The sequence below is a fragment of the Mytilus trossulus genome, unplaced genomic scaffold, assembly GCF_036588685.1.
Source record: "Mytilus trossulus isolate FHL-02 unplaced genomic scaffold, PNRI_Mtr1.1.1.hap1 h1tg000486l__unscaffolded, whole genome shotgun sequence".
In the NCBI taxonomy this organism is placed as follows: Eukaryota; Metazoa; Mollusca; class Bivalvia; order Mytilida; family Mytilidae; genus Mytilus; species Mytilus trossulus.
This window is the reverse complement of record NW_026963378.1, coordinates 464,820-536,908: the sequence shown is the minus strand read 5'-3', so window position 1 is coordinate 536,908 and position 72,089 is coordinate 464,820. Positions and strand designations below refer to the sequence as shown.

Genomic DNA, 72,089 nt, shown 5'->3' with positions numbered 1-72,089 from the left:
TTTCAATTTATAAGTGAGAAAAAAAATTGCTAAACGCGACCTTCAATAAGAAATATGTTCAAATCCTGCTTTTATTTTTCACGCGTTTAAAATTAAAAAAAATATGCATTGCGTAACGTGAACTGCAGAAAAATTAATATGTTTTAAAATCTCCGTTTATTTTTCATCTTAATAAAAAGAACAAAAGAAAACTTCTTTAAATACCAACAATTCAGACTCTTTTTGAAATATATTTGTGGCTCTTAAAAGAGCCCTTTTCACAGTCTGACGACTGGTAATGGGAACTCTTCAGTGTTCCATGTGTTCTGCGTAATCGTCATCGAAAGGTTCGTACTCTGCTTCTTCACCAAATAGTTTGTATCTCAGAGCTTCAACTTGCTTCTGTTTCTCTACTGTGTATTCGTAGTACATGTTTATAACGCCTTCTACTGTAACAATTTTCATGCGTAGTGGATATCGTAAGCACCTAAAGTTGGCATTGACGGCATTTTCATATCTGATCTTTAGGTCTTGCAGTTTATCATGGAGTAACAACATTTGCTGACAGGCTCTCTGAGTTCTACTCTCAGCCTCTTTCAGTTTGATGCAAAGATGTGGAGAATTCATTTTCTTTAGATTTTTTAGATTCAGCTTATCGATTGTTTATTGAATGATTTCTGAATACAGAATGATGGATCAATCGTTTTACACCTTCTTTTTATTTACATACATCTTGTGTCAAACGATGCTCATATTGATGTCAAGATGACACTTAAAAATCGTAAAGTCGTGATGCTCAAATGACACTTAGTGTGTTTTCTTTTCTCCACTTAACACTAATGTGTTAATTAATATATTAATTGATTAATTATGATATCACCCAAGCTCTAGAATCTAGTGGACTGTCGTTTTATTTGGACCGTTCAACGACAGTTAATTAACTACCTGATTTCAATGAAAGACTTCCGTATAGACTGTATAGAGATAAAGTCAGTAAAGCCAATATACTTTATCAAACTTAACTTAAGGTGGTTCATGTCACCGTACCTAACACTACAGGGAGATAACTATGTCAAATCGGCAAACGTTTTAATGACGTTGTATTGTTTAATGAAAAATTAAGCTTCTCAATGATCAAAATTAGTGTTTGTCAAACTGCTGTAACAAACCATTTTTTTTCCGAGAAAGTGATCGTTTACTTTATCGAATTTTTTTTTAAATTTAAAAGGTCAAAGCAAATTTTTTGTCAAAATATTTGGGAAACAAGAATGTGTTCCAAGTACACGGATGCCCCATCCGCACTTTCATTTTTTATGTTCAGTGGACCATGAAAATGGAATAAAATCTCTAACTTGGCATTTAAATTACAAAGATCATATCATAGGGAACATGTTTAATAAGTTTCATGTTGATTGGACTTCAACTTCATCAAAAACTACCTCGACCAAAAACATTAACCTGAAGCGGTACAGACGGACGGACGAACGAACATTACAATGAACGGACGGACGAACGAACAGTGCGACGGACGGACGAACGAACAGTGCGACGGACGGACGAACGAACAGTGCGACGGACGGACAAACGAACAGTACGACGAACGAACGGACGGAGGGACGGACAGACAAACAGGCAGACAGACAGACAGACAGACAGACAGACAAACTAACAGACTGACGAACGGACGCACAGACCAGAAAACATTATGGCCATAAATGGGGCATAATTAAACGGGCCAAATTATAGTCAAGGTGTTGGATACCACCGTTATATCTTAACTTGACTTAACTTAACTTGACTTAACTTAACTTAACTTAACTTAACTTAACTTAACTTTACTTTTCTTAACTTTACTTTTCTTAACTTTACTTTTCTTAACTTAACTTAACTTCACTTTACTTCACTTTACTTCACTTTACTTCACTTTACTTCACTTTACTTCACTTTACTTCACTTTACTTCTCTTTACTTCACTTAAATTCACTTTACTTAAGTAAAAGTTTTCGCTCTTCACAAATATTTTATTTTTGTGAAAGCATGCTGCTTGGTATCGTGATATTAAGCTTGATTTATCCAGAAATATCAATTTGTGACAGGGTGTCCTTTTTTGTGATGGATACGAAAGCAGCAGTTAAAAATCATAGTTTGGGGAAATGTTTGAGTAAAGAACGTCCGAAATTGTAATTTTGAAAGCTAGACTTAATCGTTGTTTTTCAAAGAACACAAAGGATAGATTTTAAAGTAATTTCGTTGTGATGATTTTTACTTTCAATTTATAAGTGAGAAAAAAAATTGCTAAACGCGACCTTCAATAAGAAATATGTTCAAATCCTGCTTTTATTTTTCACGCGTTTAAAATTAAAAAAAATATGCATTGCGTAACGTGAACTGCAGAAAAATTAATATGTTTTAAAATCTCCGTTTATTTTTCATCTTAATAAAAAGAACAAAAGAAAACTTCTTTAAATACCAACAATTCAGACTCTTTTTGAAATATATTTGTGGCTCTTAAAAGAGCCCTTTTCACAGTCTGACGACTGGTAATGGGAACTCTTCAGTGTTCCATGTGTTCTGCGTAATCGTCATCGAAAGGTTCGTACTCTGCTTCTTCACCAAATAGTTTGTATCTCAGAGCTTCAACTTGCTTCTGTTTCTCTACTGTGTATTCGTAGTACATGTTTATAACGCCTTCTACTGTAACAATTTTCATGCGTAGTGGATATCGTAAGCACCTAAAGTTGGCATTGACGGCATTTTCATATCTGATCTTTAGGTCTTGCAGTTTATCATGGAGTAACAACATTTGCTGACAGGCTCTCTGAGTTCTACTCTCAGCCTCTTTCAGTTTGATGCAAAGATGTGGAGAATTCATTTTCTTTAGATTTTTTAGATTCAGCTTATCGATTGTTTATTGAATGATTTCTGAATACAGAATGATGGATCAATCGTTTTACACCTTCTTTTTATTTACATACATCTTGTGTCAAACGATGCTCATATTGATGTCAAGATGACACTTAAAAATCGTAAAGTCGTGATGCTCAAATGACACTTAGTGTGTTTTCTTTTCTCCACTTAACACTAATGTGTTAATTAATATATTAATTGATTAATTATGATATCACCCAAGCTCTAGAATCTAGTGGACTGTCGTTTTATTTGGACCGTTCAACGACAGTTAATTAACTACCTGATTTCAATGAAAGACTTCCGTATAGACTGTAATAGAGATAAAGTCAGTAAAGCCAATATACTTTATCAAACTTAACTTAAGGTGGTTCATGTCACCGTACCTAACACTACAGGGAGATAACTATGTCAAATCGGCAAACGTTTTAATGACGTTGTATTGTTTAATGAAAAATTAAGCTTCTCAATGATCAAAATTAGTGTTTGTCAAACTGCTGTAACAAACCATTTTTTTTCCGAGAAAGTGATCGTTTACTTTATCGAATTTTTTTTTAAATTTAAAAGGTCAAAGCAAATTTTTTGTCAAAATATTTGGGAAACAAGAATGTGTTCCAAGTACACGGATGCCCCATCCGCACTTTCATTTTTTATGTTCAGTGGACCATGAAAATGGAATAAAATCTCTAACTTGGCATTTAAATTACAAAGATCATATCATAGGGAACATGTTTAATAAGTTTCATGTTGATTGGACTTCAACTTCATCAAAAACTACCTCGACCAAAAACATTAACCTGAAGCGGTACAGACGGACGGACGAACGAACATTACAATGAACGGACGGACGAACGAACAGTGCGACGGACGGACGAACGAACAGTGCGACGGACGGACGAACGAACAGTACGACGAACGAACGGACGGAGGGACGGACAGACAAACAGGCAGACAGACAGACAGACAGACAGACAGACAGACAAACTAACAGACTGACGAACGGACGCACAGACCAGAAAACATTATGGCCATAAATGGGGCATAATTAAACGGGCCAAATTATAGTCAAGGTGTTGGATACCACCGTTATATCTTAACTTGACTTAACTTAACTTGACTTAACTTAACTTAACTTAACTTAACTTAACTTAACTTTTCTTAACTTTACTTTTCTTAACTTTACTTTTCTTAACTTAACTTAACTTCACTTTACTTCACTTTACTTCACTTTACTTCACTTTACTTCACTTTACTTCACTTTACTTCTCTTTACTTCACTTAAATTCACTTTACTTAAGTAAAAGTTTTCGCTCTTCACAAATATTTTATTTTTGTGAAAGCATGCTGCTTGGTATCGTGATATTAAGCTTGATTTATCCAGAAATATCAATTTGTGACAGGGTGTCCTTTTTTGTGATGGATACGAAAGCAGCAGTTAAAAATCATAGTTTGGGGAAATGTTTGAGTAAAGAACGTCCGAAATTGTAATTTTGAAAGCTAGACTTAATCGTTGTTTTTCAAAGAACACAAAGGATAGATTTTAAAGTAATTTCGTTGTGATGATTTTTACTTTCAATTTATAAGTGAGAAAAAAAATTGCTAAACGCGACCTTCAATAAGAAATATGTTCAAATCCTGCTTTTATTTTTCACGCGTTTAAAATTAAAAAAAATATGCATTTCGTAACGTGAACTGCAGAAAAATTAATATGTTTTAAAATCTCCGTTTATTTTTCATCTTAATAAAAAGAACAAAAGAAAACTTCTTTAAATACCAACAATTCAGACTCTTTTTGAAATATATTTGTGGCTCTTAAAAGAGCCCTTTTCACAGTCTGACGACTGGTAATGGGAACTCTTCAGTGTTCCATGTGTTCTGCGTAATCGTCATCGAAAGGTTCGTACTCTGCTTCTTCACCAAATAGTTTGTATCTCAGAGCTTCAACTTGCTTCTGTTTCTCTACTGTGTATTCGTAGTACATGTTTATAACGCCTTCTACTGTAACAATTTTCATGCGTAGTGGATATCGTAAGCACCTAAAGTTGGCATTGACGGCATTTTCATATCTGATCTTTAGGTCTTGCAGTTTATCATGGAGTAACAACATTTGCTGACAGGCTCTCTGAGTTCTACTCTCAGCCTCTTTCAGTTTGATGCAAAGATGTGGAGAATTCATTTTCTTTAGATTTTTTAGATTCAGCTTATCGATTGTTTATTGAATGATTTCTGAATACAGAATGATGGATCAATCGTTTTACACCTTCTTTTTATTTACATACATCTTGTGTCAAACGATGCTCATATTGATGTCAAGATGACACTTAAAAATCGTAAAGTCGTGATGCTCAAATGACACTTAGTGTGTTTTCTTTTCTCCACTTAACACTAATGTGTTAATTAATATATTAATTGATTAATTATGATATCACCCAAGCTCTAGAATCTAGTGGACTGTCGTTTTATTTGGACCGTTCAACGACAGTTAATTAACTACCTGATTTCAATGAAAGACTTCCGTATAGACTGTAATAGAGATAAAGTCAGTAAAGCCAATATACTTTATCAAACTTAACTTAAGGTGGTTCATGTCACCGTACCTAACACTACAGGGAGATAACTATGTCAAATCGGCAAACGTTTTAATGACGTTGTATTGTTTAATGAAAAATTAAGCTTCTCAATGATCAAAATTAGTGTTTGTCAAACTGCTGTAACAAACCATTTTTTTTCCGAGAAAGTGATCGTTTACTTTATCGAATTTTTTTTTAAATTTAAAAGGTCAAAGCAAATTTTTTGTCAAAATATTTGGGAAACAAGAATGTGTTCCAAGTACACGGATGCCCCATCCGCACTTTCATTTTTTATGTTCAGTGGACCATGAAAATGGAATAAAATCTCTAACTTGGCATTTAAATTACAAAGATCATATCATAGGGAACATGTTTAATAAGTTTCATGTTGATTGGACTTCAACTTCATCAAAAACTACCTCGACCAAAACATTAACCTGAAGCGGTACAGACGGACGGACGAACGAACATTACAATGAACGGACGGACGAACGAACAGTGCGACGGACGGACGAACGAACAGTGCGACGGACGGACGAACGAACAGTGCGACGGACGGACGAACGAACAGTACGACGAACGAACGGACGGAGGGACGGACAGACAAACAGGCAGACAGACAGACAGACAGACAGACAGACAGACAAACTAACAGACTGACGAACGGACGCACAGACCAGAAAACATTATGGCCATAAATGGGGCATAATTAAACGGGCCAAATTATAGTCAAGGTGTTGGATACCACCGTTATATCTTAACTTGACTTAACTTAACTTGACTTAACTTAACTTAACTTAACTTAACTTAACTTAACTTTTCTTAACTTTACTTTTCTTAACTTTACTTTTCTTAACTTAACTTAACTTCACTTTACTTCACTTTACTTCACTTTACTTCACTTTACTTCACTTTACTTCACTTTACTTCACTTTACTTCACTTTACTTCACTTTACTTCACTTTACTTCTCTTTACTTCACTTAAATTCACTTTACTTAAGTAAAAGTTTTCGCTCTTCACAAATATTTTATTTTTGTGAAAGCATGCTGCTTGGTATCGTGATATTAAGCTTGATTTATCCAGAAATATCAATTTGTGACAGGGTGTCCTTTTTTGTGATGGATACGAAAGCAGCAGTTAAAAATCATAGTTTGGGGAAATGTTTGAGTAAAGAACGTCCGAAATTGTAATTTTGAAAGCTAGACTTAATCGTTGTTTTTCAAAGAACACAAAGGATAGATTTTAAAGTAATTTCGTTGTGATGATTTTTACTTTCAATTTATAAGTGAGAAAAAAAATTGCTAAACGCGACCTTCAATAAGAAATATGTTCAAATCCTGCTTTTATTTTTCACGCGTTTGAAATTAAAAAAAATATGCATTGCGTAACGTGAACTGCAGAAAAATTAATATGTTTTAAAATCTCCGTTTATTTTTCATCTTAATAAAAAGAACAAAAGAAAACTTCTTTAAATACCAACAATTCAGACTCTTTTTGAAATATATTTGTGGCTCTTAAAAGAGCCCTTTTCACAGTCTGACGACTGGTAATGGGAACTCTTCAGTGTTCCATGTGTTCTGCGTAATCGTCATCGAAAGGTTCGTACTCTGCTTCTTCACCAAATAGTTTGTATCTCAGAGCTTCAACTTGCTTCTGTTTCTCTACTGTGTATTCGTAGTACATGTTTATAACGCCTTCTACTGTAACAATTTTCATGCGTAGTGGATATCGTAAGCACCTAAAGTTGGCATTGACGGCATTTTCATATCTGATCTTTAGGTCTTGCAGTTTATCATGGAGTAACAACATTTGCTGACAGGCTCTCTGAGTTCTACTCTCAGCCTCTTTCAGTTTGATGCAAAGATGTGGAGAATTCATTTTCTTTAGATTTTTTAGATTCAGCTTATCGATTGTTTATTGAATGATTTCTGAATACAGAATGATGGATCAATCGTTTTACACCTTCTTTTTATTTACATACATCTTGTGTCAAACGATGCTCATATTGATGTCAAGATGACACTTAAAAATCGTAAAGTCGTGATGCTCAAATGACACTTAGTGTGTTTTCTTTTCTCCACTTAACACTAATGTGTTAATTAATATATTAATTGATTAATTATGATATCACCCAAGCTCTAGAATCTAGTGGACTGTCGTTTTATTTGGACCGTTCAACGACAGTTAATTAACTACCTGATTTCAATGAAAGACTTCCGTATAGACTGTAATAGAGATAAAGTCAGTAAAGCCAATATACTTTATCAAACTTAACTTAAGGTGGTTCATGTCACCGTACCTAACACTACAGGGAGATAACTATGTCAAATCGGCAAACGTTTTAATGACGTTGTATTGTTTAATGAAAAATTAAGCTTCTCAATGATCAAAATTAGTGTTTGTCAAACTGCTGTAACAAACCATTTTTTTTCCGAGAAAGTGATCGTTTACTTTATCGAATTTTTTTTTAAATTTAAAAGGTCAAAGCAAATTTTTTGTCAAAATATTTGGGAAACAAGAATGTGTTCCAAGTACACGGATGCCCCATCCGCACTTTCATTTTTTATGTTCAGTGGACCATGAAAATGGAATAAAATCTCTAACTTGGCATTTAAATTACAAAGATCATATCATAGGGAACATGTTTAATAAGTTTCATGTTGATTGGACTTCAACTTCATCAAAAACTACCTCGACCAAAAACATTAACCTGAAGCGGTACAGACGGACGGACGAACGAACATTACAATGAACGGACGGACGAACGAACAGTGCGACGGACGGATGAACGAACAGTGCGACGGACGGACGAACGAACAGTGCGACGGACGGACGAACGAACAGTACGACGAACGAACGGACGGAGGGACGGACAGACAAACAGGCAGACAGACAGACAGACAGACAGACAGACAGACAGACAAACTAACAGACTGACGAACGGACGCACAGACCAGAAAACATTATGGCCATAAATGGGGCATAATTAAACGGGCCAAATTATAGTCAAGGTGTTGGATACCACCGTTATATCTTAACTTGACTTAACTTAACTTGACTTAACTTAACTTAACTTAACTTAACTTAACTTAACTTAACTTTTCTTAACTTTACTTTTCTTAACTTTACTTTTCTTAACTTAACTTAACTTCACTTTACTTCACTTTACTTCACTTTACTTCACTTTACTTCACTTTACTTCACTTTACTTCACTTTACTTCACTTTACTTCACTTTACTTCACTTTACTTCTCTTTACTTCACTTAAATTCACTTTACTTAAGTAAAAGTTTTCGCTCTTCACAAATATTTTATTTTTGTGAAAGCATGCTGCTTGGTATCGTGATATTAAGCTTGATTTATCCAGAAATATCAATTTGTGACAGGGTGTCCTTTTTTGTGATGGATACGAAAGCAGCAGTTAAAAATCATAGTTTGGGGAAATGTTTGAGTAAAGAACGTCCGAAATTGTAATTTTGAAAGCTAGACTTAATCGTTGTTTTTCAAAGAACACAAAGGATAGATTTTAAAGTAATTTCGTTGTGATGATTTTTACTTTCAATTTATAAGTGAGAAAAAAAATTGCTAAACGCGACCTTCAATAAGAAATATGTTCAAATCCTGCTTTTATTTTTCACGCGTTTAAAATTAAAAAAAATATGCATTGCGTAACGTGAACTGCAGAAAAATTAATATGTTTTAAAATCTCCGTTTATTTTTCATCTTAATAAAAAGAACAAAAGAAAACTTCTTTAAATACCAACAATTCAGACTCTTTTTGAAATATATTTGTGGCTCTTAAAAGAGCCCTTTTCACAGTCTGACGACTGGTAATGGGAACTCTTCAGTGTTCCATGTGTTCTGCGTAATCGTCATCGAAAGGTTCGTACTCTGCTTCTTCACCAAATAGTTTGTATCTCAGAGCTTCAACTTGCTTCTGTTTCTCTACTGTGTATTCGTAGTACATGTTTATAACGCCTTCTACTGTAACAATTTTCATGCGTAGTGGATATCGTAAGCACCTAAAGTTGGCATTGACGGCATTTTCATATCTGATCTTTATGTCTTGCAGTTTATCATGGAGTAACAACATTTGCTGACAGGCTCTCTGAGTTCTACTCTCAGCCTCTTTCAGTTTGATGCAAAGATGTGGAGAATTCATTTTCTTTAGATTTTTTAGATTCAGCTTATCGATTGTTTATTGAATGATTTCTGAATACAGAATGATGGATCAATCGTTTTACACCTTCTTTTTATTTACATACATCTTGTGTCAAACGATGCTCATATTGATGTCAAGATGACACTTAAAAATCGTAAAGTCGTGATGCTCAAATGACACTTAGTGTGTTTTCTTTTCTCCACTTAACACTAATGTGTTAATTAATATATTAATTGATTAATTATGATATCACCCAAGCTCTAGAATCTAGTGGACTGTCGTTTTATTTGGACCGTTCAACGACAGTTAATTAACTACCTGATTTCAATGAAAGACTTCCGTATAGACTGTAATAGAGATAAAGTCAGTAAAGCCAATATACTTTATCAAACTTAACTTAAGGTGGTTCATGTCACCGTACCTAACACTACAGGGAGATAACTATGTCAAATCGGCAAACGTTTTAATGACGTTGTATTGTTTAATGAAAAATTAAGCTTCTCAATGATCAAAATTAGTGTTTGTCAAACTGCTGTAACAAACCATTTTTTTTCCGAGAAAGTGATCGTTTACTTTATCGAATTTTTTTTTTAATTTAAAAGGTCAAAGCAAATTTTTTGTCAAAATATTTGGGAAACAAGAATGTGTTCCAAGTACACGGATGCCCCATCCGCACTTTCATTTTTTATGTTCAGTGGACCATGAAAATGGAATAAAATCTCTAACTTGGCATTTAAATTACAAAGATCATATCATAGGGAACATGTTTAATAAGTTTCATGTTGATTGGACTTCAACTTCATCAAAAACTACCTCGACCAAAAACATTAACCTGAAGCGGTACAGACGGACGGACGAACGAACATTACAATGAACGGACGGACGAACGAACAGTGCGACGGACGGACGAACGAACAGTGCGACGGACGGACGAACGAACAGTGCGACGGACGGACGAACGAACAGTACGACGAACGAACGGACGGAGGGACGGACAGACAAACAGGCAGACAGACAGACAGACAGACAGACAGACAGACAAACTAACAGACTGACGAACGGACGCACAGACCAGAAAACATTATGGCCATAAATGGGGCATAATTAAACGGGCCAAATTATAGTCAAGGTGTTGGATACCACCGTTATATCTTAACTTGACTTAACTTAACTTGACTTAACTTAACTTAACTTAACTTAACTTAACTTAACTTAACTTAACTTAACTTTTCTTAACTTTACTTTTCTTAACTTTACTTTTCTTAACTTAACTTAACTTCACTTTACTTCACTTTACTTCACTTTACTTCACTTTACTTCACTTTACTTCACTTTACTTCACTTTACTTCACTTTACTTCACTTTACTTCACTTTACTTCTCTTTACTTCACTTAAATTCACTTTACTTAAGTAAAAGTTTTCGCTCTTCACAAATATTTTATTTTTGTGAAAGCATGCTGCTTGGTATCGTGATATTAAGCTTGATTTATCCAGAAATATCAATTTGTGACAGGGTGTCCTTTTTTGTGATGGATACGAAAGCAGCAGTTAAAAATCATAGTTTGGGGAAATGTTTGAGTAAAGAACGTCCGAAATTGTAATTTTGAAAGCTAGACTTAATCGTTGTTTTTCAAAGAACACAAAGGATAGATTTTAAAGTAATTTCGTTGTGATGATTTTTACTTTCAATTTATAAGTGAGAAAAAAAATTGCTAAACGCGACCTTCAATAAGAAATATGTTCAAATCCTGCTTTTATTTTTCACGCGTTTAAAATTAAAAAAAATATGCATTGCGTAACGTGAACTGCAGAAAAATTAATATGTTTTAAAATCTCCGTTTATTTTTCATCTTAATAAAAAGAACAAAAGAAAACTTCTTTAAATACCAACAATTCAGACTCTTTTTGAAATATATTTGTGGCTCTTAAAAGAGCCCTTTTCACAGTCTGACGACTGGTAATGGGAACTCTTCAGTGTTCCATGTGTTCTGCGTAATCGTCATCGAAAGGTTCGTACTCTGCTTCTTCACCAAATAGTTTGTATCTCAGAGCTTCAACTTGCTTCTGTTTCTCTACTGTGTATTCGTAGTACATGTTTATAACGCCTTCTACTGTAACAATTTTCATGCGTAGTGGATATCGTAAGCACCTAAAGTTGGCATTGACGGCATTTTCATATCTGATCTTTAGGTCTTGCAGTTTATCATGGAGTAACAACATTTGCTGACAGGCTCTCTGAGTTCTACTCTCAGCCTCTTTCAGTTTGATGCAAAGATGTGGAGAATTCATTTTCTTTAGATTTTTTAGATTCAGCTTATCGATTGTTTATTGAATGATTTCTGAATACAGAATGATGGATCAATCGTTTTACACCTTCTTTTTATTTACATACATCTTGTGTCAAACGATGCTCATATTGATGTCAAGATGACACTTAAAAATCGTAAAGTCGTGATGCTCAAATGACACTTAGTGTGTTTTCTTTTCTCCACTTAACACTAATGTGTTAATTAATATATTAATTGATTAATTATGATATCACCCAAGCTCTAGAATCTAGTGGACTGTCGTTTTATTTGGACCGTTCAACGACAGTTAATTAACTACCTGATTTCAATGAAAGACTTCCGTATAGACTGTAATAGAGATAAAGTCAGTAAAGCCAATATACTTTATCAAACTTAACTTAAGGTGGTTCATGTCACCGTACCTAACACTACAGGGAGATAACTATGTCAAATCGGCAAACGTTTTAATGACGTTGTATTGTTTAATGAAAAATTAAGCTTCTCAATGATCAAAATTAGTGTTTGTCAAACTGCTGTAACAAACCATTTTTTTTCCGAGAAAGTGATCGTTTACTTTATCGAATTTTTTTTTAAATTTAAAAGGTCAAAGCAAATTTTTTGTCAAAATATTTGGGAAACAAGAATGTGTTCCAAGTACACGGATGCCCCATCCGCACTTTCATTTTTTATGTTCAGTGGACCATGAAAATGGAATAAAATCTCTAACTTGGCATTTAAATTACAAAGATCATATCATAGGGAACATGTTTAATAAGTTTCATGTTGATTGGACTTCAACTTCATCAAAAACTACCTCGACCAAAAACATTAACCTGAAGCGGTACAGACGGACGGACGAACGAACATTACAATGAACGGACGGACGAACGAACAGTGCGACGGACGGACGAACGAACAGTGCGACGGACGGACGAACGAACAGTGCGACGGACGGACGAACGAACAGTACGACGAACGAACGGACGGAGGGACGGACAGACAAACAGGCAGACAGACAGACAGACAGACAGACAGACAGACAGACAGACAGACAGACAGACAAACTAACAGACTGACGAACGGACGCACAGACCAGAAAACATTATGGCCATAAATGGGGCATAATTAAACGGGCCAAATTATAGTCAAGGTGTTGGATACCACCGTTATATCTTAACTTGACTTAACTTAACTTGACTTAACTTAACTTAACTTAACTTAACTTAACTTTTCTTAACTTTACTTTTCTTAACTTTACTTTTCTTAACTTAACTTAACTTCACTTTACTTCACTTTACTTCACTTTACTTCACTTTACTTCACTTTACTTCACTTTACTTCACTTTACTTCACTTTACTTCTCTTTACTTCACTTAAATTCACTTTACTTAAGTAAAAGTTTTCGCTCTTCACAAATATTTTATTTTTGTGAAAGCATGCTGCTTGGTATCGTGATATTAAGCTTGATTTATCCAGAAATATCAATTTGTGACAGGGTGTCCTTTTTTGTGATGGATACGAAAGCAGCAGTTAAAAATCATAGTTTGGGGAAATGTTTGAGTAAAGAACGTCCGAAATTGTAATTTTGAAAGCTAGACTTAATCGTTGTTTTTCAAAGAACACAAAGGATAGATTTTAAAGTAATTTCGTTGTGATGATTTTTACTTTCAATTTATAAGTGAGAAAAAAAATTGCTAAACGCGACCTTCAATAAGAAATATGTTCAAATCCTGCTTTTATTTTTCACGCGTTTAAAATTAAAAAAAATATGCATTGCGTAACGTGAACTGCAGAAAAATTAATATGTTTTAAAATCTCCGTTTATTTTTCATCTTAATAAAAAGAACAAAAGAAAACTTCTTTAAATACCAACAATTCAGACTCTTTTTGAAATATATTTGTGGCTCTTAAAAGAGCCCTTTTCACAGTCTGACGACTGGTAATGGGAACTCTTCAGTGTTCCATGTGTTCTGCGTAATCGTCATCGAAAGGTTCGTACTCTGCTTCTTCACCAAATAGTTTGTATCTCAGAGCTTCAACTTGCTTCTGTTTCTCTACTGTGTATTCGTAGTACATGTTTATAACGCCTTCTACTGTAACAATTTTCATGCGTAGTGGATATCGTAAGCACCTAAAGTTGGCATTGACGGCATTTTCATATCTGATCTTTAGGTCTTGCAGTTTATCATGGAGTAACAACATTTGCTGACAGGCTCTCTGAGTTCTACTCTCAGCCTCTTTCAGTTTGATGCAAAGATGTGGAGAATTCATTTTCTTTAGATTTTTTAGATTCAGCTTATCGATTGTTTATTGAATGATTTCTGAATACAGAATGATGGATCAATCGTTTTACACCTTCTTTTTATTTACATACATCTTGTGTCAAACGATGCTCATATTGATGTCAAGATGACACTTAAAAATCGTAAAGTCGTGATGCTCAAATGACACTTAGTGTGTTTTCTTTTCTCCACTTAACACTAATGTGTTAATTAATATATTAATTGATTAATTATGATATCACCCAAGCTCTAGAATCTAGTGGACTGTCGTTTTATTTGGACCGTTCAACGACAGTTAATTAACTACCTGATTTCAATGAAAGACTTCCGTATAGACTGTAATAGAGATAAAGCCAGTAAAGCCAATATACTTTATCAAACTTAACTTAAGGTGGTTCATGTCACCGTACCTAACACTACAGGGAGATAACTATGTCAAATCGGCAAACGTTTTAATGACGTTGTATTGTTTAATGAAAAATTAAGCTTCTCAATGATCAAAATTAGTGTTTGTCAAACTGCTGTAACAAACCATTTTTTTTCCGAGAAAGTGATCGTTTACTTTATCGAATTTTTTTTTTAATTTAAAAGGTCAAAGCAAATTTTTTGTCAAAATATTTGGGAAACAAGAATGTGTTCCAAGTACACGGATGCCCCATCCGCACTTTCATTTTTTATGTTCAGTGGACCATGAAAATGGAATAAAATCTCTAACTTGGCATTTAAATTACAAAGATCATATCATAGGGAACATGTTTAATAAGTTTCATGTTGATTGGACTTCAACTTCATCAAAAACTACCTCGACCAAAAACATTAACCTGAAGCGGTACAGACGGACGGACGAACGAACATTACAATGAACGGACGGACGAACGAACAGTGCGACGGACGGACGAACGAACAGTGCGACGGACGGACGAACGAACAGTACGACGAACGAACGGACGGAGGGACGGACAGACAAACAGGCAGACAGACAGACAGACAGACAGACAGACAGACAAACTAACAGACTGACGAACGGACGCACAGACCAGAAAACATTATGGCCATAAATGGGGCATAATTAAACGGGCCAAATTATAGTCAAGGTGTTGGATACCACCGTTATATCTTAACTTGACTTAACTTAACTTGACTTAACTTAACTTAACTTAACTTAACTTAACTTAACTTAACTTTTCTTAACTTTACTTTTCTTAACTTTACTTTTCTTAACTTAACTTCACTTCACTTTACTTCACTTTACTTCACTTTACTTCACTTTACTTCACTTTACTTCACTTTACTTCACTTTACTTCTCTTTACTTCACTTAAATTCACTTTACTTAAGTAAAAGTTTTCGCTCTTCACAAATATTTTATTTTTGTGAAAGCATGCTGCTTGGTATCGTGATATTAAGCTTGATTTATCCAGAAATATCAATTTGTGACAGGGTGTCCTTTTTTGTGATGGATACGAAAGCAGCAGTTAAAAATCATAGTTTGGGGAAATGTTTGAGTAAAGAACGTCCGAAATTGTAATTTTGAAAGCTAGACTTAATCGTTGTTTTTCAAAGAACACAAAGGATAGATTTTAAAGTAATTTCGTTGTGATGATTTTTACTTTCAATTTATAAGTGAGAAAAAAAATTGCTAAACGCGACCTTCAATAAGAAATATGTTCAAATCCTGCTTTTATTTTTCACGCGTTTAAAATTAAAAAAAATATGCATTGCGTAACGTGAACTGCAGAAAAATTAATATGTTTTAAAATCTCCGTTTATTTTTCATCTTAATAAAAAGAACAAAAGAAAACTTCTTTAAATACCAACAATTCAGACTCTTTTTGAAATATATTTGTGGCTCTTAAAAGAGCCCTTTTCACAGTCTGACGACTGGTAATGGGAACTCTTCAGTGTTCCATGTGTTCTGCGTAATCGTCATCGAAAGGTTCGTACTCTGCTTCTTCACCAAATAGTTTGTATCTCAGAGCTTCAACTTGCTTCTGTTTCTCTACTGTGTATTCGTAGTACATGTTTATAACGCCTTCTACTGTAACAATTTTCATGCGTAGTGGATATCGTAAGCACCTAAAGTTGGCATTGACGGCATTTTCATATCTGATCTTTAGGTCTTGCAGTTTATCATGGAGTAACAACATTTGCTGACAGGCTCTCTGAGTTCTACTCTCAGCCTCTTTCAGTTTGATGCAAAGATGTGGAGAATTCATTTTCTTTAGATTTTTTAGATTCAGCTTATCGATTGTTTATTGAATGATTTCTGAATACAGAATGATGGATCAATCGTTTTACACCTTCTTTTTATTTACATACATCTTGTGTCAAACGATGCTCATATTGATGTCAAGATGACACTTAAAAATCGTAAAGTCGTGATGCTCAAATGACACTTAGTGTGTTTTCTTTTCTCCACTTAACACTAATGTGTTAATTAATATATTAATTGATTAATTATGATATCACCCAAGCTCTAGAATCTAGTGGACTGTCGTTTTATTTGGACCGTTCAACGACAGTTAATTAACTACCTGATTTCAATGAAAGACTTCCGTATAGACTGTAATAGAGATAAAGTCAGTAAAGCCAATATACTTTATCAAACTTAACTTAAGGTGGTTCATGTCACCGTACCTAACACTACAGGGAGATAACTATGTCAAATCGGCAAACGTTTTAATGACGTTGTATTGTTTAATGAAAAATTAAGCTTCTCAATGATCAAAATTAGTGTTTGTCAAACTGCTGTAACAAACCATTTTTTTTCCGAGAAAGTGATCGTTTACTTTATCGAATTTTTTTTTAAATTTAAAAGGTCAAAGCAAATTTTTTGTCAAAATATTTGGGAAACAAGAATGTGTTCCAAGTACACGGATGCCCCATCCGCACTTTCATTTTTTATGTTCAGTGGACCATGAAAATGGAATAAAATCTCTAACTTGGCATTTAAATTACAAAGATCATATCATAGGGAACATGTTTAATAAGTTTCATGTTGATTGGACTTCAACTTCATCAAAAACTACCTCGACCAAAAACATTAACCTGAAGCGGTACAGACGGACGGACGAACGAACATTACAATGAACGGACGGACGAACGAACAGTGCGACGGACGGACGAACGAACAGTGCGACGGACGGACGAACGAACAGTGCGACGGACGGACGAACGAACAGTACGACGAACGAACGGACGGAGGGACGGACAGACAAACAGGCAGACAGACAGACAGACAGACAGACAGACAGACAGACAGACAAACTAACAGACTGACGAACGGACGCACAGACCAGAAAACATTATGGCCATAAATGGGGCATAATTAAACGGGCCAAATTATAGTCAAGGTGTTGGATACCACCGTTATATCTTAACTTGACTTAACTTAACTTGACTTAACTTAACTTAACATAACTTAACTTAACTTAACTTAACTTAACTTAACTTTTCTTAACTTTACTTTTCTTAACTTAACTTAACTTCACTTTACTTCACTTTACTTCACTTTACTTCACTTTACTTCACTTTACTTCACTTTACTTCACTTTACTTCTCTTTACTTCACTTAAATTCACTTTACTTAAGTAAAAGTTTTCGCTCTTCACAAATATTTTATTTTTGTGAAAGCATGCTGCTTGGTATCGTGATATTAAGCTTGATTTATCCAGAAATATCAATTTGTGACAGGGTGTCCTTTTTTGTGATGGATACGAAAGCAGCAGTTAAAAATCATAGTTTGGGGAAATGTTTGAGTAAAGAACGTCCGAAATTGTAATTTTGAAAGCTAGACTTAATCGTTGTTTTTCAAAGAACACAAAGGATAGATTTTAAAGTAATTTCGTTGTGATGATTTTTACTTTCAATTTATAAGTGAGAAAAAAAATTGCTAAACGCGACCTTCAATAAGAAATATGTTCAAATCCTGCTTTTATTTTTCACGCGTTTAAAATTAAAAAAAATATGCATTGCGTAACGTGAACTGCAGAAAAATTAATATGTTTTAAAATCTCCGTTTATTTTTCATCTTAATAAAAAGAACAAAAGAAAACTTCTTTAAATACCAACAATTCAGACTCTTTTTGAAATATATTTGTGGCTCTTAAAAGAGCCCTTTTCACAGTCTGACGACTGGTAATGGGAACTCTTCAGTGTTCCATGTGTTCTGCGTAATCGTCATCGAAAGGTTCGTACTCTGCTTCTTCACCAAATAGTTTGTATCTCAGAGCTTCAACTTGCTTCTGTTTCTCTACTGTGTATTCGTAGTACATGTTTATAACGCCTTCTACTGTAACAATTTTCATGCGTAGTGGATATCGTAAGCACCTAAAGTTGGCATTGACGGCATTTTCATATCTGATCTTTAGGTCTTGCAGTTTATCATGGAGTAACAACATTTGCTGACAGGCTCTCTGAGTTCTACTCTCAGCCTCTTTCAGTTTGATGCAAAGATGTGGAGAATTCATTTTCTTTAGATTTTTTAGATTCAGCTTATCGATTGTTTATTGAATGATTTCTGAATACAGAATGATGGATCAATCGTTTTACACCTTCTTTTTATTTACATACATCTTGTGTCAAACGATGCTCATATTGATGTCAAGATGACACTTAAAAATCGTAAAGTCGTGATGCTCAAATGACACTTAGTGTGTTTTCTTTTCTCCACTTAACACTAATGTGTTAATTAATATATTAATTGATCAATTATGATATCACCCAAGCTCTAGAATCTAGTGGACTGTCGTTTTATTTGGACCGTTCAACGACAGTTAATTAACTACCTGATTTCAATGAAAGACTTCCGTATAGACTGTAATAGAGATAAAGTCAGTAAAGCCAATATACTTTATCAAACTTAACTTAAGGTGGTTCATGTCACCGTACCTAACACTACAGGGAGATAACTATGTCAAATCGGCAAACGTTTTAATGACGTTGTATTGTTTAATGAAAAATTAAGCTTCTCAATGATCAAAATTAGTGTTTGTCAAACTGCTGTAACAAACCATTTTTTTTCCGAGAAAGTGATCGTTTACTTTATCGATTTTTTTTTTTAATTTAAAAGGTCAAAGCAAATTTTTTGTCAAAATATTTGGGAAACAAGAATGTGTTCCAAGTACACGGATGCCCCATCCGCACTTTCATTTTTTATGTTCAGTGGACCATGAAAATGGAATAAAATCTCTAACTTGGCATTTAAATTACAAAGATCATATCATAGGGAACATGTTTAATAAGTTTCATGTTGATTGGACTTCAACTTCATCAAAAACTACCTCGACCAAAAACATTAACCTGAAGCGGTACAGACGGACGGACGAACGAACATTACAATGAACGGACGGACGAACGAACAGTGCGACGGACGGACGAACGAACAGTGCGACGGACGGACGAACGAACAGTGCGACGGACGGATGAACGAACAGTACGACGAACGAACGGACGGAGGGACGGACAGACAAACAGGCAGACAGACAGACAGACAGACAGACAGACAGACAAACTAACAGACTGACGAACGGACGCACAGACCAGAAAACATTATGGCCATAAATGGGGCATAATTAAACGGGCCAAATTATAGTCAAGGTGTTGGATACCACCGTTATATCTTAACTTGACTTAACTTAACTTGACTTAACTTAACTTAACTTAACTTAACTTAACTTAACTTTTCTTAACTTTACTTTTCTTAACTTTACTTTTCTTAACTTAACTTAACTTCACTTTACTTCACTTTACTTCACTTTACTTCACTTTACTTCACTTTACTTCACTTTACTTCACTTTACTTCTCTTTACTTCACTTAAATTCACTTTACTTAAGTAAAAGTTTTCGCTCTTCACAAATATTTTATTTTTGTGAAAGCATGCTGCTTGGTATCGTGATATTAAGCTTGATTTATCCAGAAATATCAATTTGTGACAGGGTGTCCTTTTTTGTGATGGATACGAAAGCAGCAGTTAAAAATCATAGTTTGGGGAAATGTTTGAGTAAAGAACGTCCGAAATTGTAATTTTGAAAGCTAGACTTAATCGTTGTTTTTCAAAGAACACAAAGGATAGATTTTAAAGTAATTTCGTTGTGATGATTTTTACTTTCAATTTATAAGTGAGAAAAAAAATTGCTAAACGCGACCTTCAATAAGAAATATGTTCAAATCCTGCTTTTATTTTTCACGCGTTTAAAATTAAAAAAAATATGCATTGCGTAACGTGAACTGCAGAAAAATTAATATGTTTTAAAATCTCCGTTTATTTTTCATCTTAATAAAAAGAACAAAAGAAAACTTCTTTAAATACCAACAATTCAGACTCTTTTTGAAATATATTTGTGGCTCTTAAAAGAGCCCTTTTCACAGTCTGACGACTGGTAATGGGAACTCTTCAGTGTTCCATGTGTTCTGCGTAATCGTCATCGAAAGGTTCGTACTCTGCTTCTTCACCAAATAGTTTGTATCTCAGAGCTTCAACTTGCTTCTGTTTCTCTACTGTGTATTCGTAGTACATGTTTATAACGCCTTCTACTGTAACAATTTTCATGCGTAGTGGATATCGTAAGCACCTAAAGTTGGCATTGACGGCATTTTCATATCTGATCTTTAGGTCTTGCAGTTTATCATGGAGTAACAACATTTGCTGACAGGCTCTCTGAGTTCTACTCTCAGCCTCTTTCAGTTTGATGCAAAGATGTGGAGAATTCATTTTCTTTAGATTTTTTAGATTCAGCTTATCGATTGTTTATTGAATGATTTCTGAATACAGAATGATGGATCAATCGTTTTACACCTTCTTTTTATTTACATACATCTTGTGTCAAACGATGCTCATATTGATGTCAAGATGACACTTAAAAATCGTAAAGTCGTGATGCTCAAATGACACTTAGTGTGTTTTCTTTTCTCCACTTAACACTAATGTGTTAATTAATATATTAATTGATTAATTATGATATCACCCAAGCTCTAGAATCTAGTGGACTGTCGTTTTATTTGGACCGTTCAACGACAGTTAATTAACTACCTGATTTCAATGAAAGACTTCCGTATAGACTGTAATAGAGATAAAGTCAGTAAAGCCAATATACTTTATCAAACTTAACTTAAGGTGGTTCATGTCACCGTACCTAACACTACAGGGAGATAACTATGTCAAATCGGCAAACGTTTTAATGACGTTGTATTGTTTAATGAAAAATTAAGCTTCTCAATGATCAAAATTAGTGTTTGTCAAACTGCTGTAACAAACCATTTTTTTTCCGAGAAAGTGATCGTTTACTTTATCGAATTTTTTTTTAAATTTAAAAGGTCAAAGCAAATTTTTTGTCAAAATATTTGGGAAACAAGAATGTGTTCCAAGTACACGGATGCCCCATCCGCACTTTCATTTTTTATGTTCAGTGGACCATGAAAATGGAATAAAATCTCTAACTTGGCATTTAAATTACAAAGATCATATCATAGGGAACATGTTTAATAAGTTTCATGTTGATTGGACTTCAACTTCATCAAAAACTACCTCGACCAAAAACATTAACCTGAAGCGGTACAGACGGACGGACGAAAGAACATTACAATGAACGGACGGACGAACGAACAGTGCGACGGACGGACGAACGAACAGTGCGACGGACGGACGAACGAACAGTGCGACGGACGGACGAACGAACAGTGCGACGGACGGACGAACGAACAGTACGACGAACGAACGGACGGAGGGACGGACAGACAAACAGGCAGACAGACAGACAGACAGACAGACAAACTAACAGACTGACGAACGGACGCACAGACCAGAAAACATTATGGCCATAAATGGGGCATAATTAAACGGGCCAAATTATAGTCAAGGTGTTGGATACCACCGTTATATCTTAACTTGACTTAACTTAACTTGACTTAACTTAACTTAACTTAACTTAACTTAACTTAACTTAACTTAACTTTTCTTAACTTTACTTTTCTTAACTTTACTTTTCTTAACTTAACTTAACTTCACTTTACTTCACTTTACTTCACTTTACTTCACTTTACTTCACTTTACTTCACTTTACTTCACTTTACTTCTCTTTACTTCACTTAAATTCACTTTACTTAAGTAAAAGTTTTCGCTCTTCACAAATATTTTATTTTTGTGAAAGCATGCTGCTTGGTATCGTGATATTAAGCTTGATTTATCCAGAAATATCAATTTGTGACAGGGTGTCCTTTTTTGTGATGGATACGAAAGCAGCAGTTAAAAATCATAGTTTGGGGAAATGTTTGAGTAAAGAACGTCCGAAATTGTAATTTTGAAAGCTAGACTTAATCGTTGTTTTTCAAAGAACACAAAGGATAGATTTTAAAGTAATTTCGTTGTGATGATTTTTACTTTCAATTTATAAGTGAGAAAAAAAATTGCTAAACGCGACCTTCAATAAGAAATATGTTCAAATCCTGCTTTTATTTTTCACGCGTTTAAAATTAAAAAAAATATGCATTGCGTAACGTGAACTGCAGAAAAATTAATATGTTTTAAAATCTCCGTTTATTTTTCATCTTAATAAAAAGAACAAAAGAAAACTTCTTTAAATACCAACAATTCAGACTCTTTTTGAAATATATTTGTGGCTCTTAAAAGAGCCCTTTTCACAGTCTGACGACTGGTAATGGGAACTCTTCAGTGTTCCATGTGTTCTGCGTAATCGTCATCGAAAGGTTCGTACTCTGCTTCTTCACCAAATAGTTTGTATCTCAGAGCTTCAACTTGCTTCTGTTTCTCTACTGTGTATTCGTAGTACATGTTTATAACGCCTTCTACTGTAACAATTTTCATGCGTAGTGGATATCGTAAGCACCTAAAGTTGGCATTGACGGCATTTTCATATCTGATCTTTAGGTCTTGCAGTTTATCATGGAGTAACAACATTTGCTGACAGGCTCTCTGAGTTCTACTCTCAGCCTCTTTCAGTTTGATGCAAAGATGTGGAGAATTCATTTTCTTTAGATTTTTTAGATTCAGCTTATCGATTGTTTATTGAATGATTTCTGAATACAGAATGATGGATCAATCGTTTTACACCTTCTTTTTATTTACATACATCTTGTGTCAAACGATGCTCATATTGATGTCAAGATGACACTTAAAAATCGTAAAGTCGTGATGCTCAAATGACACTTAGTGTGTTTTCTTTTCTCCACTTAACACTAATGTGTTAATTAATATATTAATTGATTAATTATGATATCACCCAAGCTCTAGAATCTAGTGGACTGTCGTTTTATTTGGACCGTTCAACGACAGTTAATTAACTACCTGATTTCAATGAAAGACTTCCGTATAGACTGTAATAGAGATAAAGTCAGTAAAGCCAATATACTTTATCAAACTTAACTTAAGGTGGTTCATGTCACCGTACCTAACACTACAGGGAGATAACTATGTCAAATCGGCAAACGTTTTAATGACGTTGTATTGTTTAATGAAAAATTAAGCTTCTCAATGATCAAAATTAGTGTTTGTCAAACTGCTGTAACAAACCATTTTTTTTCCGAGAAAGTGATCGTTTACTTTATCGAATTTTTTTTTAAATTTAAAAGGTCAAAGCAAATTTTTTGTCAAAATATTTGGGAAACAAGAATGTGTTCCAAGTACACGGATGCCCCATCCGCACTTTCATTTTTTATGTTCAGTGGACCATGAAAATGGAATAAAATCTCTAACTTGGCATTTAAATTACAAAGATCATATCATAGGGAACATGTTTAATAAGTTTCATGTTGATTGGACTTCAACTTCATCAAAAACTACCTCGACCAAAAACATTAACCTGAAGCGGTACAGACGGACGGACGAACGAACATTACAATGAACGGACGGACGAACGAACAGTGCGACGGACGGACGAACGAACAGTGCGACGGACGGACGAACGAACAGTGCGACGGACGGACGAACGAACAGTGCGACGGACGGACGAACGAACAGTACGACGAACGAACGGACGGAGGGACGGACAGACAAACAGGCAGACAGACAGACAGACAGACAGACAGACAGACAAACTAACAGACTGACGAACGGACGCACAGACCAGAAAACATTATGGCCATAAATGGGGCATAATTAAACGGGCCAAATTATAGTCAAGGTGTTGGATACCACCGTTATATCTTAACTTGACTTAACTTAACTTGACTTAACTTAACTTAACTTAACTTAACTAAACTTAACTTTTCTTAACTTTACTTTTCTTAACTTTACTTTTCTTAACTTAACTTAACTTCACTTTACTTTACTTTACTTCACTTTACTTCACTTTACTTCACTTTACTTCACTTTACTTCACTTTACTTCACTTTACTTCACTTTACTTCACTTTACTTCTCTTTACTTCACTTAAATTCACTTCACTTAAGTAAAAGTTTTCGCTCTTCACAAATATTTTATTTTTGTGAAAGCATGCTGCTTGGTATCGTGATATTAAGCTTGATTTATCCAGAAATATCAATTTGTGACAGGGTGTCCTTTTTTGTGATGGATACGAAAGCAGCAGTTAAAAATCATAGTTTGGGGAAATGTTTGAGTAAAGAACGTCCGAAATTGTAATTTTGAAAGCTAGACTTAATCGTTGTTTTTCAAAGAACACAAAGGATAGATTTTAAAGTAATTTCGTTGTGATGATTTTTACTTTCAATTTATAAGTGAGAAAAAAAATTGCTAAACGCGACCTTCAATAAGAAATATGTTCAAATCCTGCTTTTATTTTTCACGCGTTTAAAATTAAAAAAAATATGCATTGCGTAACGTGAACTGCAGAAAAATTAATATGTTTTAAAATCTCCGTTTATTTTTCATCTTAATAAAAAGAACAAAAGAAAACTTCTTTAAATACCAACAATTCAGACTCTTTTTGAAATATATTTGTGGCTCTTAAAAGAGCCCTTTTCACAGTCTGACGACTGGTAATGGGAACTCTTCAGTGTTCCATGTGTTCTGCGTAATCGTCATCGAAAGGTTCGTACTCTGCTTCTTCACCAAATAGTTTGTATCTCAGAGCTTCAACTTGCTTCTGTTTCTCTACTGTGTATTCGTAGTACATGTTTATAACGCCTTCTACTGTAACAATTTTCATGCGTAGTGGATATCGTAAGCACCTAAAGTTGGCATTGACGGCATTTTCATATCTGATCTTTAGGTCTTGCAGTTTATCATGGAGTAACAACATTTGCTGACAGGCTCTCTGAGTTCTACTCTCAGCCTCTTTCAGTTTGATGCAAAGATGTGGAGAATTCATTTTCTTTAGATTTTTTAGATTCAGCTTATCGATTGTTTATTGAATGATTTCTGAATACAGAATGATGGATCAATCGTTTTACACCTTCTTTTTATTTACATACATCTTGTGTCAAACGATGCTCATATTGATGTCAAGATGACACTTAAAAATCGTAAAGTCGTGATGCTCAAATGACACTTAGTGTGTTTTCTTTTCTCCACTTAACACTAATGTGTTAATTAATATATTAATTGATTAATTATGATATCACCCAAGCTCTAGAATCTAGTGGACTGTCGTTTTATTTGGACCGTTCAACGACAGTTAATTAACTACCTGATTTCAATGAAAGACTTCCGTATAGACTGTAATAGAGATAAAGTCAGTAAAGCCAATACACTTTATCAAACTTAACTTAAGGTGGTTCATGTCACCGTACCTAACACTACAGGGAGATAACTATGTCAAATCGGCAAACGTTTTAATGACGTTGTATTGTTTAATGAAAAATTAAGCTTCTCAATGATCAAAATTAGTGTTTGTCAAACTGCTGTAACAAACCATTTTTTTTCCGAGAAAGTGATCGTTTACTTTATCGAATTTTTTTTTAAATTTAAAAGGTCAAAGCAAATTTTTTGTCAAAATATTTGGGAAACAAGAATGTGTTCCAAGTACACGGATGCCCCATCCGCACTTTCATTTTTTATGTTCAGTGGACCATGAAAATGGAATAAAATCTCTAACTTGGCATTTAAATTACAAAGATCATATCATAGGGAACATGTTTAATAAGTTTCATGTTGATTGGACTTCAACTTCATCAAAAACTACCTCGACCAAAAACATTAACCTGAAGCGGTACAGACGGACGGACGAACGAACATTACAATGAACGGACGGACGAACGAACAGTGCGACGGACGGACGAACGAACAGTGCGACGGACGGACGAACGAACAGTGCGACGGACGGACGAACGAACAGTACGACGAACGAACGGACGGAGGGACGGACAGACAAACAGGCAGACAGACAGACAGACAGACAGACAGACAGACAAACTAACAGACTGACGAACGGACGCACAGACCAGAAAACATTATGGCCATAAATGGGGCATAATTAAACGGGCCAAATTATAGTCAAGGTGTTGGATACCACCGTTATATCTTAACTTGACTTAACTTAACTTGACTTAACTTAACTTAACTTAACTTAACTTAACTTAACTTTTCTTAACTTTACTTTTCTTAACTTTACTTTTCTTAACTTAACTTAACTTCACTTTACTTTACTTTACTTCACTTTACTTCACTTTACTTCACTTTACTTCACTTTACTTCACTTTACTTCACTTTACTTCTCTTTACTTCACTTAAATTCACTTTACTTAAGTAAAAGTTTTCGCTCTTCACAAATATTTTATTTTTGTGAAAGCATGCTGCTTGGTATCGTGATATTAAGCTTGATTTATCCAGAAATATCAATTTGTGACAGGGTGTCCTTTTTTGTGATGGATACGAAAGCAGCAGTTAAAAATCATAGTTTGGGGAAATGTTTGAGTAAAGAACGTCCGAAATTGTAATTTTGAAAGCTAGACTTAATCGTTGTTTTTCAAAGAACACAAAGGATAGATTTTAAAGTAATTTCGTTGTGATGATTTTTACTTTCAATTTATAAGTGAGAAAAAAAATTGCTAAACGCGACCTTCAATAAGAAATATGTTCAAATCCTGCTTTTATTTTTCACGCGTTTAAAATTAAAAAAAATATGCATTGCGTAACGTGAACTGCAGAAAAATTAATATGTTTTAAAATCTCCGTTTATTTTTCATCTTAATAAAAAGAACAAAAGAAAACTTCTTTAAATACCAACAATTCAGACTCTTTTTGAAATATATTTGTGGCTCTTAAAAGAGCCCTTTTCACAGTCTGACGACTGGTAATGGGAACTCTTCAGTGTTCCATGTGTTCTGCGTAATCGTCATCGAAAGGTTCGTACTCTGCTTCTTCACCAAATAGTTTGTATCTCAGAGCTTCAACTTGCTTCTGTTTCTCTACTGTGTATTCGTAGTACATGTTTATAACGCCTTCTACTGTAACAATTTTCATGCGTAGTGGATATCGTAAGCACCTAAAGTTGGCATTGACGGCATTTTCATATCTGATCTTTAGGTCTTGCAGTTTATCATGGAGTAACAACATTTGCTGACAGGCTCTCTGAGTTCTACTCTCAGCCTCTTTCAGTTTGATGCAAAGATGTGGAGAATTCATTTTCTTTAGATTTTTTAGATTCAGCTTATCGATTGTTTATTGAATGATTTCTGAATACAGAATGATGGATCAATCGTTTTACACCTTCTTTTTATTTACATACATCTTGTGTCAAACGATGCTCATATTGATGTCAAGATGACACTTAAAAATCGTAAAGTCGTGATGCTCAAATGACACTTAGTGTGTTTTCTTTTCTCCACTTAACACTAATGTGTTAATTAATATATTAATTGATTAATTATGATATCACCCAAGCTCTAGAATCTAGTGGACTGTCGTTTTATTTGGACCGTTCAACGACAGTTAATTAACTACCTGATTTCAATGAAAGACTTCCGTATAGACTGTAATAGAGATAAAGTCAGTAAAGCCAATATACTTTATCAAACTTAACTTAAGGTGGTTCATGTCACCGTACCTAACACTACAGGGAGATAACTATGTCAAATCGGCAAACGTTTTAATGACGTTGTATTGTTTAATGAAAAATTAAGCTTCTCAATGATCAAAATTAGTGTTTGTCAAACTGCTGTAACAAACCATTTTTTTTCCGAGAAAGTGATCGTTTACTTTATCGAATTTTTTTTTAAATTTAAAAGGTCAAAGCAAATTTTTTGTCAAAATATTTGGGAAACAAGAATGTGTTCCAAGTACACGGATGCCCCATCCGCACTTTCATTTTTTATGTTCAGTGGACCATGAAAATGGAATAAAATCTCTAACTTGGCATTTAAATTACAAAGATCATATCATAGGGAACATGTTTAATAAGTTTCATGTTGATTGGACTTCAACTTCATCAAAAACTACCTCGACCAAAAACATTAACCTGAAGCAGTACAGACGGACGGACGAACGAACATTACAATGAACGGACGGACGAAAGAACAGTGCGACGGACGGACGAACGAACAGTGCGACGGACGGACGAACGAACAGTGCGACGGACGGACGAACGAACAGTACGACGAACGAACGGACGGAGGGACGGACAGACAAACAGGCAGACAGACAGACAGACAGACAGACAGACAGACAAACTAACAGACTGACGAACGGACGCACAGACCAGAAAACATTATGGCCATAAATGGGGCATAATTAAACGGGCCAAATTATAGTCAAGGTGTTGGATACCACCGTTATATCTTAACTTGACTTAACTTAACTTGACTTAACTTAACTTAACTTAACTTAACTTAACTTTTCTTAACTTTACTTTTCTTAACTTTACTTTTCTTAACTTAACTTAACTTCACTTTACTTTACTTTACTTCACTTTACTTCACTTTACTTCACTTTACTTCACTTTACTTCACTTTACTTCACTTTACTTCACTTTACTTCTCTTTACTTCACTTAAATTCACTTTACTTAAGTAAAAGTTTTCGCTCTTCACAAATATTTTATTTTTGTGAAAGCATGCTGCTTGGTATCGTGATATTAAGCTTGATTTATCCAGAAATATCAATTTGTGACAGGGTGTCCTTTTTTGTGATGGATACGAAAGCAGCAGTTAAAAATCATAGTTTGGGGAAATGTTTGAGTAAAGAACGTCCGAAATTGTAATTTTGAAAGCTAGACTTAATCGTTGTTTTTCAAAGAACACAAAGGATAGATTTTAAAGTAATTTCGTTGTGATGATTTTTACTTTCAATTTATAAGTGAGAAAAAAAATTGCTAAACGCGACCTTCAATAAGAAATATGTTCAAATCCTGCTTTTATTTTTCACGCGTTTAAAATTAAAAAAAATATGCATTGCGTAACGTGAACTGCAGAAAAATTAATATGTTTTAAAATCTCCGTTTATTTTTCATCTTAATAAAAAGAACAAAAGAAAACTTCTTTAAATACCAACAATTCAGACTCTTTTTGAAATATATTTGTGGCTCTTAAAAGAGCCCTTTTCACAGTCTGACGACTGGTAATGGGAACTCTTCAGTGTTCCATGTGTTCTGCGTAATCGTCATCGAAAGGTTCGTACTCTGCTTCTTCACCAAATAGTTTGTATCTCAGAGCTTCAACTTGCTTCTGTTTCTCTACTGTGTATTCGTAGTACATGTTTATAACGCCTTCTACTGTAACAATTTTCATGCGTAGTGGATATCGTAAGCACCTAAAGTTGGCATTGACGGCATTTTCATATCTGATCTTTAGGTCTTGCAGTTTATCATGGAGTAACAACATTTGCTGACAGGCTCTCTGAGTTCTACTCTCAGCCTCTTTCAGTTTGATGCAAAGATGTGGAGAATTCATTTTCTTTAGATTTTTTAGATTCAGCTTATCGATTGTTTATTGAATGATTTCTGAATACAGAATGATGGATCAATCGTTTTACACCTTCTTTTTATTTACATACATCTTGTGTCAAACGATGCTCATATTGATGTCAAGATGACACTTAAAAATCGTAAAGTCGTGATGCTCAAATGACACTTAGTGTGTTTTCTTTTCTCCACTTAACACTAATGTGTTAATTAATATATTAATTGATTAATTATGATATCACCCAAGCTCTAGAATCTAGTGGACTGTCGTTTTATTTGGACCGTTCAACGACAGTTAATTAACTACCTGATTTCAATGAAAGACTTCCGTATAGACTGTAATAGAGATAAAGTCAGTAAAGCCAATATACTTTATCAAACTTAACTTAAGGTGGTTCATGTCACCGTACCTAACACTACAGGGAGATAACTATGTCAAATCGGCAAACGTTTTAATGACGTTGTATTGTTTAATGAAAAATTAAGCTTCTCAATGATCAAAATTAGTGTTTGTCAAACTGCTGTAACAAACCATTTTTTTTCCGAGAAAGTGATCGTTTACTTTATCGATTTTTTTTTTAAATTTAAAAGGTCAAAGCAAATTTTTTGTCAAAATATTTGGGAAACAAGAATGTGTTCCAAGTACACGGATGCCCCATCCGCACTTTCATTTTTTATGTTCAGTGGACCATGAAAATGGAATAAAATCTCTAACTTGGCATTTAAATTACAAAGATCATATCATAGGGAACATGTTTAATAAGTTTCATGTTGATTGGACTTCAACTTCATCAAAAACTACCTCGACCAAAAACATTAACCTGAAGCGGTACAGACGGACGGACGAACGAACATTACAATGAACGGACGGACGAACGAACAGTGCGACGGACGGACGAACGAACAGTGCGACGGACGGACGAACGAACAGTGCGACGGACGGACGAACGAACAGTGCGACGGACGGACGAACGAACAGTGCGACGGACGGACGAACGAACAGTACGACGAACGAACGGACGGAGGGACGGACAGACAAACAGGCAGACAGACAGACAGACAGACAGACAGACAGACAAACTAACAGACTGACGAACGGACGCACAGACCAGAAAACATTATGGCCATAAATGGGGCATAATTAAACGGGCCAAATTATAGTCAAGGTGTTGGATACCACCGTTATATCTTAACTTGACTTAACTTAACTTGACTTAACTTAACTTAACTTAACTTAACTTAACTTAACTTTTCTTAACTTTACTTTTCTTAACTTTACTTTTCTTAACTTAACTTAACTTCACTTTACTTCACTTTACTTCACTTTACTTCACTTTACTTCACTTTACTTCACTTTACTTCACTTTACTTCACTTTACTTCACTTTACTTCTCTTTACTTCACTTAAATTCACTTTACTTAAGTAAAAGTTTTCGCTCTTCACAAATATTTTATTTTTGTGAAAGCATGCTGCTTGGTATCGTGATATTAAGCTTGATTTATCCAGAAATATCAATTTGTGACAGGGTGTCCTTTTTTGTGATGGATACGAAAGCAGCAGTTAAAAATCATAGTTTGGGGAAATGTTTGAGTAAAGAACGTCCGAAATTGTAATTTTGAAAGCTAGACTTAATCGTTGTTTTTCAAAGAACACAAAGGATAGATTTTAAAGTAATTTCGTTGTGATGATTTTTACTTTCAATTTATAAGTGAGAAAAAAAATTGCTAAACGCGACCTTCAATAAGAAATATGTTCAAATCCTGCTTTTATTTTTCACGCGTTTAAAATTAAAAAAAATATGCATTGCGTAACGTGAACTGCAGAAAAATTAATATGTTTTAAAATCTCCGTTTATTTTTCATCTTAATAAAAAGAACAAAAGAAAACTTCTTTAAATACCAACAATTCAGACTCTTTTTGAAATATATTTGTGGCTCTTAAAAGAGCCCTTTTCACAGTCTGACGACTGGTAATGGGAACTCTTCAGTGTTCCATGTGTTCTGCGTAATCGTCATCGAAAGGTTCGTACTCTGCTTCTCCACCAAATAGTTTGTATCTCAGAGCTTCAACTTGCTTCTGTTTCTCTACTGTGTATTCGTAGTACATGTTTATAACGCCTTCTACTGTAACAATTTTCATGCGTAGTGGATATCGTAAGCACCTAAAGTTGGCATTGACGGCATTTTCATATCTGATCTTTAGGTCTTGCAGTTTATCATGGAGTAACAACATTTGCTGACAGGCTCTCTGAGTTCTACTCTCAGCCTCTTTCAGTTTGATGCAAAGATGTGGAGAATTCATTTTCTTTAGATTTTTTAGATTCAGCTTATCGATTGTTTATTGAATGATTTCTGAATACAGAATGATGGATCAATCGTTTTACACCTTCTTTTTATTTACATACATCTTGTGTCAAACGATGCTCATATTGATGTCAAGATGACACTTAAAAATCGTAAAGTCGTGATGCTCAAATGACACTTAGTGTGTTTTCTTTTCTCCACTTAACACTAATGTGTTAATTAATATATTAATTGATTAATTATGATATCACCCAAGCTCTAGAATCTAGTGGACTGTCGTTTTATTTGGACCGTTCAACGACAGTTAATTAACTACCTGATTTCAATGAAAGACTTCCGTATAGACTGTAATAGAGATAAAGTCAGTAAAGCCAATATACTTTATCAAACTTAACTTAAGGTGGTTCATGTCACCGTACCTAACACTACAGGGAGATAACTATGTCAAATCGGCAAACGTTTTAATGACGTTGTATTGTTTAATGAAAAATTAAGCTTCTCAATGATCAAAATTAGTGTTTGTCAAACTGCTGTAACAAACCATTTTTTTTCCGAGAAAGTGATCGTTTACTTTATCGAATTTTTTTTTAAATTTAAAAGGTCAAAGCAAATTTTTTGTCAAAATATTTGGGAAACAAGAATGTGTTCCAAGTACACGGATGCCCCATCCGCACTTTCATTTTTTATGTTCAGTGGACCATGAAAATGGAATAAAATCTCTAACTTGGCATTTAAATTACAAAGATCATATCATAGGGAACATGTTTAATAAGTTTCATGTTGATTGGACTTCAACTTCATCAAAAACTACCTCGACCAAAAACATTAACCTGAAGCGGTACAGACGGACGGACGAACGAACATTACAATGAACGGACGGACGAACGAACAGTGCGACGGACGGACGAACGAACAGTGCGACGGACGGACGAACGAACAGTGCGACGGACGGACGAACGAACAGTACGACGAACGAACGGACGGAGGGACGGACAGACAAACAGGCAGACAGACAGACAGACAGACAGACAGACAGACAAACTAACAGACTGACGAACGGACGCACAGACCAGAAAACATTATGGCCATAAATGGGGCATAATTAAACGGGCCAAATTATAGTCAAGGTGTTGGATACCACCGTTATATCTTAACTTGACTTAACTTAACTTGACTTAACTTAACTTAACTTAACTTAACTTAACTTAACTTTTCTTAACTTTACTTTTCTTAACTTTACTTTTCTTAACTTAACTTAACTTCACTTTACTTTACTTTACTTCACTTTACTTCACTTTACTTCACTTTACTTCACTTTACTTCACTTTACTTCACTTTACTTCACTTTACTTCACTTTACTTCACTTTACTTCACTTTACTTCTCTTTACTTCACTTAAATTCACTTTACTTAAGTAAAAGTTTTCGCTCTTCACAAATATTTTATTTTTGTGAAAGCATGCTGCTTGGTATCGTGATATTAAGCTTGATTTATCCAGAAATATCAATTTGTGACAGGGTGTCCTTTTTTGTGATGGATACGAAAGCAGCAGTTAAAAATCATAGTTTGGGGAAATGTTTGAGTAAAGAACGTCCGAAATTGTAATTTTGAAAGCTAGACTTAATCGTTGTTTTTCAAAGAACACAAAGGATAGATTTTAAAGTAATTTCGTTGTGATGATTTTTACTTTCAATTTATAAGTGAGAAAAAAAATTGCTAAACGCGACCTTCAATAAGAAATATGTTCAAATCCTGCTTTTATTTTTCACGCGTTTAAAATTAAAAAAAATATGCATTGCGTAACGTGAACTGCAGAAAAATTAATATGTTTTAAAATCTCCGTTTATTTTTCATCTTAATAAAAAGAACAAAAGAAAACTTCTTTAAATACCAACAATTCAGACTCTTTTTGAAATATATTTGTGGCTCTTAAAAGAGCCCTTTTCACAGTCTGACGACTGGTAATGGGAACTCTTCAGTGTTCCATGTGTTCTGCGTAATCGTCATCGAAAGGTTCGTACTCTGCTTCTTCACCAAATAGTTTGTATCTCAGAGCTTCAACTTGCTTCTGTTTCTCTACTGTGTATTCGTAGTACATGTTTATAACGCCTTCTACTGTAACAATTTTCATGCGTAGTGGATATCGTAAGCACCTAAAGTTGGCATTGACGGCATTTTCATATCTGATCTTTAGGTCTTGCAGTTTATCATGGAGTAACAACATTTGCTTACAGGCTCTCTGAGTTCTACTCTCAGCCTCTTTCAGTTTGATGCAAAGATGTGGAGAATTCATTTTCTTTAGATTTTTTAGATTCAGCTTATCGATTGTTTATTGAATGATTTCTGAATACAGAATGATGGATCAATCGTTTTACACCTTCTTTTTATTTACATACATCTTGTGTCAAACGATGCTCATATTGATGTCAAGATGACACTTAAAAATCGTAAAGTCGTGATGCTCAAATGACACTTAGTGTGTTTTCTTTTCTCCACTTAACACTAATGTGTTAATTAATATATTAATTGATTAATTATGATATCACCCAAGCTCTAGAATCTAGTGGACTGTCGTTTTATTTGGACCGTTCAACGACAGTTAATTAACTACCTGATTTCAATGAAAGACTTCCGTATAGACTGTAATAGAGGTAAAGTCAGTAAAGCCAATATACTTTATCAAACTTAACTTAAGGTGGTTCATGTCACCGTACCTAACACTACAGGGAGATAACTATGTCAAATCGGCAAACGTTTTAATGACGTTGTATTGTTTAATGAAAAATTAAGCTTCTCAATGATCAAAATTAGTGTTTGTCAAACTGCTGTAACAAACCATTTTTTTTCCGAGAAAGTGATCGTTTACTTTATCGAATTTTTTTTTAAATTTAAAAGGTCAAAGCAAATTTTTTGTCAAAATATTTGGGAAAAAAGAATGTGTTCCAAGTACACGGATGCCCCATCCGCACTTTCATTTTTTATGTTCAGTGGACCATGAAAATGGAATAAAATCTCTAACTTGGCATTTAAATTACAAAGATCATATCATAGGGAACATGTTTAATAAGTTTCATGTTGATTGGACTTCAACTTCATCAAAAACTACCTCGACCAAAAACATTAACCTGAAGCGGTACAGACGGACGGACGAACGAACATTACAATGAACGGACGGACGAACGAACAGTGCGACGGACGGACGAACGAACAGTGCGACGGACGGACGAACGAACAGTACGACGAACGAACGGACGGAGGGACGGACAGACAAACAGGCAGACAGACAGACAGACAGACAGACAGACAGACAGACAGACAGACAGACAGACAGACAAACTAACAGACTGACGAACGGACGCACAGACCAGAAAACATTATGGCCATAAATGGGGCATAATTAAACGGGCCAAATTATAGTCAAGGTGTTGGATACCACCGTTATATCTTAACTTGACTTAACTTAACTTGACTTAACTTAACTTAACTTAACTTAACTTAACTTTTCTTAACTTTACTTTTCTTAACTTTACTTTTCTTAACTTAACTTAACTTCACTTTACTTCACTTTACTTCACTTTACTTCACTTTACTTCACTTTACTTCACTTTACTTCACTTTACTTCACTTTACTTCTCTTTACTTCACTTAAATTCACTTTACTTAAGTAAAAGTTTTCGCTCTTCACAAATATTTTATTTTTGTGAAAGCATGCTGCTTGGTATCGTGATATTAAGCTTGATTTATCCAGAAATATCAATTTGTGACAGGGTGTCCTTTTTTGTGATGGATACGAAAGCAGCAGTTAAAAATCATAGTTTGGGGAAATGTTTGAGTAAAGAACGTCCGAAATTGTAATTTTGAAAGCTAGACTTAATCGTTGTTTTTCAAAGAACACAAAGGATAGATTTTAAAGTAATTTCGTTGTGATGATTTTTACTTTCAATTTATAAGTGAGAAAAAAAATTGCTAAACGCGACCTTCAATAAGAAATATGTTCAAATCCTGCTTTTATTTTTCACGCGTTTAAAATTAAAAAAAATATGCATTGCGTAACGTGAACTGCAGAAAAATTAATATGTTTTAAAATCTCCGTTTATTTTTCATCTTAATAAAAAGAACAAAAGAAAACTTCTTTAAATACCAACAATTCAGACTCTTTTTGAAATATATTTGTGGCTCTTAAAAGAGCCCTTTTCACAGTCTGACGACTGGTAATGGGAACTCTTCAGTGTTCCATGTGTTCTGCGTAATCGTCATCGAAAGGTTCGTACTCTGCTTCTTCACCAAATAGTTTGTATCTCAGAGCTTCAACTTGCTTCTGTTTCTCTACTGTGTATTCGTAGTACATGTTTATAACGCCTTCTACTGTAACAATTTTCATGCGTAGTGGATATCGTAAGCACCTAAAGTTGGCATTGACGGCATTTTCATATCTGATCTTTAGGTCTTGCAGTTTATCATGGAGTAACAACATTTGCTGACAGGCTCTCTGAGTTCTACTCTCAGCCTCTTTCAGTTTGATGCAAAGATGTGGAGAATTCATTTTCTTTAGATTTTTTAGATTCAGCTTATCGATTGTTTATTGAATGATTTCTGAATACAGAATGATGGATCAATCGTTTTACACCTTCTTTTTATTTACATACATCTTGTGTCAAACGATGCTCATATTGATGTCAAGATGACACTTAAAAATCGTAAAGTCGTGATGCTCAAATGACACTTAGTGTGTTTTCTTTTCTCCACTTAACACTAATGTGTTAATTAATATATTAATTGATTAATTATGATATCACCCAAGCTCTAGAATCTAGTGGACTGTCGTTTTATTTGGACCGTTCAACGACAGTTAATTAACTACCTGATTTCAATGAAAGACTTCCGTATAGACTGTAATAGAGATAAAGTCAGTAAAGCCAATATACTTTATCAAACTTAACTTAAGGTGGTTCATGTCACCGTACCTAACACTACAGGGAGATAACTATGTCAAATCGGCAAACGTTTTAATGACGTTGTATTGTTTAATGAAAAATTAAGCTTCTCAATGATCAAAATTAGTGTTTGTCAAACTGCTGTAACAAACCATTTTTTTTCCGAGAAAGTGATCGTTTACTTTATCGAATTTTTTTTTTAATTTAAAAGGTCAAAGCAAATTTTTTGTCAAAATATTTGGGAAACAAGAATGTGTTCCAAGTACACGGATGCCCCATCCGCACTTTCATTTTTTATGTTCAGTGGACCATGAAAATGGAATAAAATCTCTAACTTGGCATTTAAATTACAAAGATCATATCATAGGGAACATGTTTAATAAGTTTCATGTTGATTGGACTTCAACTTCATCAAAAACTACCTCGACCAAAAACATTAACCTGAAGCGGTACAGACGGACGGACGAACGAACATTACAATGAACGGACGGACGAACGAACAGTGCGACGGACGGACGAACGAACAGTGCGACGGACAGACGAACGAACAGTGCGACGGACGGACGAACGAACAGTGCGACGGACGGACGAACGAACAGTACGACGAACGAACGGACGGAGGGACGGACAGACAAACAGGCAGACAGACAGACAGACAGACAGACAGACAGACAAACTAACAGACTGACGAACGGACGCACAGACCAGAAAACATTATGGCCATAAATGGGGCATAATTAAACGGGCCAAATTATAGTCAAGGTGTTGGATACCACCGTTATATCTTAACTTGACTTAACTTAACTTGACTTAACTTAACTTAACTTAACTTAACTTAACTTTTCTTAACTTTACTTTTCTTAACTTTACTTTTCTTAACTTAACTTAACTTCACTTTACTTCACTTTACTTCACTTTACTTCACTTTACTTCACTTTACTTCACTTTACTTCACTTTACTTCACTTTACTTCACTTAAATTCACTTTACTTAAGTAAAAGTTTTCGCTCTTCACAAATATTTTATTTTTGTGAAAGCATGCTGCTTGGTATCGTGATATTAAGCTTGATTTATCCAGAAATATCAATTTGTGACAGGGTGTCCTTTTTTGTGATGGATACGAAAGCAGCAGTTAAAAATCATAGTTTGGGGAAATGTTTGAGTAAAGAACGTCCGAAATTGTAATTTTGAAAGCTAGACTTAATCGTTGTTTTTCAAAGAACACAAAGGATAGATTTTAAAGTAATTTCGTTGTGATGATTTTTACTTTCAATTTATAAGTGAGAAAAAAAATTGCTAAACGCGACCTTCAATAAGAAATATGTTCAAATCCTGCTTTTATTTTTCACGCGTTTAAAATTAAAAAAAATATGCATTGCGTAACGTGAACTGCAGAAAAATTAATATGTTTTAAAATCTCCGTTTATTTTTCATCTTAATAAAAAGAACAAAAGAAAACTTCTTTAAATACCAACAATTCAGACTCTTTTTGAAATATATTTGTGGCTCTTAAAAGAGCCCTTTTCACAGTCTGACGACTGGTAATGGGAACTCTTCAGTGTTCCATGTGTTCTGCGTAATCGTCATCGAAAGGTTCGTACTCTGCTTCTTCACCAAATAGTTTGTATCTCAGAGCTTCAACTTGCTTCTGTTTCTCTACTGTGTATTCGTAGTACATGTTTATAACGCCTTCTACTGTAACAATTTTCATGCGTAGTGGATATCGTAAGCACCTAAAGTTGGCATTGACGGCATTTTCATATCTGATCTTTAGGTCTTGCAGTTTATCATGGAGTAACAACATTTGCTGACAGGCTCTCTGAGTTCTACTCTCAGCCTCTTTCAGTTTGATGCAAAGATGTGGAGAATTCATTTTCTTTAGATTTTTTAGATTCAGCTTATCGATTGTTTATTGAATGATTTCTGAATACAGAATGATGGATCAATCGTTTTACACCTTCTTTTTATTTACATACATCTTGTGTCAAACGATGCTCATATTGATGTCAAGATGACACTTAAAAATCGTAAAGTCGTGATGCTCAAATGACACTTAGTGTGTTTTCTTTTCTCCACTTAACACTAATGTGTTAATTAATATATTAATTGATTAATTATGATATCACCCAAGCTCTAGAATCTAGTGGACTGTCGTTTTATTTGGACCGTTCAACGACAGTTAATTAACTACCTGATTTCAATGAAAGACTTCCGTATAGACTGTAATAGAGATAAAGTCAGTAAAGCCAATATACTTTATCAAACTTAACTTAAGGTGGTTCATGTCACCGTACCTAACACTACAGGGAGATAACTATGTCAAATCGGCAAACGTTTTAATGACGTTGTATTGTTTAATGAAAAATTAAGCTTCTCAATGATCAAAATTAGTGTTTGTCAAACTGCTGTAACAAACCATTTTTTTTCCGAGAAAGTGATCGTTTACTTTATCGAATTTTTTTTTAAATTTAAAAGGTCAAAGCAAATTTTTTGTCAAAATATTTGGGAAACAAGAATGTGTTCCAAGTACACGGATGCCCCATCCGCACTTTCATTTTTTATGTTCAGTGGACCATGAAAATGGAATAAAATCTCTAACTTGGCATTTAAATTACAAAGATCATATCATAGGGAACATGTTTAATAAGTTTCATGTTGATTGGACTTCAACTTCATCAAAAACTACCTCGACCAAAAACATTAACCTGAAGCGGTACAGACGGACGGACGAACGAACATTACAATGAACGGACGGACGAACGAACAGTGCGACGGACGGACGAACGAACAGTGCGACGGACGGACGAACGAACAGTGCGACGGACGGACGAACGAACAGTGCGACGGACGGACGAACGAACAGTGCGACGGACGGACGAACGAACAGTGCGACGGACGGACGAACGAACAGTACGACGAACGAACGGACGGAGGGACGGACAGACAAACAGGCAGACAGACAGACAGACAGACAGACAGACAGACAGACAGACAGACAGACAGACAGACAGACAGACAGACAGACAGACAGACAGACAGACAGACAAACTAACAGACTGACGAACGGACGCACAGACCAGAAAACATTATGGCCATAAATGGGGCATAATTAAACGGGCCAAATTATAGTCAAGGTGTTGGATACCACCGTTATATCTTAACTTGACTTAACTTAACTTGACTTAACTTAACTTAACTTAACTTAACTTTTCTTAACTTTACTTTTCTTAACTTTACTTTTCTCAACTTAACTTAACTTCACTTTACTTCACTTTACTTCACTTTACTTCACTTTACTTCACTTTACTTCACTTTACTTCACTTTACTTCACTTAAATTCACTTTACTTAAGTAAAAGTTTTCGCTCTTCACAAATATTTTATTTTTGTGAAAGCATGCTGCTTGGTATCGTGATATTAAGCTTGATTTATCCAGAAATATCAATTTGTGACAGGGTGTCCTTTTTTGTGATGGATACGAAAGCAGCAGTTAAAAATCATAGTTTGGGGAAATGTTTGAGTAAAGAACGTCCGAAATTGTAATTTTGAAAGCTAGACTTAATCGTTGTTTTTCAAAGAACGCAAAGGATAGATTTTAAAGTAATTTCGTTGTGATGATTTTTACTTTCAATTTATAAGTGAGAAAAAAAATTGCTAAACGCGACCTTCAATAAGAAATATGTTCAAATCCTGCTTTTATTTTTCACGCGTTTAAAATTAAAAAAAATATGCATTGCGTAACGTGAACTGCAGAAAAATTAATATGTTTTAAAATCTCCGTTTATTTTTCATCTTAATAAAAAGAACAAAAGAAAACTTCTTTAAATACCAACAATTCAGACTCTTTTTGAAATATATTTGTGGCTCTTAAAAGAGCCCTTTTCACAGTCTGACGACTGGTAATGGGAACTCTTCAGTGTTCCATGTGTTCTGCGTAATCGTCATCGAAAGGTTCGTACTCTGCTTCTTCACCAAATAGTTTGTATCTCAGAGCTTCAACTTGCTTCTGTTTCTCTACTGTGTATTCGTAGTACATGTTTATAACGCCTTCTACTGTAACAATTTTCATGCGTAGTGGATATCGTAAGCACCTAAAGTTGGCATTGACGGCATTTTCATATCTGATCTTTAGGTCTTGCAGTTTATCATGGAGTAACAACATTTGCTGACAGGCTCTCTGAGTTCTACTCTCAGCCTCTTTCAGTTTGATGCAAAGATGTGGAGAATTCATTTTCTTTAGATTTTTTAGATTCAGCTTATCGATTGTTTATTGAATGATTTCTGAATACAGAATGATGGATCAATCGTTTTACACCTTCTTTTTATTTACATACATCTTGTGTCAAACGATGCTCATATTGATGTCAAGATGACACTTAAAAATCGTAAAGTCGTGATGCTCAAATGACACTTAGTGTGTTTTCTTTTCTCCACTTAACACTAATGTGTTAATTAATATATTAATTGATTAATTATGATATCACCCAAGCTCTAGAATCTAGTGGACTGTCGTTTTATTTGGACCGTTCAACGACAGTTAATTAACTACCTGATTTCAATGAAAGACTTCCGTATAGACTGTAATAGAGATAAAGTCAGTAAAGCCAATATACTTTATCAAACTTAACTTAAGGTGGTTCATGTCACCGTACCTAACACTACAGGGAGATAACTATGTCAAATCGGCAAACGTTTTAATGACGTTGTATTGTTTAATGAAAAATTAAGCTTCTCAATGATCAAAATTAGTGTTTGTCAAACTGCTGTAACAAACCATTTTTTTTCCGAGAAAGTGATCGTTTACTTTATCGAATTTTTTTTTAAATTTAAAAGGTCAACGCAAATTTTTTGTCAAAATATTTGGGAAACAAGAATGTGTTCCAAGTACACGGATGCCCCATCCGCACTTTCATTTTTTATGTTCAGTGGACCATGAAAATGGAATAAAATCTCTAACTTGGCATTTAAATTACAAAGATCATATCATAGGGAACATGTTTAATAAGTTTCATGTTGATTGGACTTCAACTTCATCAAAAACTACCTCGACCAAAAACATTAACCTGAAGCGGTACAGACGGACGGACGAACGAACATTACAATGAACGGACGGACGAACGAACAGTGCGACGGACGGACGAACGAACAGTGCGACGGACGGACGAACGAACAGTGCGACGGACGGACGAACGAACAGTATATTAGGGGACATAAATCGTGTCAAAACGGAATACATAGAACAGTGACGTAGTTGTCATAATAATGGTGTGCGCATGCGTCACAATAGAAAAATGGCTGCTTCCATAAAGATGATAGTTATGATACGAGAAAATTGATATAATAAGATATATGAGATATAAAGAAAAGCGCCTGTTTAAATATGTCAGAACCAGTCAAAAAGGTATGCCAAGAAAATTGTCACACACAAAACATTATTGTGTTTATTCGATATTAAACGGGCTGGTTCCTTTTAATTTATGATTATGATATATCAAAATAAATTTATGTAAACACTTATAACACAACTAAAATTTACATATTATGTACAAATCATTTTATGCATACCAACAAACAACCCCACATATTACATGGGCATTGTATATCACATAGAACAGATACATGTATGCTAACACCCCCATCCTGTAACCTGCCACGGACATTAAATGTCACATAGAACAGGTACATGTATACCAACACCCCCTCCTGTTACCTGCCACAGACATTTAATGTCACATAGAACAGGTACAAGTATACCAACACCCCCTCCTGTTACCTGCCACGGAAATTTAATGTCACAAAGAACAGGTACATGTATACCAACACCCCCTCCTGTTACCTGCCACAGACATTTAATGTCACATAGAACAGGTACATGTATACCAACACCCCCTCCTGTTACCTGCCACGGAAATTTAATGTTACAAAGAACAGATACATGTATACCTGCTCCCTCACATATTACATGGACATTTAATGTCATATAGAACAGAATCATGTATACTAATAACACCACCTGTTACAAGGACAATTTTTGTCACATAGAACAGACACATGGACACTAATACCCCGTCCTGTTACAAGGACAATTTTTGTCACATAGAACAGCTACATGTATACTAATACCCATCCTGTTACAAGGACAATTTTTGTCACATAGAACAGATTCATGTATACTAATACCCCGTCCTGTTACAAGAACAATTTTTGTCACATAGAACAGATTCATGTATACTAATACCCCGTCCTGTTACAAGAACATTTTTTTGTCACATAGAACAGCTACATGTATACTAATACCCCGTCCTGTTACAAGAACAATTTTTGTCACATAGAACAGATTCATGTATACTAATACCCCGTCCTGTTACAAGGACAATTTTTGTCACATAGAACAGACACAGGTATACTAATACCCCGACATGTTACAAGGACAATTTTTGTCACATAGAACAGATACAGGTATACTAATACCCCGTCCTGTTACAAGGACAATTTTTGTCACAAAGAACAGATACATGTATACTAATACCCCGTCCTGTTACAAGGAAAAATTTTGTTACATAGAACAGATACATGTATACTAATACCCCGTCCTGTTACATGGACAATTTTTGTCACTTAGAACAGATACATGTAAACTAATACCCTGTCCTGTTACATGGACAATTTTTGTCACATAGAACAGCTACATGTATACTAATACCCCGTCCTGTTACATGGACAATTTTTGCCACTTAGAACAGATACATGTAAACTAATACCCCGTCCTGTTACATGGACAATTTTTGTCACATAGAACAGCTACATGTATACTAATACCCCGTCCTGTTACAAGGACAATTTTTGTTACATAGAACAGATTCATGTATTCTTATACCCGTCCTATTACAAGAACATTTTTTGTCACATAGAACAGATTCATGTATACTAATACCCCGTCCTGTTACAAGAACATTTTTTGTCACATAGAACAGCTACATGTATACTAATACCCCGTCCTGTTACAAGGACAATTTTTGTCACATAGAACAGCTACATGTATACTAATACCCCGTCCTGTTACAAGGACAATTTTTGTCACAAAGAACAGATACATGTATACATATATCCCGTCCTGTTACAAGGAAAAATTTTGTTACATGGAACAGATACATTTATACTAATACCCCGTCCTGTTACATGGACAATTTTTGTCACTTAGAACAGATACATGTAAACTAATACCCTGTCCTGTTACATGGACAATTTTTGTCACATAGAACAGCTACATGTATACTAATACCCCGTCCTGTTACAAGGACAATTTTTGTCACATAGAACAGATACATGTATACTAATACCCCGTCCTGTTACAAGAAAAATTTTTGTCACATAGAACAGATACATGTATACTAATACCCCGTCCTGTTACATGGACAATTTTTGCCACTTAGAACAGATACATGTAAACTAATACCCCGTCCTGTTACATGAACAATTTTTGTCACATAGAACAGCTACATGTATACTAATACCCCATCCTGTTACAAGGACAATATTTGTCACATAGAACAGATTCATGTATACTAATACTCCGTCCTGTTACAAGAACAATTTTTGTCACATAGAACAGATTCAAGTATACTAATACCCCGTCCTGTTACAAGAACAATTTTTGTCACATAGAACAGCTACATGTATACTAATACCCCATCCTGTTACAAGGACAATATTTGTCACATAGAACAGATTCATGTATACTAATACCCCGTCCTGTTACAAGAACAATTTTTGTCACATAGAACAGATTCAAGTATACTAATACCCCGTCCTGTTACAAGAACAATTTTTGTCACATAGAACAGACACATGTATACTAATACCCTGTCCTGTTACAAGGACAATTTTTGTCACATAGAACAGATTCATGTATACTAATACTCCGTCCTGTTACAAGAACAATTTTTGTCACATAGAACAGATTCAAGTATACTAATACCCCGTCCTGTTACAAGAACAATTTTTGTCACATAGAACAGCTACATGTATACTAATACCCCATCCTGTTACAAGGACAATATTTGTCACATAGAACAGATTCATGTATACTAATACCCCGTCCTGTTACAAGAACATTTTTTGTCACATAGAACAGCTACATGTATACTAATACCCCGTCCTGTTACAAGGACAATTTTTGTCACATAGAACAGCTACATGTATACTAATACCCCGTCCTGTTACAAGGACAATTTTTGTCACATAGAACAGATACATGTATACATATATCCCGTCCTGTTACAAGGAAAAATTTTGTTACATGGAACAGATACATTTATACTAATACCCCGTCCTGTTACATGGACAATTTTTGTCACTTAGAACAGATACATGTAAACTAATACCCTGTCCTGTTACATGGACAATTTTTGTCACATAGAACAGCTACATGTATACTAATACCCCGTCCTGTTACAAGGACAATTTTTGTCACATAGAACAGATACATGTATACTAATACCCCGTCCTGTTACATGGACAATTTTTGCCACTTAGAACAGATACATGTAAACTAATACCCCGTCCTGTTACATGAACAATTTTTGTCACATAGAACAGCTACATGTATACTAATACCCCATCCTGTTACAAGGACAATATTTGTCACATAGAACAGATTCATGTATACTAATACTCCGTCCTGTTACAAGAACAATTTTTGTCACATAGAACAGATTCAAGTATACTAATACCCCGTCCTGTTACAAGAACAATTTTTGTCACATAGAACAGCTACATGTATACTAATACCCCATCCTGTTACAAGGACAATATTTGTCACATAGAACAGATTCATGTATACTAATACCCCGTCCTGTTACAAGAACAATTTTTGTCACATAGAACAGATTTAAGTATACTAATACCCCGTCCTGTTACAAGAACAATTTTTGTCACATAGAACAGACACATGTATACTAATACCCTGTCCTGTTACAAGGACAATTTTTGTCACATAGAACAGATACATGTATACTAATACCCCGTCCTGTTACATTGACATTTTTTGTCACATAGAACATCTAAATGTATACCTGCACCCCTAGATATTAACTTTTATCATGAGCAAAGTGATGAGCATATGCTAAAAGTCTATTTTAGAAATTAAAAGGATATTGAGTAAATATACATGGAACATTTCTTAAAATACATGTACAATTGTAAAAAATAAATATATAAATGAACATGGCCTATATTCAAATCCTTATACTGACAGTTGATGTAGGGAATCTTTCATACCCTACAAGGTAAAGACAGTCTTTTGTCATTAAATAAAGAAGTAATATAATTGCGTTATAGAAGTAACATGATGGTTAAAACCTTTTACATGATCAGCATTGTTATTTTGAAGATACAAAAATAGTGTGGTACCAAATATATATTAAAAGTTACAATTTTGTAATTTGACTTTCAGAAAAGAATAAGGTCATCAGATTTATTGAAAAGTTCAAGGTGTGTTGGAGAATCCAAATATGACTTTTCCAAAATAATACAACTAAAAGGAGCTGCTGGCAGGGATGTTTCAAAGAAAGGAAGACCTGAAGGTATTACATCAACTTCAATATCTTCACAAGAAACCTCCAGCACAAGCACAATTCCTGTAGATGCAACATTCCCAACTACCAACATGACAAGCACAATTGCACATGAACAAGATATAGAACTTATGCAGGTACATTACATACACAAATTTATGTAGTAGTATTTTTTTAGAACTCAACAAATATAAATAAATAAGTTTCTGTGATTTTTTAAATGTTGATTTTACATGTACATATGAAAAAGGTAATAAAAATCTATGTGATAGTATGCAATTTAAACTCTTATATTTAGAAAAATATAAAGGAAGAGAATTATTTCCAGATTTATCAAAACTATTGTGGCTATTATTTTTCAGCAAACTTAAATTTTGTGTTTAATTTTCTATTCATTTTTTTTTTGCATTTTTCTTTATTATTAATACATGATGTATTTTTTTTTTAGACTGAAGAAATTATAGGAAATGAAGATCAGAACAGTATTTGTTTTCTCTCACAAGAAGAAACATACCGTAACTTGTTGAAAGAACACAATAGCATTTATTGTGTAGATGATTTGTTCAAGACATTTGTTCTGAAAGAGTTTGACAATCAAAGATTACGACTGAAGGTAAGTATATTTATTTTTGCATAAATTCAAATGGTATAAGAAGAAGAAGATACTTTATTTCCAATTATGGGTTCCAAAGGGCATAAACATTACAACATCAATAATTTTTCTAAATACAATACAAACAATGAGATAAAAAAAAAGAATATGTGGATAAAGAATCTATAGAGTGGGGCACTCATATTCGCCGTGGACAAAATTTCGCTGTTTTATGATTTTGAGGTGTAAAAACATCAAAGGTTTGTTGAAATTAAAAAACCTACCGTTAAATTATATTTTTATAACACATATGATGATTTTTTTAAATGAGACTGAATTTCAGCACTTATGGCAAAGGACCGAAAAATAGACAACGATTTTTAGCCAATTTCCTGAATGACAAAAACGAATTCAAAGAAGCATTCCGTACTAAATTCTTTGACTGATTGCCCTAAATTCAAGTTTTTTACACCTTTCAAATGTTGCTATTTGTTTAAAATAAAATCTATTTGATAAATATTGTTTAAAACTGCAGTTATTTGGTTTTAAATAGATATGTAAAAACGGCGAATATGTGTCCCCCGTTGACAAAAAATTAGGAAATTTCAAACACCCTTTAATCCATCTTTTCAGATGATTTTACTCAAAACAAACACGTTTTGAAGCTAAGATTATTTTGCATTTGAAGTTATCTTCATATAGAAATATCAGTATACCTCAAAAACATAAAGACCTGAACATAAACTGAAGAAAACATGGAAAGATATGGCGAAAATGAGCACCCAACTCTAGTATGTTTTTTTTGGAAAATACTGTGCATTTAATGCAAGTGTTAACAAATCAGCAGCCCAAAAAGAAAAATAGATATCCATATATGTGTAGTACACAATAAGTTTGATCATTAACATATGATAAATATATAAGTATATTATGTCATGTCTTTTTAGGTTACATTGTTTAAATAAATGGATAGGCTATTAGTTAGACAAGTTTTGTATTGAGAACTAATTTTTGACTTCAATTGTCCTCAACACAGAATAGGATGAACAACCAAAAAATACCAACACAGTACCCCACTTCCTTACCCTTTTACTGAGAGTTTCCAAATTACTGGGATCACATTGTGTAACTGTGGCACATTGATTGTCTCTCAGGCTACATAGCAATTTTCTATTCATCAGTGGAAGAGTTCAATAAAATTTTCAATAATTTTAAACAAAAAAACACCAATTATAATACAGTAGCAATTGAAACACTTTTCTAAATTTTAGGCTTTTTATATTTTTTAAGCAATGTAGTAATGATTTATTTACTGGCTTTTCATTTTATTTTCAGACATCACAATTTTTATTTGTTTCAAGACGAGCCATGTCATTCATGGGCGATTTTCATTTTGTTTATACCTGTTCTTGTGATACAGCTGCAAGTGACTTGATCCACTGTTGTGGTGCGCAGATGGATGTCCCTTTTGATGGTAAGTACATGTCCAGTAAAGAAAGATAGGTTTATCTTTCTTTTTTTGGAGGTAAAAGTGAGTCATTGGTTAAAATGAGTTATATATGTTGTAAAGATAGCAATCAACATGTTTAGAATAGAAAAAGAAATCAGTTGCCTTGATCAGTCAGGCATGTAATTTATATCAGTAAAATCCTGAACCTTTAAAAAAGCTAAAAATTTCAATCTATTGAATAGACACATGAGACAACTGCCAAAGAAAAGTTCTTAATATTTTGGTGTTTGTTGTTACCAATTAAGCAGATACACAGAAGATGAATGTTTCAAATATTCTTGGCTTTGGTTGGTGATTTATCCTAGACGTAATATTTTTAAAAGGAGCTTATACAGGAATAAATATTAATGTATAAAACAATTTACTGGTAAAAATACTTCGATACTGCCTTCTTGCATGTTTGATTCAGACTTATGATTTTTGTATGACAAAATTATCAAATTATTATCTCTTTCCAGAGTTTAAAACAAGGATTCCAGGTTGTATACACACAAATGTAGTTGCTGCATTGCTGGAGCAATTTGATGCCCAGAATATGATAGATCCTTCCAACTTTGGTAAATTCAGTTTAGCCTATTTGTGTTATATTAGAACTTTTATTATCCAGCACTTTGTCACTATTTCATTGATTTTTGTCCTCTTCAAACTATTAGACTTATACTTTAACAAAGAAAGCAGCATCATTCCTTTACAATGGCAAAAGAAGAGAAAGGATGACAGAAAAATCATGCAGGGTTAACCACAGGGTCTTCCAAACAATGGAAGTTCGTACCTTGAACTTGCTCTAAAATGTCACAATAAATTATCAGTTCAAAAATATTTATACCAATTGAAGAAGTGATTAGTTACAACAGTTTCAGTAGTATAACATTTTTTAGAATGAATAAATCAAAAGTCAGCAGCAAAAATTGATTTAAAACAAGTTTAATGAAGTACATAAACTTCATAATTCTTAATAAATACAGTTTGTAACGTCGTCTTGGATAAAATTTGCCGTCAAATCCATAATTGACCAGGCGTAATTAAGGAGGGACCCGCCATTTTGTATTGATTGAATCAACAAGTGTTTGAATACTGCTATGTAATCGAAAATAAAACATCACCTACCTGGAATTCATTGTTTTAAGTAATTTTATCAGAATTTGAATGATACAGGTAACGTTATAACCTCCAGTTTGTAAGTTTTCATTTGCATGATGTCTTTGCACCAAAATCATTTATACAGTTTCACAGATCTTTTTAGTTTGTCAAATTTAGACATTTTATTAAGTTTACTTGCATTATTTATTTTTGTAATGCATTAGAATCAGAATAACAGTACTGTAGTTGAAGAGTTGCCACCGTCAATTTCATCACATCTCCGTTTTACTGTCTTCGATACGCATTGCCAGTAAAACTGCATTTGCGACTGTTTAATTTACAATTGAGGGTGACAACTCTTCAACTACAGTACTGTTATTCCTTAAATCTGTAATTGTTAAAACCTCATTTATGATAAATGGATGAATTTCAGCTCTTGCATTTATCATTGATAATTGTTTTCTCTTTTTAGATGAAACAGATGATTATACAGACACCAATGTAACAGATGGGAATCAAGCTGCAGAAGAAGTGAGTTTTTTAAAGGCAAAGATTTGGGCAATATTGTAAAGTTGAAGCTTTAGCTATGGTTGCTAAATAGTAAAATAGGAGATTAAACTAGTCTAACCTTTTTAAACTGATTTTTTCAAGCCTTCCACTTAAGCGAGACACAGCAATCCTACATTCCGTTGGCGTCAGTGACGTCCATAAATATTAACTCTGTGGTTAAAGTTTTTGAAATTTTAATAATTTTCTTAAACTATCATAGATTTCTACTAAACTTGGACAGATCATGAGATAGTATCTGGAAGTAAGTTTTATAAAAACGAATTCCTGTTTTTTCCGTATTATACGTATAAATGGACTTAGTTTTTCAGACGGGAAACATTACATTCACTCTGTGGTTAAAGTTTTTATGCAACCTCAAACATTTTTGCAGTCATATATTGGTATCACGTCGTCATCGTCCGAAGACGGATGGTTCCCAGATAATTACTTAAGTATAAGTAAATATAAATCAATAAAATTTTTAACACATTGTTTATAATCACAAAAAGAAGAAGAAATGTTCAAAATAGAATGATATTCAATGATATTGCTTAGTTTTTATATTATTTATGCATTGTAATACATTTGAGTTGTGATAGTTAACTGATATTCAGCTTCATAGTAATTAAACTTGAAACATACACCAATTTAAATGTTCAATGATGTACTAAAGAAATGTATGCAGACTTGGTTGAAACCCTTGAAATTAATATCAATGCAAGTTTTCCTCAATCATTGAAAATTGGTACCCATATAAAATGAATGAATCCACCGTACTTGAAATATAAATGTCTTTATTGTAGGAAATAGTTGAAATGGAAGATGGTCTATTTCTTATCAAATCACCAAAAGGTATGGGAATTGTTGATGGGACTAAATGTATCACTTGCAATGCTAATGTTGTGAAATGTATTCATCTGACCATTTTCTTGAACACTCATCATGCTCATGGAGAACAAGAAAAGCAAAGTAGAATTGGAAAAACTTACAAACAAAGATGTTATTCAATGGCCCGCATACCTTTCCATTCTACTGTAACAATGCAAGAAACATACAAGAAAGCTCTGGCAGATAGATTTTCTTTTGAAAATGATATTATTAAGTTAAAACCAGAAGCAGAAGTTTGTGACAGTTGTGGTTCCCATCTTGTAGAGAATGAACAAACCAGTAGAGCTAGCCTGTTTGTAATGAACCAGATCTTTGATGCAATTGGTAAGCTTAATGCATAAAAACTGAATAACAAGCACAAACCATCCTATTACTACTGAGTTCTTACATAATGAACAATAAGGGTATCACAAAAAATGTCTTGAATGGGTTTTCATTTTTTGAGACTTTTTGTATTTCATGGAAATAAAACACAAACAAATCATTTGATATATCGCTTAAGAGTTCATCTGTTCCATTTAACACCAAATTTTTAAAATCAAGACAACTAATGTTGTCCATTATCAAAAAATTAAGGTATATAATTATTCTTGATAACTTTTTTCACAGTTGAAATGCTAGGAAGTTTTCACTTTGCAAATGAATATAATTTCATAACATTTAAGACATGCATATTAATTATTATTATTTTTAGTTTTATCAGTTCCTTTATTGCCCATTTTTGGAAGATAATTGAGCGTGATATTTTTTTAAATGACAATGCTTTCCATTTGCAAAACATCATTTTTGTACTTGTGAAACAATAAGATATCTTCAGCAGTATTTAAATTATTTTAAAATACAATGCTTTATTAAGTATGGAACAATGTCTTTATACACTACAAGGTAGAATTGTAATCTGAGTGATACTGGTGTTTTTCAAGTCACCTTAACCCTGAATGGAAATTTGATAAACCTTTATAGATATGCACATGCCACCCCAGACAGCAACATTACTTAGCTTATATATATATTTTCCCCTTATAGTTTCAGTAAAAGAGTGTGTGGCCTGTGAAAAGCAGTTTCATTTTGATGGTTTAGGACTTGCTGTTTTGAATATGGGAAGAAATGTAGTTTCACATGAAATTTTAAGAAGATTCATGTACTATTTTCTAACTGGAAAGTAAGTTGAATTAACTAATGATGAGATAACAACATGTCACAACTGAACTCAATTTGGAACATAAATTCAATAATACACCTATATCAATTTATTCCAATGTTTTGAAAATCAATATATATATATATATATAAAATGAGAGAGTACAGTTAAGTTGATGTACGTGGGTTCGATTCCCACCCTAGGCAGATATTTTATTATTGGCTGGTTGCCAAAGTGGGCAGTTTCGCCTAGTGGCCCCGCTTCAACTTCACTGTGCCATGTATGAAAAAAGATATTCCCTTTCTTTTAGATTTTCCTTTTTTACTATTATTCAACTCACCTATTTATGTTTTTCTCTGATATATTTTTAATTTGTATGAAAGTATAACTTCATATGTTATATGATGAATTCCGGCATTGGTATTTATAAACTGATCTGGAGAATCAGCAATGTTTTTATATTACTAGATCAATACTTTGTTGATGCCAAATATGGCAAATTTTGTTACCTTGGTGAACTTTTATGAATTTTTTCGCTGAAAAGTTATTTACATACATGACATATGTCATAGATTTCTGAATTTAATCATTTTTCTATTTAGTTTCATTCCAATTTTCAGGACAACTATTTTTACAGAATATGGTGTGCTCAAAAAGTCCTTTATAGATTCAGGATATCAGAACTTCTGTGAAAGAATGAGTTACCAGGATTTTAAAGAATCTTGGTACTCATTCCTGGATTTATTGGATATAGATTTCATAAATTCTTTTCATTGTCCTGATTGTGGGCCTGATCCAGACACTGTAGTCATGGATGCTACATCTGTAGCTTTCCGTAAGGAATTAATTTCATGGGAGAGTTTATTTAGCGGCAGCAATGACAAATCCAAACCTTAGGACAAACCTGATTCTTCGAGGTATGATAATTATCAGTACAATACCTCAATTCAGAAGCTATAGCTGTATTTGTTATTATTGCTTTTTTCATGAATTTTGCTTTAATCTTTTTTCTTAGGATTTTTCTTATTAAGGGATTGAATGAGTGGGTTAGTTATTGCTAGAAACTGAGGGTACATGTGCGGTTGTAAGTGTAAACATCCATGACATTATAGGGGAAAAGCAATACAAAATTAGCAAGAAAATCAATCTAGTTGTCAATCCAGTTGAGGTGACCAACAATAATCTAAAAATATCATATTGTTCATATAAAAATGACAATCATCAAGGTCATAAGGATTATTTGTTAAAAGCCAACAAAATATATTAACATCTTTAATTGTAAAAGAAAAAGGCATTAAGTATAAACATAATAATTAGGTCATGTAATGGATGTCCTGAAATATGTGAAGTCTTACAAACATGAAACCCAATGTCGTTATGGATTAAATATCTCAAAAATATCTGTACTAAATTGTTGTTTAGTAAATAGAATTTTAATATTCCTACTGCAATCTATCTTAATTTCTAATGTATTTTTTAAATTTTTAGGGTTAAAGAAAGGACACTTTTTTCCAGAGGAGTAAGGAGTTACCTTATGGAATATGTAAAACCTAAGGGCATAACCAAGGAAATGATTGAAAAAACACTTTATCTGGTCAAGATTGAAAATGATTGTCCTGCCGTTACAGCGCTTTTAGATATCATTTTCAAGGACAGCATTTTGAAAGGTGATAGGTACTTTTGTACTGATGTTTGGAAAGGATTATTACGAGCATTTGCTTCATCTAATCCATTCTGCAGTTTCCTGCCTCCATCTGAGGATTTCTTTAAATTCCTTGATAACATATTTTCTGAACCAAACAAAATTGTTCAAAATGACAACTATGTTAAAAAATTGCAAACAACTGTTCCAGTTATTTTTAAACTGTTGTCTCAGTTAAAAGAAAATTTCCCATATCAGGAATTTAAGGATTGCCTCCCACACTTTCAACAGAAAGTGTTTGATCCTTTCCTTAAGGATCTTTGTCCTTCTGAAGAGCCAGATGAGGATGATGGATTATCCTATTTTCCATCACTGCCTAAAGTCAGAAGAAGAGGGCAATTCATTGCAGATAAGAAAAGGCCACAAATGAAAGATGATGTGTGCTCAAAACTTTCCAAAGGACACCCATCACTGCTACCAGGAGTTTTCACATTGTTTTGTCCACATGGTAAGCTAATGTCACAGTACCTAAATTGCACTTAGTACCCAAATTGTACCTATACAAAAAATATACCTGTGGAAATATACCTAAACACTTGGCATTTTTATGATTTGACATTCTACACTTCTTTTAAAATAGCTGAATATATTTGAATATACACAAAACGCTCACAGTAATAATAACTAATGAAGCATTCACTTGAAAAAGTAAGGCAACGTTCTCAAAAGGTGATCTTTTAAAAATGACTAAACTGAATATGTTACAAGCATCCATTTTTATAAAAAATGGATAGTTAGCATTGACTAATGTCAGATTGTTCTAAATATTTGGACAAAATGAACAAAACATCTGTTATTCAATTTTTAAGGATGTGAATTTTAGTATGGATGCATTTTGGGTATTCCTCATTATGGAATCGTAGATAGTTTGGAGGTCTGTTGAGACCCATTTTTATTATTCAATATGGATTCAAAATTAGATTGGTGTAACTATATAGTAAACAAGGATATGTCTACGAAATAAACACGTAATGGAAACTTTTGTCTGGATCATGAAAAACCCTAGTTGAAAAAACTGTCAAAATAGGTGCAATTTAGGTACTGTCACGTTAAACATATATAATTTTAAACAAGATATCTTTCATCACTGTTTCAAATTTGTTTGTTGTCTCTGACAACAGTTTAGTTTGGGAAGTCTTTTGGAGTCTGTTAATCATAAAAAGAAGTATAAGAAGCAATAAAAAAGCAAGGCCAACACAACAAAGAAAAGAACAGAAAAAACACACATGTAAAAAAAAAAGAAAAAAGATTGCAACCCTTATCACCAGGAACAGGGAGATGGCAATTCTATATCTGTCAAAACTTATATTATGCCTATACAAACTAAGCAGTTTGCAATGTGTATAACAATAACCTGTTGTAGTGAGGGAAGAGAATACTATTTAATATGTCCACATTCATTTTATTGTACAGGAATATGCTATGGTTTCCAAGTAATGAAGTGTCATGAATCACCAGATGTTCCATTTACACTGTTAAGAACAAGATTCAGGAAAGGTTGTTATTTTCATCATTTTTTTCAAGCATAAAATTATACTTATTTTAATTTTGATTGTTGAAAAAAAGAAATAGGATAAGAAGAAAACTTAATCTAATTAAATTTTTTGTATCAATGGTTCTGATTGGATGACAGTAAGCATAAAATTCCACATTGCCTTGTCTGTAACTAAAGAAGCCAACATTTTGAATTGCGAAATGTTTTGATATGTAATTTCTACAATAATAAGCAAAAAAAATCTCAATTGTTGCACCTGTAATTTAACATTATAACATTGTTTTCTGCAGCTCCAAAATTAGTCATATATGACAATGCTTGCTCTTTGCAAGCTTATTGTCTGAACAGAGATGCCAATTTCTTTTTGGAAACACAGTTTAGAGTTGATGGATTGCACTTCAAAAACCATAAAGGTAAAAAAATAAATTTGAAACATAACAGCATCTGTTTGGTGACATTTTTATACCCCAACTTATCTGTACTTCATGCCAACAACTGATGAATGATATAATTTGCAATAGTGGATGAAGAATTCTGTTATTTCATTTCACTACTGTAAATTAAGAAATTAATGCAAGGTTTATGAAATGTTTTATATAAATTAAACAGGATTTTTTCTCAAAATCATATAAAACAAAATCTCATTTAAATCTAAAATGAAAAAATCACAAAAATAAATGCATGCACTAATTTCTGATGTGAATAATGCATAAATCCTTTTTAAAAACAGAAAATATTTTTCTTGATTTTGTCTTTTTCAGCTTGTGGACCTAGTTTCGAATTAAAGAGTTATCCACAGTTTACAGATTTAAATTCACAAGTGGTTGAGCAATCGAATTCGAGATTACAGCGTGTTAAAGGATCATTATCGTACATGACTCAGTTGAATTTTATGAAACATTGTAAATATTATTTATGGGGACAAAATGATGAAATTCTCTCTAAGATTTAATTTAGTTTTGCACATATACTGACATATTGTATAGTCTGATACAGTTTATGTTAGAAATTGTTTGTATATTCCTTTACAATAGAAAACTTTATCCATTTTTTAATACCAATATTTTGTAATCTGTTTCTATTTTTCCCTATATGTAGAAAACCACAAGAGATAATTGAAAATTAAACTATTCATATCATCAAGTTCTCCAAAAATGTCTCGCAGGTAAAACCTGTCCATTCTAATTTTATTCAAATTGGTCCACTCCAAAATTGATTTTGCCAAAAGTTTTGGCAAAATTTACAGAATGACGATTAGGAATAACTATCTTTTGTTGCTGTCATAGCCATAGAAAATTTCAAGATTTCAGATGGAGTCATTCTTTATTTATGAACTCTTCATACATAAATATGTAAAGGAGATAATCAAATTTTGGAAGATATCTTATTAAACCTATTTCAGCGTTTCAAACTCTTTCAATTGGTAAGAAAAAATGAAAACCTGTTGCCCCTATTATTTTCTATTTTTCTTTATGATTTGACTGAGTTTATGTCACATGCTTATAGTGGTCTGAATGATGTTTGTAATATGTCTCATTTACTGTTTGACAATGATGATATTGAAGTGTATTTTAAATTGTATCTGTTGTTATATCCTGATGACACAGTCAATTTGGCCGAACCTGCAGTTGAGTTACAATTAGCATTGAATGCAATGTATTTACATTGTGAAACATGGAATCTCAAATTTAATACTGAAAAAAACAATTCTATTATTTTTTCTTAAATTTGCCAGGCTGATAATGTTCCTTTTTAATATATAATAATGACCGTTTATCTGTTATTGATGAATTTCAATAATTAGGTATTAAAATGTAGAGTATGAACCTACGATAAATGTATTTTATTGTAACGTGTTATAGACATGTAAGTCTAGTACATAGACTTGTAAGATATTTTGATGTATGTTTTAAATTGGTAAAGCATACTGTTTAATATTCTGTATTTTATGAAAGTTAGTATGTAGGAAACAGTAAGTGTGTTGAATAATTTGTATTATACTACTTGTAATGCTTGTAGTCTGGAACATATGATAATTGAAGCAAATAAGTTTCAATTAACATTTAATAAGTAAAGTTAGAACAATTACAATATTATGAGTTTTCTAGAAATATTGAGTTACTGTCATTTGTATATGTGATAAACCAGTTGAAGTTCATGTTATAAATTACCAGTCCATAATAACAATCCACTGAATAATCAAACTGTATGTCTTGTAATTTTGTGAAGATCCAATTGTAGAAAATGTAGTAAATCGTAGTAAATTCCAGGCACTTGTGGGACGATTGTTCAATAAAAACACTATTTTAACATTGTGGCAACTGTTTTCACATACTTCTTGTAATGCCTTTTAGTATTTCTAGTCAACGTCTTCAATGATTTGTTGATGTTAATGTTCATTATCTCAAACTTTTCGCAGTGTTGTTAACGTTTTGTGACTTCCGGTGGCGCTGTATATATTGTTGATTTTTAGTTACCATAGAAATTTGTTTAGTACCATGCATAAAATGTTTATTATATAAAGGTTACTTAAATTGTATATTATTATGATTTTTGTAATTTATTATAGAATTTCAATATTTAGTTGGACGGCAACAATTCCACAATTTTCAAACTTTCCAACAATCCAACATTGACATAATTTCAATGCCTGTTCATCAGTTCTGCTTAAACTTTTGGTCGTTACAGTTAGTATTTTATTTGCTTGTGATTTATTTTTGTCAAAATGGTTAATTTTTCTTAGAAACTTAATTTTTTTAAAGGTAAATTTGTAAAGGAAAATCATGAGTAAAGTTAGCGTTTTCAAAGTTAAAAAGGAATATTTCATTTCAGCGGACTCTTGGACCCAGGCTCCTAAATTTTGATCTTTTGCTTAAAGTATTTTATTCTTTTGGTAAATTTAGGAAAGTTCTTAAAATTATTTTAGAATATCTTTTGAGTTAATTATCTTATTATTGCTGGCAAAGCTTTATTTCTAGTTTATCTTTTAAAGTAAGGATTATTGAAATTTTTCATTGAAGTTCATGTTTACTGTTAACGTTTGCCTTTTTGTAATAAATAGAATTAAATAGGAAAGTAGGGAGATAAGGGATAATTTCCTAAAGGTCTGTAAATTATAATAAACAAAACAGTTTATGTATGGTATGAACTGTATTTCATTGTTAGTTATTCAGGAAAGGTTCTGGAATATAACTAATAATCATAAACATTTTTTTATGTAACTGGTGAGATATCAGTTACAACCATATACAAAAATGATAGAAAGAGGTATTCTGATTAAATTCATTTTAAGTTAGGATTTTCTCTTAGGTAATTTATTTTCTTAGTAAGCTAAAGATAGCAGAACTCATCCTTTTTATGTATTTTTTTTGACACACAAACATTTTATCTCTTGAGTGTAAAGATAAAACATAAATATCTCTTGAGTGTAGAGATGAATAAGAAATATCTCTTGAGTGTAGAGATGAATCAGAAATATCTCTTGAGTGTAGAGATGAATAAGAAATATCTCTTGAGTGTAGAGATGAATAAGAAATATGTTTTGTTGAGTTTAGAGATAAATTACTACATGTATTATACTGAATAGATTCCATATAGATCTTGAATATAAATGAAAACATATGATTCTTGAAATGAATAAAATATAGAAAACTTGAATGTATATGTGACTTTTAGCAAATGCCTATATTGACTAGCTCATATCTTGTCATACTGACTTTGTTATTTACAAACTACTCATAATATTTAATAATATTTGTAAATACAAAGGAGTAGGTCCGGTAAGGACCGATTTTGGCCTCAAATGTCAGGTTCATATGATGAAAGATTTTCACCATTTTTTAAACACTTACGTGTTTATTTCATTTGAATAAATTAGTTTATGTGAAAGATTTGAACTGATTTTGTCATTAAAAACGACCCGATTCAAGCTCAAATATGAAAAATCTACCAAATATGCAGAAAAATGTCACTTTTCAGAGGGTTTTCGTCAAAAATGAAAGTGGCCACATCCGTGTTCATCCTCAATCTTCATATATGTTTTGTATTATCATAAAATACAACTTACATGTTAATATTAAGGATGAACACGAATGCAGCCACTTTTGTTCGACATGAAAACCGTCTAAAATTTAACTAAAATGCTAGAATTTTGAAGATTTCAGTAATTTAGCATGTACCAAGTCAGAAATATGACAGTTGTTATCCATTCGTTTGATGTGTTTGGACTTTTGATTTTGCCTTTTGATTTTGGATTTTCCTTTTTGAATTTTCCTCGGAGTTTGGTATTTTTGTGTTTTTATTTTTTAATGGTGCAAGTACCTAATATATGTGCATTGTATTGTCAAAAACAGACCATATTTATGTAGCAGAAGCATTCTACTGTACAATAAATAACTAAAAGTTTACATTTTAACAATTGTTTAAAACTGCTATATTTTGGGGCCAAAAAGGGGTCCTACTGGACCTACTCCTTTTCAGTTGCCTAAAAAAGCATTTTTTAAACAACATTGGCACCAATCATGAATGTGAAACCAAATTGTGACAAAAACTGTCCATATAAAACAGTGGCTACAAAGTACCATCCCTTACTGTTCTATGTGACAAAAACTGTCCATATCAAACAGTGGCTACAAAGTACTATCCCTTACTGTTCAATGTGACAAAAACTGTCCATATCAAACAGTGGCTATGTTCCGGACCATATGAGTATTTGGACCATACGCGTATGGTCATGACCATATGGGTATATACTCATATGGTCCGACCATACGCATATGGTCCGACCGTACGCGTATGGTCGGGGTAATTAATACTCTGTTACAGTTTACTTTTAATATTTCTAAACTCTTCATATGGTCTGGCGTTTCTTTAAAAAGACGCTATCATACAGTTAATTTTATCTTTATATTATAGTAAAAAGGTTAGCTAAATAAAAGTTACAAGTTTCACAGCTAATATTACTTACTTGTTAAAACTATAATAATCACAATTTATACCGATTTATATCAATGTGGAAGTAAATGTCACCTCAAGCCTACATGCAAGAATGTAATTAGCGATGAAAACTTACTATGGCATAAATATTTTTTTTTACGTAGTATTTGAATTATAAAAATAATACATTGTTTTTTAGATAAAGTTTTTGTATTATTGAAACTTTTATAATGTGATTTACAAAAAAAAATACCTGTATGGTCCAAATACTCATATGGTCCGGCCCGTTAATAACCAAACGAGTATTATACTCATATGGTCCGACCATACGCGTACGGTCGGACCATACGCGTATGGTCGGACCATATGAGTATACGCATATGGTCATGACCATACGCGTATGGTCCAAATACTTATATGGTCCGGAACAGCTACAAAGTACTATCCCTTACTGTTCAATGTGACAAAAACTGTCCATATCAAACAGTGGCAACAAAGTACTATCTTTTACTGTTCAGGGTGACTATGTGATCTATGTGACAACGGGTCATACACCTGTAACAACGAAAACTCATGTTATATGAACATCACTAGGGATCATACACCTCTAACAACGCCAGACTAATATTATATGAACATTATCTAGGGGTCATACACCTCTAAAAACGCAAGGCTTAGGTTATATGAACAATATCTACGGGTCATACACCTCTAACAACGCAAGACTAAGGTTATATAAATATTATTCAGGGGTCATACACCTCTAACAACGCAAGACTAATGTTATATGAACAATATCTACGGGTCATACACCTCTAACAACGCAAGACTAATGTTATATGAACATCACTAGGGATCATACACCTCTAACAACGCCAGACTAATATTATATGAACATTATCTAGGGGTCATACACCTCTAAAAACGCAAGGCTTAGGTTATATGAACAATATCTACGGGTCATACACCTCTAACAACGCAAGACTAAGGTTATATAAATATTATTCAGGGGTCATACACCTCTAACAACGCAAGACTAATGTTATATGAACAATATCTACGGGTCATACACCTCTAACAACGCAAGACTAATGTTATATGAACATTATCTAGGGGTCATACACCTCTAAAAACGCAAGGCTTAGGTTATATGAACAATATCTACGGGTCATACACCTCTAACAACGCAAGACTAAGGTTATATAAATATTATTCAGGGGTCATACACCTCTAACAACGCAAGACTAATGTTATATGAACATTATCTAGGGGTCATACACCTCTAACAACACAAGACTAATGTTATATGAACATAATCTACGGGTCATACACCTCTAACAACGCAAGGCTTAGGTTATATGAACAATATCTACGGGTCATACACCTCTAACAACGCAAGACTAATGTTATATGAACCTTATCCAGGGGTTATACACCTCTAACAACGCAAGACTAATGTTATATGAACAATATCTACGGGTCATACACCTCTAACAACGCAAGACTTATGTTATATGAACATTATCTAGGGGTCATACACCTCTAAAAACGCAAGACTTATGTTATATAAATATTATTCAGGGGTCATACACCTCTAACAACGCAAGACTAATGTTATATGAACAATATCTACGGGTCATACACCTCTAACAACGCAAGACTTATGTTATATGAACATAATCTACGGGTCATACACCTCTAAAAACGCAAGGCTTAGGTTATATGAACAATATCTACGGGTCATACACCTCTAACAACGCAAGACTAATGTTATATAAACATTATCTAGGGGTCATACACCTCTAACAACGCAAGACTAATGTTATATGAACATTATCTAGGGGTCATACACCTCTAACAACACAAGACTAATGTTATATGAACATAATCTACGGGTCATACACCTCTAACAACGCAAGGCTTAGGTTATATGAACAATATCTACGGGTCATACACCTCTAACAACGCAAGACTTATGTTATATGAACCTTATCCAGGGGTTATACACCTCTAACAACGCAAGACTAATGTTATATGAACAATATCTACGGGTCATACACCTCTAACAACGCAAGACTTATGTTATATGAACATTATCTAGGGGTCATACACCTCTAAAAACGCAAGACTTATGTTATATGAACCTTATCCAGGGGTCATACACCTCTAACAACACAAGACTAATGTTATATGAACAATATCTACGGGTCATACACCTCTAACAACGCAAGACTAATGTTATATGAACATAATCTACGGGTCATACACCTCTAACAACATGTGACAAAAATTGTTCTTGTAATAGGACGGGTATAAGAATACATGAATCTGTTCTATGTGACAAAAATTGTCCTTGTAACAGGACGGGGTATTAGTATACATGTAGCTGTTCTATGTGACAAAAATTGTCCATGTAACAGGACGGGGTATTAGTTTACATGTATCTGTTCTAAGTGGCAAAAATTGTCCATGTAACAGGACGGGGTATTAGTATACATGTAGCTGTTCTATGTGACAAAAATTGTCCATGTAACAGGACAGGGTATTAGTTTACATGTATCTGTTCTAAGTGACAAAAATTGTCCATGTAACAGGACGGGGTATTAGTATACATGTATCTGTTCTATGTAACAAAATTTTTCCTTGTAACAGGACGGGGTATTAGTATACATGTATCTGTTCTTTGTGACAAAAATTGTCCTTGTAACAGGACGGGGTATTAGTATACCTGTATCTGTTCTATGTGACAAAAATTGTCCTTGTAACATGTCGGGGTATTAGTATACCTGTGTCTGTTCTATGTGACAAAAATTGTCCTTGTAACAGGACGGGGTATTAGTATACATGAATCTGTTCTATGTGACAAAAATTGTTCTTGTAACAGGACGGGGTATTAGTATACATGTAGCTGTTCTATGTGACAAAAAAATGTTCTTGTAACAGGACGGGGTATTAGTATACATGAATCTGTTCTATGTGACAAAAATTGTTCTTGTAACAGGACGGGGTATTAGTATACATGAATCTGTTCTATGTGACAAAAATTGTCCTTGTAACAGGATGGGTATTAGTATACATGTAGCTGTTCTATGTGACAAAAATTGTCCTTGTAACAGGACGGGATATTAGTGTCCATGTGTCTGTTCTATGTGACAAAAATTGTCCTTGTAACAGGTGGTGTTATTAGTATACATGATTCTGTTCTATATGACATTAAATGTCCATGTAATATGTGAGGGAGCAGGTATACATGTATCTGTTCTTTGTAACATTAAATTTCCGTGGCAGGTAACAGGAGGGGGTGTTGGTATACATGTACCTGTTCTATGTGACATTAAATGTCTGTGGCAGGTAACAGGAGGGGGTGTTGGTATACATGTACCTGTTCTTTGTGACATTAAATTTCCGTGGCAGGTAACAGGAGGGGGTGTTGGTATACTTGTACCTGTTCTATGTGACATTAAATGTCTGTGGCAGGTAACAGGAGGGGGTGTTGGTATACATGTACCTGTTCTATGTGACATTTAATGTCCGTGGCAGGTAACAGGATGGGGGTGTTAGCATACATGTATCTGTTCTATGTGATATACAATGCCCATGTAATATGTGGGGTTGTTTGTTGGTATGCATAAAATGATTTGTACATAATATGTAAATTTTAGTTGTGTTATAAGTGTTTACATAAATTTATTTTGATATATCATAATCATAAATTAAAAGGAACCAGCCCGTTTAATATCGAATAAACACAATAATGTTTTGTGTGTGACAATTTTCTTGGCATACCTTTTTGACTGGTTCTGACATATTTAAACAGGCGCTTTTCTTTATATCTCATATATCTTATTATATCAATTTTCTCGTATCATAACTATCATCTTTATGGAAGCAGCCATTTTTCTATTGTGACGCATGCGCACACCATTATTATGACAACTACGTCACTGTTCTATGTATTCCGTTTTGACACGATTTATGTCCCCTAATATGAGTATTGTTCGAAACCAGCGCAAATTTAATTACAAATCAAGTTCCGATATGGTAGTGCAGAAATTCCGGAAAATAATTTTTATTCAACTCGATTTTGATTGTTTCTACTTTTACGTCAATTCATGACGTGACGACCATACTGCCATGACGCCCATAGATATATCGGCCATACCACGAAAAAACGAAACGGCCATAGAACAAAAACGGCTATACGAAACGGCCATAGAACAAAATGTAGAAATGGAAACTGACACGTTTTTATGTGTCCGTATGTAATCGCCTCCATCCATGCTACCAGAGCTATTCCCCTACTGTCTGTAATAAACGGCTATACTTTGTAAAGATGTATTTTTAATATGAATTATTCTGATACTTATAGATGGTTATAACAACTTTGAATAGACTATACTGTTTTAACAATTCAATTCAATTCAATTTTCAATTCAAAGTTTTATTGCCATATAAACTTTACAGTTTGTGACATATAACAACAACAAAAACAAATAAAGACAATAACTAAGTAACACTATATTTCAGGTAAATATTAACCTTTTCTCTGCCATAGGGCCTATCCGGCCTATTCAAAAACACTACCGTTGAGTGCCACGCTGAGGCCCAAAGGCCAACGGAATTTTGACGTTACGTAATAATAAGCATTACGTCATAGTGCCAGAGTGCTTGATTTGGAAAATGGCCGGCGTCAACGCCGTGGATTCGGGTTTTGCCTGTTAGAAGAAGATGAATAACCTGAGTTTAACGTTACCCAACGGGGAAAAATTAGAAAGCCAGATACCTGGATTTTTACAAATGTTAATTATGTTCATCATCAAAACTGCTTTATCCGTATTAAAGAAATAATCTAACGAAAAAAGAAGATTTTCCTTCTTTGAAGTCATAAAAAAAAATTCTAAAAAAAATTCTCAGTTTATTCAACGTGAGCAAGCGAGGGCACCTGATAGCTTGGTATATACATGTTTGAAATTCTTATATTCGGAAAATAAAATGATGTCGCATTGTTGTTTTGTTTAGGGAAGTTGTATTTTTTGTTTATACTAACTATAAAAAAAAAAACATCAGTCAGAAACTTTAAATAGCTCTGTATCAACTATTCAAATTATCTTCTGTTGTGGTTGTCGGTGTTTCTGTTTCCATGTACGATATGTTCACTGAATGAATTTGAATTTATATAAAAAGAGTCATTAGCTAAACAAAACAAACGTATAAAAGGACAAACTAGAACACAAAATTTCGAAGCACACACGTGCACATGTTCTGATAACGTTTACAGGGTACATGTTTCTCATATCCAGAAATCAACACCACTTTGCTTATTTGAATATTATACTAAAGAAATCGGATACGGGTCACGGAAATTACTAAAAATGATAGGGAATTTTGAAAAAATCGTCTTTTTTAATTTTAATTCAAGTGATAGACATGTTGCCGGGGCAGAAAATAAATATACACAACAATATACACAATTTAAACGAAACATAATGACTGTGGTTGCAAAAATACAGGTTCCTGAGCTATTTTAAATATCGAAGCGAGAGGCCTGTAACATTGCAGTGTAAAATACAGGCTAAAATGGCTGAAACGTCAAATTTGCCAATTTCGTGTTGAAAATTGGCTTACAATGTCATTACAAAAACAGGTTGCCGGGGTGGATTTCGAAACTTGAATATCCAAAGAATAAGCAAGTCCAGAGACATATATACATATATGTGTATATATGTCTCTGGCAAGTCCAAACCTTGTATGTGTAGTCGTTGAACTCTAGGTTCCCACGTAAAATTAAAATGTCACTATTTCAAGAAGAATAAACTCACGAAAGCACGAAAAAATCACTTAATTCACGTTCATTGTTTTGATTTTGACCGCCTGACAACTTTACGGAAATATCAAAGTGATTGTAAATAAGGACTCTGTGACGGGCAACTTATAATATCCGTGTTTTAAGATTTTAATGATATCAAGCCTATCAAGCCAGTCCAGTTCAAACTACTATCACGTGGTACGATTCTCATTTACATATTATGAATATTAATTAGCAAAACCACTACTAATTTCTGGCTATGTGGAGAAAAGTAAAAACATTAGATGACTCAATTAACTGCAAATATTCTTCAAACATTTCTATTTCTTTCTAATCGTTGCGTTGTAGATTAAGGTTCACATATGATTCAGCACAGAAATTGTTTTTGAAAGTTTTGAATGTTCGCAGTTTTGGATATCTATCTAAGTGTTTTTAACCAATCAAGACCATGCTGTTCAAGAAGTGCTGATTTTGCATTATTTATATCACAACTCTTTCTATTGTGAAAAGTTTCCATAACTCCAATGTTTGTCATTATAGTTTTTACTTCTGCCGACCAGTTGTTTGATCATATGCTATAGTCCCATTGAAAGATACGTTTGCAAATCCTTGAATTATCCATTAACAACAGTCTGTTCCAGTAACTTATCATGTTGAGCCATCGTCGTTCTTTAGAAGGTAGCCATCCGATATCCCCCTCTATGGCTAGTTTTGGTGCAAATTTGTGTACTCCAAGAAAATATCTAATTGCTTTGTTTTGTATATTATCGATTCCGGAGAAGTCTTTGTATCCCCAAACTGAGGAGTTGTAGTCTAATACTGGTACCACACAAGAATTATACATTTATAAGTATATAAGTAAGTAAGACGTAAATATAAACAAGAGGAAAACAAAAAATCATGAATGATATTGTCCTCGATCAAAACTTTTGTGACGTATATTCCGTTATTTAAAAAAATCAGTGCCCGAGTTCTAATATTCGCAACTGCATGGTGACAACTCTTCAAAGTTTTGTATTTTATTATACACATTTGAATAGCCATTGGACGGTCGTGGAAGGGTTACAACATGCCTGTCACTAAGAAAAGTTAACCCCACAGCTAAAGCAAATATGATATTCTGACCTTGTGGAATGTGCAGTTAGAATTATAAAATTTATTAATTTGTGTTTTTATAAAACCAAACCTGTTTAAACCGCGGCTTCTTATCGGTAATACAATGTTTTTTTTGTTTTAAACCAAACACCTGCTTTTAAAATTCATAGTTTAATTGTTTTATTTGCTGCTGCTGATATATATGCATGTGCGTGTCCCTTTTATCGTTCTTAAATAATGTGTAACTCTTTTAATTTTATAAAATTACGGGTAACGATACAGTAACATGTACTGCACAATAAATAAGTACGTCTGAACCAGTGACAACACTACGACAAATTTTATCGGATCATTGGCTGAAAACACATTCTGTATATATAATTCGTCTGACCATCAACCAAACAATGTAAGATCTGTAAACTTGCGGAATTCTATATTCTGTTCAATAGGGGAATGGCATAGTAACGTCGTGATTGCATTGTGCATCAAATTCTAAATTTAAAAGTTTCTCTATGTATAACATGTACATTTGAAAGGATTCAAACAGTAAACACAAATTCGTGTACTCCTGTAAATATCATGTAAAACGGAAAATGTATTGACATAAAAGATAGTTTCAAAGAGCTGCATCTGATAAAAATCGACCGAATGCAAGTGCGTGTATATACATTTGTATGTGCATGTATATAAGACTCAATTTAAGACTTTGTTTGATTTTGGAACATTCAAATACGAAAAAGAAGATGAATTTTGGACTGTTATTAGGGTTCTTATAACAACTCAGTTTTCAAACACTTACAGACCCTCAGTCTGTAGATTAGCAGATGTATTGATATACATTTGCATAAGATCGATTTCTATTCGACGTAGCTCAATTTTGATACATTTATATACTTCTTTCTGAAGAATATTAAATTCGCTCTTTCCCACGAACTATAATATTTCTTGCATCCTTTTTTTTATATATATTTTCTGCTCTAATAGGTATATATCAACTTTGCATATTTCTTAAACATCCATTAGATTGGCCATTTTCGTTTATTATCAAACAAAAATCTAACTGACAAAGTAACGTCGACCGTCGAAACAGAATTGCGTCCATACGGAAACAATTGCATGACGTTATGCATTGTTACGCTTCCTTTGTGACGTTTTCCGTTGAAATTTGAAATCAAGGGCCTTTCTCTTGGCACTCAACGGTAGTTTACCCCAAAAAACCGTGCCTCAGTTCCATTGATTTTTTTTATAAAGGATCCTAGTTTATTCACTTGTGTTGGTGTTGATGGGTTAAGTATATAACTTTAACATTATCTATCATGTTTAATTTTGTTATACATTCTCCGAAAGAAGGTTGTTAATTGCTTATTATTACTTCTGTGATGAACATACTTATCAATAATGCTTTTGTCAAAAATTGCAAAGTAATTCGAGAGGCTATAAAAATACAGTACACAGTACGCAGTATATAGCGGAATGCAAACGTACATTAGGTAGTTAAATTTTTGTAAAAATACAAGCTGTTTGAGCAGTCTTTTTGATGTACCGACTTTGCTTTATAAAAGTAACCAGAAATGTCGATGGCACTGTAGTACACCGCTAGATTAAAACTGACGAGGAAAGGTAACACACGGCCAGCCGCCACTGAAAGCTTTATTATTTGTAGAGCCCAGGTGGTCGTGTGGTCTAGCGGGACGGCTGCAGTGAAGGCGATTTGGTGTCACCATGTCACAGTAGCATGGGTTCGAATTATGGCGAGGGAAGAACCAAAAATTTGCGAAAGCAAATTTACAGATCTAACATTGTTGGGTTGATGTTCAGACGAGTTGTATATAAAACTGACGTGGAAAGGTAACACATGCTCACCGAAAGCTCTTTTTTTTAGAGCCCAGGTGGTCGTGTGGTCTAGCGAGACGGCTGCAGTGCAGGCGATTTGGTGTCACGATATCACAGTAGCATGGGTTCGAATCCCGGCGAGGGAAGAACCAAAATTTGCGAAGCAAATTTACAGATCTAACATTGTTGGGTTGATGTTTAGACGAGTTGTATATATATATATATATATCGAGGGAAGAACCAAAAATTTGCGAAATCAAATTTACAGATCTAACATTGTTGGGTTGATGTTTAGAAGAGTTGAATATATATATATATATAAATATACTAGAACACACCCGTGATATCGCGGGTCTGTGACTGAATTAAAATATATAACTATGCGCAAGCCTTATTTTAGTATTAGTATTGACATCTGATAAAGTCATGCCGATTATAAAAGAGGGACGAAAGACACCAAAGGGACAGTCAAACTCGTAAATCTAAAACAAACTGACAACGCCATGGCTAAAAATGAAAAAGACAAACAGAAAAACAATAGTACACATGACATAACATAGAAAACTAAAGAATAAACAACACGAACCCCATAAGGGGTTATAAGATACACACTGTTCTCTGCTTTCAAATTTTCTGTTTGAACCCGTCGAACTGGAACTTATCAATTATTGGTAATATTAATTATTTGGAAAACAAAAGGTCCTGGAATGGAGCATTTTTTAATCAACAGCATTGTCCTATATTAGTTATAAATAAAGTTGAATTCTTTGATTCGCTGTTTTACGTCTTGCCTGCTAACAAATTGAAAACTGTGCCTTTACGCCTTATTTTTTGTCAATATTTTTAGTATTTGTATTGTTATCTTAGAAAGTCTTACTGATTAAAATACTACAATAGGTAACAATCTGACAATTAAGTAGTGTCAACCCTGTGATTATGACCCGTGTATATAGCATATTAATCATGAATACACCGTTTGGTGGTGCACCTGTCAGATGTGGAACGTACAGATAAGGTAATAGGTAACAGGTGAATATAATATTGGTATCGGTATCGGACTCGACCCGGAACTTCCTAATTATTGGCAATATTAATTACGTGGAAAACAAAAGAGCCTGGAGTGGAGTAATTTTTAATCTACACCTTTGTACTATATTAGTTATATATAAAGTTGAATTCTTTGATTCGTCGTTTTAACGAGATGACGGCTGACAAAATGGACCTCGTAATTTTAGTATTATAGATAGAAAATTATTAAAAGATATAGAGTTAAAAAAAAAAATGGGATCCTTGATTTGTTTGTTGGTAAAAAGGGAAAAGACTTTGAGTGTGTTAAATTGCACAGTTTTTCATAAAATTGATTGTATGGTATTTTACATTCTTTTATTATTAAAAAAAAAGTAATGAAATGTCAGAGTGAAAAAAAAATTGATTTCATGAGAAATGTTCATCATGCAGACTAGACATTGTTGTAAATTTTTGAGTTGAACTATCATATATTGTTAAGTATGTCTATATCTATTTCTAGTCTAACCGTATTATAATCGATCAATTAGTACCAGTTTTTCTCATGTTCCTTACTTTCTACTAGAGATGTTCATCAATGTTGTGAGAATATGACATTGATTAACGAACAGCATAAATGATTTCTACTGTACATCTTTCTCTGGATGAGAATACTATCAAATTTAACTGTTTAATAAATACTCTGTTTCACACTTGGAGTCAACGTAAGAATACTTAATTTGAAGGTAAGTGTATAGTGTAGTGAACGTTAGTTAATTGGAAGGACGATTGTGGTGCACCTGTACAGTGTAGTGAACGTAAGAAAACTTTTAATTGGCAGGACGATTGTGGTTCATCTGTACAGTCTAGTGAACGTTAGAAAACTTAATTGGCAGGACGATTGTGGTTCACCTGTACAGTCTAGTGAACGTTAGAAAACTTAATTGAAAGGACGATTGTGGTTCACCTGTACAGTCTAGTGAACGTTAGAAAACTTAATTGAAAGGACGATTGTGGTTCACCTGTACAGTCTAGTGAACGTTAGAAAACTTAATTGAAAGGACGATTGTGGTTCACCTGTACAGTCTAGTGAACGTTAGAAAACTTAGTTGAAAGGACGATTGTGGTTCACCTAAACAGTCTAGTGAACGTTAGAAAACTTAATTGCAAGGACGATTGTGGTTCACGTGTACAGTGTAGTGAACGTTAGAAAACTTAATTGAAAGGACGATTGTGGTTCACCTGTACAGTCTAGTGAACGTTAGTAAATTTAGTTGAAAGGACGATTGTGGTTCACCTGTACAGTCTAGTGAACGTTAGAAAACTTAATTGAAAGGACGATTGTGGTTCACCTGTACAGTCTAGTGAACGTTAGAAAACTTAATTGAAAGGACGATTGTGGTTCACCTGTACAGTCTAGTGAACGTTAGAAAACTTAATTGAAAGGACGATTGTGGTTCACCTGTACAGTCTAGTGAACGTTAGAAAACTTAGTTGAAAGGACGATTGTGGTTCACCTGTACAGTCTAGTGAACGTTAGAAAACTTAATTGCAAGGACGATTGTGGTTCACGTGTACAGTGTAGTGAACGTTAGTAAATTTAGTTGAAAGGACGATTGTGGTTCACCTGTACAGTCTAGTGAACG

General features: G+C 33.7%; 2 protein-coding genes across 2 annotated transcripts; both read left to right on the top strand.

The window, feature by feature from the left end:
• Positions 1-42,519: 42,519 nt before the first annotated feature.
• LOC134702471 (uncharacterized) lies at positions 42,520-51,772 on the top strand. The gene is made up of 7 exons (XM_063563370.1): positions 42,520-42,638; positions 46,692-46,949; positions 47,261-47,425; positions 48,740-48,878; positions 49,373-49,471; positions 50,467-50,525; positions 51,347-51,772. The coding sequence occupies exons 1-7, from the start codon at positions 42,618-42,620 to the stop codon at positions 51,770-51,772; spliced, it is 1,167 nt and encodes a 388-aa protein (XP_063419440.1). The 5' UTR covers positions 42,520-42,617.
• A 2,868-nt stretch (positions 51,773-54,640) lies between these two features.
• LOC134702470 (uncharacterized) lies at positions 54,641-56,721 on the top strand. The gene is made up of 4 exons (XM_063563369.1): positions 54,641-54,722; positions 55,688-55,771; positions 56,060-56,182; positions 56,531-56,721. Exons 1-4 carry the CDS (start codon positions 54,641-54,643, stop codon positions 56,719-56,721), a joined length of 480 nt encoding a protein of 159 aa, XP_063419439.1.
• Positions 56,722-72,089: the final 15,368 nt, after the last annotated feature.

What these genes read in the sequence shown, in the direction of transcription:
- LOC134702471 (XM_063563370.1), top strand. Translation starts at nt 42,618, where the DNA reads ATGTCAGAACCAGTCAAAAAG. An exon ending in AAGATATAGAACTTATGCAG is followed by an intron (nt 46,950 to 47,260) that starts GTACATTACATA and finishes TTTTTTTTTTAG; the next exon opens with ACTGAAGAAATTATAGGAAA. An exon ending in GATAGATCCTTCCAACTTTG is followed by an intron (nt 49,472 to 50,466) that starts GTAAATTCAGTT and finishes TTCTCTTTTTAG; the next exon opens with ATGAAACAGATGATTATACA.
- LOC134702470 (XM_063563369.1), top strand. Translation starts at nt 54,641, where the DNA reads ATGAAAGATGATGTGTGCTCAAAACTTTCCAAAGGACACCCATCACTG. An exon ending in AAGAACAAGATTCAGGAAAG is followed by an intron (nt 55,772 to 56,059) that starts GTTGTTATTTTC and finishes TGTTTTCTGCAG; the next exon opens with CTCCAAAATTAGTCATATAT. An exon ending in GCACTTCAAAAACCATAAAG is followed by an intron (nt 56,183 to 56,530) that starts GTAAAAAAATAA and finishes TGTCTTTTTCAG; the next exon opens with CTTGTGGACCTAGTTTCGAA.